Genomic DNA, 72,089 nt, shown 5'->3' with positions numbered 1-72,089 from the left:
TTTATTTTACTCTAAATTGTGAAATAAGTGAGAAACTATTTTAAGAACAGTTTTTCTCTAATTTAATAGCATGTTAATCACAGTCTATATTTATGCTTATTGAGTATGTTAATACTAAATTCTATTTTGCTAGTCTCTTAATTCAAAGAATACTTTTTTGTAAAGGTAACACTGTCTGCATAAAGAAAAACCTTTTTAAAACATAAGTTGTGTCATATCACCTGTCTTCATAACCCTTACATTTTACTTAGAATAAATCCCTACTCCTCCCCACAGTTAACTCAGCCCTGCATGGTCTGCCTGCCTCCCCAGCCACACCTGCTGCTCGACTCCTCACTAGTTTTCTTTATTCCCTCAACTGGAGTAAACTCTCCACATCTCCGCAGTCTTTGTTTATAACCACCCTCTAGCTGGAAAGCTCTTCTCAAGATCACGCTACCTCTCTTTCTGGTCTTTGTAGGCAGCCTCCTCAGAAGTCACTCTACCTATTATTGTCTGTCACTGCCCTTTGAGGAGTATGTCCTTTATTGCATTTATCACAATTTGTCAGTGTAAGTATATATAAGTATATGCATATTGTAAATATTTATGTATATTTGAAGAAAAGTATTTTTATTTTATTCAACATTGTCATATAGTCATTCAATGTTATGTAGTGAATGAATGAATTAACCCATTAACATTTATTCAAAACTTCTGCTTCTGATCATTATTTTCTTCCATCCACAAAATGGACCTAAGACCACCAAGAACAAAACTGTAATTAAATAAAGTCATATTTATTTACCCACTTCAAAAAGAAATACCATATACCAGGATTTGTGGGAAGAGTAGAGTTCAGTTGAAACTTAAATGAAGCAATATTTTAGTAAAGGTCTAAAGCACAAAGTAGATGCAGGGTTCTGTTTCCTTGAAAACTATACAGTTAGGGCAGATGTGAAATGTTTCATCCAAAATCTCTTTCCCTGAAGGTCTGTACCAAGTTAGAAATCAAGAATGCCTCTCTATATCAACATGCTTTTGATCCTCCAGGCAGGAGTAAGATCGCTCACCTTATTCATATCATTTTAAGCAGTTATCCGATAGCCTATGCTTTTAGAGAACCAAGATTTTTCTTTCAGGGAGTAAGGAAATAGCAGTCACTCAATGGAGAGAGTTGCTCTGACACATTAAAACTGTGGTTTGTCCTTGGAGAAGACATGATTCCTCTTGAGTTTGCAGCTGGATTTATGTGTCTTATGTATGACAAGAAAGATGTTGAGTATCCAAGCTATATTTTGCTCCTTCATTTCCTATTCAGGAGTCAATTATCTTAGGTGAACAGTTAACCCTAGTGTCTCACTCAGAACTTTCGTATCTTTTGTTTTGTAATAGTGCTCCATAAAGCTCCTTTCACATCCTGATTCCGTAGGCTATAGATCAAGGGATTGAGCATGGGTGTGATCACAGTGTAGAACACTGCAATGATCTTACCCCCAGCCCTGGAGGACTTCGACTGGGGTCTCATGTACATGAAGATGGCAGTTCCATAGAATAAGGCCACCACTGTCAGATGGGAGGCACAGGTGGACAGTGCCTTGTGCCTCCCAGAAGCTGACCGCATCCTGAGAACCGAAAGAAGGATTTGGGCATAGGAAACAACAATGAGGAGAAAAGGAATGAAGACAATGATGATACTGAATATGAAAACTACCATCTCAGTGAATGAGGTGTCAGTGCAAGCCAACCTCAAGACAGAGGGTTCCTCACAAAAAAAGTGATCCAAGACATTGGGCCCACAGTAGGGCAAACTGAAAGTGAGGACATTGATAATCATGGAGCTCAGAAAGCTACTGGACCAAGAAATGGCTGCCAGTTGGACACAGGTGTTTTGATCCATAATGACACTATAATGAAGAGGATGACAAATGGCTACATATCTGTCATAAGCCATGACACCCAGGAGAACACACTCAATCATTCCAAAAGACAAGGAGAAGTACATTTGAGCAGCACAGCTGGAGAATGGGATGGTCTTTTTTCCCACCATGTTGGACAGCATTTGTGGGACATTGGTGGATATGTAGCAGATATCCAGAAAGGATAAATTAGTGAGAAAAAAGTACATGGGGGTTTGGAGACGAGGTTCTATCTGGATAACAATGATAATAATAATATTCCCCACCACTGTTAATAAGTAGAAGAACAAGAACAAAATAAAAAGAATGAGCTGCACCTTTGGCTGTGATGAGAGCCCCAGGAACACAAATTCAGTCACAGTGAAGTTTGTTCTTATGGTACTCATTTTTCAGGTCACCTACTTATTATGAAAGCATCTACTCACCTGAAGACAAAATCATATACCATAATTGACAGGGTGTTGGAAACTGGAGACACAAGTAAGAGGAAGAAGACACCTTGTTTTGAGATGATATCTTGAGTGTCTGAGTTATACTACAAATGGAAAGCTTTTCTTCTGCTTTTAGGTGGAATATTCTCTTGATGAGATTAGGAATTTAAAACTGATACTGATTAGAGTTAAGCAGATATTCTTGCCTTTTCTCTATGGGAATGCTCCTTTGTCTGTTCATCATTCCAAATTCTATTCACTCTTCAAAGTCTTACTCAGGCCTTAGCTCTTTGAAAAGATCTGGTCATGTACCAAGCAATGAAACAGCATGATGCAGCACTCAAGGGCATCTTTTCAGGGGCTGCTCACTAACCTATATGTAACTGAAGGAACAGCAGCTTGTGCTTCCTCTGTATCACCTTGGTGCAACCTTCTAGTGCCCAGACACCCTGATGGCCTAAAACACAAAGACTGTGCACACCAACAGCGAAACCAGTCACGGAGCACACGCATTGCCAGTTCTCCCATCGTCACCACTCCTGTACTTCGGGTGCTTGGATAATTTCATTATGTATAAAATGAGAATAATGATAGAATAAATTTTGAGAGGCTTATATTAAATAATGTGTATAACGAATTAAGACAATGTTTACATGTAGAAAACAATCTACCAATAAAAACCATCTATTATTAAAAGCCCTGGTCACACACTGTGATGCAACATTTATCTGGAACTCATGTCACAAATAATAACCATTTCAGAGATTAATGTGTAATAATAATATGCATTAATTAAACTATATTATATAACATTAACACAGTATATATTAACAAAATTTAATTAATAATTTAAATCCAGACAAGTTAAAGTTACTAGGTCTCTTCACTGAGAGTTCCTTAGCCCCATCCTGTGCTTTTTTAACTCTTAGTTTATGTACGGAGTTAGTAGGTTTGGTTAACTGAGTTCCAGTCTGGAGCAGATTAAAATCGTGATTTAGGAAGATATGAGAGAATAAAAGAGTCCTGGAAGAAGATACATACAATAGCAAGAAGGAGCTGCCAATCATTTATCCACTCACTCATTCTTTTCCTTCTTTCTTTCTCTCTCTTTTTCTCTTTCTTTCTCTTGCTTTCTTTCTTTTTACTTTTTTCTCCCTTTATTCCTCTCAGAAATATCTTTTTGATAATCTAGTATGTAGGGGGTGCTTGGCATATACTAGTAAACACAACAGATGTTTCCAATACTCCCGTAGAGGTTATGGTCCAGTGGAAGGTTGTGATGAAGAAGAAATTGATACCTGAGAGAGTGAGGAATCTTATCAAGAATCCATTTAAGAACCAAGTAGTTGCATGTCATGAAAAAGGTTACTTTATGCAAAACGTCCTTTTTCAAATAATATTGATTCAGATGTAAAGCATTTTACAGGGCTTTCTTAAATTTTGATTTAAATCTCAGCTTTTCAAATCTAGTAATTCAGTTACCTGGAAAACTAAATTATGTAAAATATTAAGTCCAGAGATGAAGAAAAATGGGCCTGGAAAAAGAAGAGAGAAATTAAGTCACAGTCTTGCTTTCATCAGATTAGGAGGAAAAGAAGTGAACAGGAGAGGTTGCAGAGTTCCCTTCCATGTCCTTCAAGCAGTATTTAAAAAGTTCTGCGGCAAATAATAAACATTTTGGTGAATTTTTAGGAGTGATTATAATGACAAGAGACACCCACAATGAGTTTCTTAGATGATACAATCGAATGGCATGACTAGTGATGAAATGCATGAGATCTATGATTGAAGGTCACCCATTGCATGCCTGGCTCCACCACTCACCAGATGAAAGGGCTTGGACAATTCTCATCACCAGCTTGTGCCTAACTTTCCTCATCTGGAGGACGGGGAAGAGAGTAGCATCTTCACAGAGACAATGGATGAAGTAAATGAGATAATGTATGTAAACAGAGTTAGACACATATAGTAAGGGCTCAATATATGTTAACCATGAGCATTATGATCCATATGACTCTCGCAAGAGGATTTTTTTGTTAAGTGCAGAACAGGATTTATTAGCACTCCTCACCCTGTCAAATGACAAAAAGGCTAAGTCTTTAGGCAGCAAACAGCTTACCCAAAATCACTTAAGTACTGAATATATACACACACACACACACACACACACACACACACACACACATATATGCACCTACACACATGTATATATTTATACCTATACCTATAATAATAAAAACACACCAAAAATAATAATCTTGTTTCTATAGGCACGCATGGATATATAGAATTGTGTTCACATAAAGAAACATCAATATTCTGATTCAGCAAATAAACACTGTCTATGTTTTGAAGATTCATTAAAATGTGATAAGCCCTTAGTCCCTCTTAATGCACAGTTGCCTCAAAGAACATTTTTAGTCCCTTAATGGCTGTAACTGCTGAAAACCACATAAAACCCATTCATTTTCAGTTTTTCAGGATACAAAACATTCTGTTTCTGGTAGAACACACAGAGTTGAATTTCTGTCACAAGGATAAGAGGAATAACAGCACTTTTTTAAATAAATATAATACCCATAGTATAAAGTAGGCTTACCAAATTAAACATGAAGTTGCAAAAGCCCTGGATGTTTTGTAATTACCTATAGATTCTATACTGGCACTTCAATCAAGCTAGCAATCACCCGGTTAACCATATACCCTCTATTTTACCTCACAAGCAAAGGCTACTGTTAGCAAATGCCTTCTTCCAACTCGTCTGCCTGAAAACTCCTCTTCAACCTTTAAATGCTAGGCATGCATGGCATCTGCTTTGAAACTCTCCCTAATTTCATTCACTCTAACAGAGTGAGTCACAGTCTTCTCTACTGAACAATTTGCATTCTTTGAACATACTCTATTGTTTTATGTACATTAGCCTATCTCTTTGACTGACTTTGGATTTCCAGTGATCCTGCCATGTTTACGTTTCTCCTTTCTCTAGCACATAATAAACACTATTCAGTGTTGATAAAATTCAAATAAATCCTTCTTGTTTCTACATTTCTTAAGACTGGAACTTAATTAAAAATAAATTCATCCTCATGGTAGCTATGACTTTAGTGAAAGTACATAGTCAAGCAAATTCATTTACTGGATAATAGTTCCTTTTTTATGAACAACATTGCCTAATGCTCCAAAAAAATCCACCTAATTCAGTTTTTTTTTTTTTAAAGAAAAAGACAGAAAAGGAAAATAACTGCTGGTGTGACTTGATGCCAGTGATATAAAATGTATGGTAACTTACACTTTAGTCAAGGTCACGCTATTTTGGCATTATAGAGATGCAACATATTCTGCAATATATGTCTTACATGGATGAATGGCTCGTTTTTCTGTTCTGCAAATTACAAGAAAAAATCTAAAATACATTTTACACCAACTAAAAAAGGTTGATGTTCTTCATAAATTCAGAATGCTCAATAACAAACTCTTTAATATTTGTAATTTAAATCCTTTGTAAAACTGCATCATTTTTCCAAAGTATAATTAAATTATTTATTAAGCTGGTGTTGACAGATAGCAATAATATTATTGGCCTTTGGTAATACCTCATTTTCCAGGGATAATTTTGCAAAGCACAGTAGTGTAGGGGCAAAAACATGCACTCTGAACAAGGACAGACTGAATATGAATTCTGACCAACCATTTCTCTGCTGGATGACTTGGGAAAGTTTTTAAACTTTGCTAAATCTCATTTTTCTCATATATTAAGTGGTAACTTATTAGTACTTAATCCATAGGGTTGTCTTGATGATTACATTAAAAAGTACATCTCAAAGTTCTAGCACAACATCTGGTACATAGTATAGCTACCAATATTATATAAACTCCAGGTTTACTCAGTTTACTTGTGCTCTAAAAATAGAAGTGCTATTAGACATAACCATATTGGAATTACAAGACATATCATTATAAAGATGTTTACAGTCTACACAAACTCATACAATTCTTATATGTGTTTACTACTGTGAAAATTTGCTGTTTTTTAATTGATCATTACTTCATCAATTAACAAAATTTATTGTTAAAAATCACTTTATGAACTAAGAAATTCAAAGACTAAGAAAAATAAAAACAGCATTGTAATTCTGTTACCCACCTAGTTAAGGAAGAATAGTAGGAAGGTCTTCCAAGAAGTCCATAAATATTTTTCTAATGAATTCATCACTGAGTTATGGGAATTATGCAAGAAAAGGAATGATCATTTCTTTAAATAAAAACACTGCATACAGTGCTTACAAATTACACAGTAGTATGAATTAGTTTTACAAATCCTCTTGCAGAAGTAATTAGGATCTAGGTTTGAAAATCTTGGAGGATAAAGAGAAAAATCTGAGCACAGGGGCTCCTGAGAGGTCATGCTCTAAGGGAGCGCCAACCCCTTTATCAGCCAGAAAGCCATGTTGGAAAAAAAAATTTTTTAAGTTACCAAAGTTTAATCCCCCTAAAAAAAAGAAGATATTAATTCCTACCTATTATAATTCTCCATTGCATGACACACATTTTTAGGTAATTTGCTGATAGTAAATAACATCTTCACAATAACTGCAGAGTACATTTATATTCATTTAAAGATGAGAAAATTGATCATGGAGGCTATACAACTCTCTCAAAGTCAGAGTATTTAGCAGAACAATAATGTGTAGTAGAGTCTGCCTAATTCTAAAACATCCTTAAATTAAATAACACATAATTTTATTTTACTACTATTATTTATGTCTCAATAGGCAGTCACAAACATTGGCATAGCAGGAAAAAATATATACCCTAAAGCCATAAGTGATGTGTAGAAATAATCTGCTTCATAATCTGTCCTCACCACATACTTATGCAAACAATTAACTAATTAAAAAAAACAGACATTATATCCATGTGCAAAAAATACAATTCTGTGGAGATAAATAAATTTTCAGTTATGATAACTGCAAATAAAATACTACTATAGTCTGACTTTGCCCTTTTATAAGTAGGTTAGAAATAAAGATAATGAATACATGCACAGTGAAATCCCTAAATCATCTGAGTTTCCTCATTTTAGGACCTTAGGTTGAATTTTAGATTCTTGAGGGATAATGTCCCAGACCAGTAATTAAAATGTAATTACTTGTTCTGTGGGATTCTTGGTTGATACTTTTGTTGGTTGTTGCTCCTCTCATCCCTCTACCCTACATATGAGCCTTTAGTATGCTTATATGTTATAGGCCTTCCAAGCGTCCAGGGTGTCCTGGTCCTTTTATATTGCCTAATACTAGTAATCATAAAAAGAGGTGTATTCATCACAAGAACAGCAAAACCTAAAATATGAACTTCAAAGACCATACAGAGAGTCAGTTCCTAGAATCAACTGTATTTTACAGATTGTTATGATCCTCGTATACTCTCAATTCTCCACGTGGCAAATTTGAACACTAGGTTCTTTTCTCTCTGGTGATAGTGAATTCTGGAACCATGTACTTTTGCATAGCAACTAAATGCAAACTGTTTATAAGGAAACAGTAAGCCCAGAAAACTCTGAGCTCAAACATACCATTTCACTTCACTGGCTTTTGTTTATTCATCTTTAAAATGGGCATAATACCTAGATCATTACATTTATTCCATTGTTTTGAACATAAAGAGAGAGAAAAGAAGAAAGAAAAGTAGGAAGAGAGAAAGACAGCAAAAAGTTAACATTAATTTGCCTTGGCTGGGTAGCTTAGTTTCTTACAGCACTGTCCAATGTTGTGGGTTTGATCCCGGTCAGAGCACATACAAGAAGCAACCAATGAATGCATAAATAAATGGAAAAACAAATTGATGTTACTGTATCTCAAATCAGTAAAGAAAAAAAAAGTTAACATTAACTAGTCCCTTTAATGTACAAAGAGCCAGGTTAGCCTCCACATAATGATATCACTTAATCTTAAATGTACTATAGTTGGTTGTTGTAGTTTGTTTGTTTAGTTTTAATATCAATGTCCAGGCCCTTTCCTAAATGAATTAAATCAGAAATAAAATATTGTAGAATATCAAATAACCCACTATTATAAGTTTAAAATAGTTTAATCACAGCAAAGTAATATAAACAATTAAAAGTGGTTTGATCAATGTTTTATTGTTTTAAGTGTAACATATTTACTTGAAATATTGCAATATTTACCCACATGTTTGTCTGTAAGCCAATAATTTGAAAAATGCAATGAGAACATTCTTCAAAAAGATAACATTCCTCTCTGTGGCCTTATACTCTATGTGGCTTTGACATCTTTGTTTCTCAGGCTATAGATAGTAAGGTTGAGCAATGCATTGACCACAGTGTAAAACAAGGCAGCCACTTTGTCTTTCTCCAGAGAGAGGGCGGAGCTTAGCCTTATATACATGAAGAGCAAGGATCCTTAGAACATGACTGAGATGAGAAGAGAAGCACAGGTGGAGAAGGCCTTGCACCTTCCAGAGACTGAGCACTTTCTCAGGATAGCCAGAAGGATGTTGAAATCAGAACTCAGGATGGCAAGAATGCTGGAAAGAATGGTGAAGCCCATCACACCCCGGAGGGCTTTTTCATAGACCTGGATGTCTGTACAGGACATTTTCACCAGTGGTCGTACATCACAGAAGAAGTGGTCAATAATATTTTTACCACAAAAACTCAGGTGGAAAGTGCTGGAAGTGCAGGCCATGGCATTCAAGAACCCTCCTATGTAAGCAGCAGCAACAAGGCCAGTACACAGAGAGCTTGACATAGTACCTGAATAAAGTAATGGGTTACAGATGGCCTTGTGGCGGTCATATGCCATGGCTGCTAGGAGACAGCACTCAGTGCAGGCTACAGCACAGGAAAAGAACAGTTGGGCTCCACATCCAGCCAAGGAAATGTGTTTATCTCCTGAAACACAGTTGGCCAGGATCTTGGGAGTGTACCCAGAGGTATACCAAAAGTCTAAAAATGACAGATTGCCGATTAAAAAGTACACAGGTGTACTTTTTAAAATAACCAGGGCCATGTTCCCTGATGAGGTCATCAAATAAAGTGTCAGAAATATTACAAATAGAATCAGCTGCCACCAGGAGTTTGCTGAGAAGCCCACCAAACTGAAGTCAGGATGGTGTAATTTCACACTTCCAGGTGCACAGAGAAGAAATCCTGATGATAACTTTGGGGAAAAAAATAATTTAGTGACTTTTCTATTACTAAAAAAATAAACAAAGGTATCAGTTAAGTCAACAACTGCTGTGATTCTTATGGGCTTATCCGTGTCTACCTAGTATAATAGAACTTCTGCCTGTGACTTTGGAGGAACGCAGGAACTGGTGTTAGAATATGATTTTGAAATGAAAGCTTTCACTTATTAATTGTTTAATGCAGGGCAAGTCTCTCAGCCTCACCAAACAGATAAGAAAAATGAAGCTTCTGGCAGGTTGTCTGATTGGGTAAAGATGCATGAAAACACCCAGCCCAATATTAGGTACATAAAGAGCATGCAAAAAAATTTCAGTGCCTTTTATATATCATTGAGAATTTATGCGTCATGCATTGTGCTGAAGTTATACAAATACTAATACACATACCACTTCTGCTACAATACAAATAGAAATATATATGTACATATATATCACTGTATGCCAGTTAGTATTCTATTTTAATTTCAACTCACTGAATCATTTCCAGAATTTTATAAATTAAGTATTATGATGATCTTTGTGGAATTCAAGAGACAATTTTGAGGTTACAGGGCTGGTCAGCAGCAGAACTGGTATTTGATCCAGAATTGTCTTCATCAAGAGTGTATGTTTTCAACTGTTAAGCCATATATGTCTTTTACAGGTAAATTGTATCTTTCTTGTTCTCCTAGCTAAGGCAATGCCATAACCCCCTGACAACTTGAGTTTTTTTTACTTATTAAAAAGAGTTTTAAAATCTTTTTTAAAGAATTATTTTCCCTACTTTCTCTTGGTGATGTTAGATGTATATATATTGTTGAGAAATTTTTTGATAAAGTAGATGCTGATCATTAGAAAAGCCTCAATTTTTGGTGTCAGGGATTCATTGAAAAAAACAGTAAATCCTTTAATGTTCATATCTTGAAGCTCCAAAGCTCTCAGAGAGAAACTAAAAGGAGACATTAAATGAAAAATGCAGAATTAAGGCTGATGCTCCAGTAGCCAGCTGAGTTTCTTAGTTGAAAAGGCAGTGACCAAAGCTGAACCAAAAGAACATTGTGATTTAGTTCACTGTTTAAAACATTTACCTTTGAGGGGAAGAGGTGGGGGGAAAAGGAAGGGAAGGGGCAAGTCAAGGAACATACAGCAATGACTCATGGACAAAACCAAAGGGGAAGGGTTGAGCGAGGGAGAGGGTGAGGGGGCAGGGGAAAGTGGAAAACAAACAAACAAACAAACAAAAAATTTACCTTTGAGCTAAACCAGATCAGTTTGTAGCTAGAATGCAAATGCAAGTTTTCTTTTTTTAAATTGTTGTTCCTTTACAGTTGTCCCACCTTTTTTCCTGTTGTTCTCCCCTGCCCTGCCCACCCCTACTCTGACAGTCAATCCCCACCCCATTGTCCATGAGTATGAATCCTCTATTCATGTTCCTTGACCTGCCCCTTCCCCTTCTTTGCCCCATGATCCCCCTCCCCCTTCCCCTCTGGTCACTGTCAGTTTGTTCTTTTTTTCCATGTCTTTGGTTCCATTTTGCTCATTTATTTGTTTTGTTGATTAAGTTCCACTTTCAGGTGAGATCATATGGGATTTGTCTTTAATTGCCTAGCTTATTTCACTTAGCACAAGTTTTCTACCTCAAGATCTACTGTCCCTACTTGTTAGGAAACAAGGAATATTAATCTTTAAATATTAGGTATTTAAAGATTAAGAGACTAGAACTCTCTTCCAAGCCAATAGGCATAGCAGTTTTTCTAAGTGCACCACTTATTTTAAAAAACACATTCTAAAGACAAAAATACAGACTGGTGTTTCCACATTATCCAATGATTCTGTTTGTTTGCTTGTTCATTTTAATTTTGAGCATATAGCTGATAATGATAACATGGAAATAACCTGTAAAATAAAATACAGCCATTGTTTACCAAGTATTTTCATTTAGGAACACTTTGCTCTGTCTGCCATTTTTTTCAGAGCATCTTTAACATCTTTATTTCTTAAACTATAGATCAAAGGATTCAACATTTGAATCACCACAGTATAGAACACCAACACCGCTTTATCTTTTTCCAGGGCATAGCTCGTACTTGGTTGGGAGTAAATGAAGATAATTGAACCATAATACAAGGTGACAGCTGTCAGGTGAGAGGCACAAGTGGAGAAAGCCTTGAGGCAGCCCTGGATAGAGCAGATCCTCAAGATGATGGTGACGATGAAGAGGTAGGAGGCAAGAATAAGCATGATGGGAGTAATGACATTGGACATAAGTATGAAATAGAGCACAGCCTGGTAGTTCTCCTTCACATCACAGGCCAACTTTCCCAAGGGGAGGAAGATCACAGAAAAAATCATCAATGATATTATTCCCACAGAAGCTCAAGGTAAACGTCTTGCTTGTAATGATGGTTGAGTTAAGAAAGCTGCCAAGGTATGAAGCTGCAACAAGGCTGGTACATAGACTTGAGGATACTGCCTGGGAATAAAGCAGGGGGTTGGAGATGGCCACATAACGGTCATAAGCCATGGCAGCCAACAGATAACATTCAATATAGGCCAGGCCAGCTGAGAAGAAGAACTGAGCGAGGCAGCCAGCAAAGGAGATGCTTTTGTCTTCAGAGATGCAGGTCATAAGGATTTTGGGAGCATAGACAGAGGAATACCAGAGATCCAGGAATGGATCTCTGAAAGGTTTCCAATGAAGGAATCCTTGGGTGTGTGAAGCTAAGAATCAGCACAGATCAGAGAAGTCAGGGTGATGTTCCCCAAAAGACTGATGATATAAATGATGAAGAAGATGAAAAAGAGCACACTTTGTAACCATAAGTCAGCTGTAAACTCTAAAAGTATGAACTCTTTCACGTGGATGAAATTTTTCTCATCCATTGATTTTGAGTGCCTACAGTCTCTCTGCAAATAGATGAATAAATATGGCATGATTTAAGATATATATAAGCTCCCTCATCATCGAGCATTTGAGATCATCGAAAAGCCTAACTGATACACATGTTGTTCATTGTGAGACATGTTTATGCTGAACTGGGTATTATTCGTGTTGGATAACTGAAAAATTGTTCTATCCTGGCTTGAGAGATAAGTTATTATAAAAACAGCAGAGTATATGTCACCTTACCTTTTTAATCTATTTTTCCTCCTTATTAGAGAGGGTGATTTGTGTATCTTGTCTTCTGTTTGCACTTAGGGTAATTGGGGACCACGTGGAAGATATAAAAAGGGGACTTAGAAAGCATGTGCTGATTTCTCTTCTGGTCTGAATCCTTTTGTCTTTTTCCAAAGAATTACATGAAGAAGAACACTTTTATTATTCTAATGATATTTTGGAGTATCTTTAGAAGTTCTTTTTACTGTGAATTCTTTGAACATGATTGTATTTTATACAACTTTTTACCCACAATACCAAGAACAGGTTTTCAGAAGGTAGAAAATGTGTAACTTGAATAAAAGAATAGATTTCCTTAAATAATAGGAATTTAAGACCATAGTTACTTTTCTGACCCTCAAAAATACTGTAAAAGGAAGTAAAAAGATTAATCAATCAATAATGGTGTTCACAATGTGTTTGAATTTCCTATAGCAACAATTTTCAACTGACGTACCATAGAATTTTTAAAACATGCAATACCTGACTATTTAGTCAGAGTCACTGACCTTTTTTCCCTTAGATTGCCAAATTTAAAAAAAAAAAAAAACACCTAACAACAGCCAACACACTAGCCATCTGATGTGAATGAAGCAAAATTTGTGAGGTAGGCAAAAAAATATATCTTTGGTGTGCTACAGAATTTTAGTAATTAGTTCATGCGTGCCATGAAATGAAAAAGGTTGAAAAATCACTGTCCTATAGAATCAAGAGTAAAAAAGCCAAACAAATAAATAAACAACTAAGGTGGCCAAACTGAATGATTTGTGGGAACATCATAGACTGAATAATGGCCCAGAAAGATATCCAGGTTCTAATTCCTGAAATCTTGGAATATTACCTTATATGGGGAAAGAGTTATTAAGAATCTTGAGATGGGCAGATTATCAGGGTGATCCCTAAATAAAATCACAAATATCCTTATATGAGGGTGGCACAGGGACATATGACTTCAGCCACAAGAGGAAGCAGTGGGGCCAGAGAAAGCGTAGTGATACAATCACAAAAAAAAAAAAAAAAAAAAAGATGCCAATAGCCATAAGAAGCCAGAAGAGGCATGGAATGGACTCCCAACTAGAGACTCTCGATGGAGTGCAACCCTGCCAATATCTTGCTTTTGTCTCAGTTGTATTAACTTTGGACTCCTGACCTCCAGAACTCTGAGGGAATAAATTTTTGTTGTTTTAAGCCACCGAGTTTGTGGTGATCACGTAATACAGGAAGTTCTGACACTTGACCTCTACTGTCTTCCTGACTTCAGAGGTAGAAGCAGGTAGCTGAACCTTTGATGGCAGCGATGGGACAAACACCATCTTTGCTCATCTGTGTTACAACCCAGTACACATGACAATATGCCAAAATCAAAAATGGCTACATTACTATTATCAGGTTCTGAATTGTCAGGGGGTGTAATAGTTCTGCTATTCAATCCAAGGCTTTAAAAATATTTTCCGCTAGGGAGAAAAAACTTAATCTTAGTCATATATTCAAGTATGGGCTTAAAATTGAGCTAGAAAAACTGCTTTTAAACACTCTCTTGAAACTGTATCTATTTGATGGTAAGACTCTATAATTTTTAAATTTAAATAAATATGCTATAGTCATTGTCAAAGTAAAAATTCTTCATAAAAAGCAAAAGAAGGTTGGAATAAGTGACATTTTGATTCCCTTAGTATTTCACAGCTGTCAGCTTCTAAGGTCATTTTTAACAAAGCCTATATCTGGAAGCAGCTTAAGAGCAAGAATCAAGAGAACTGGGTTCTGGTCTTGGTTGGCTGCTGTCAATTTTAAATAAACATAATTTCCAAATTCTATTTTTTCATCTACCTTTCTTAGTTCAGTGGGACTTTTAAAGCTCACAGATGTGAGAAAGCACTTTGAAAAGTAAAAGTTGGAACTGTGTAGTGCCTTCTCTATGATTTCTTCACCTTTGTAATCTGTCCTTCAGATATGTTATTCGCTTTACCTCTCAAGGACTTCCAGTTATACCTAAGCTACAAGTCCCTAGAGTTGGTGTGTCTTCATGCAGAGACTTGAAAAATTGCAGGGCCTATTTGTAAAATTACAATTGGGTTTAAAAATTGAAAGACATTTCTTCCCTAATAGTTCTTGTGTCCTTCAACAGTAATTAAAATATAAAATAAGCATGTGAATATATATGAGTGTATGTGTGTATATATAATGCTTTTACAAATAAAAAAGGGTTGAAGGTGGCTTAGTATGATTCATAAGACACAGATAAGTACTGTAAATGTGAAAAAGAAAAGCAACACCTGGATATAAAGTAAGACAAGGATAAAACCTGTTGCATACTCCAACAAGTCCTATCCATGGCTCTGTGCACACCACAGATTTAACTGGAAACTTTCTATAAATGCAAATATGCAATTAGTAATATCCAAAAGACAAGCTACTGTCCAAAACAACTGAACAACACATTACCGTTCTTGATAGTAACTTTGAAATAATTTCCCACCGAGTTTCCCTGTAAAGAGAATGAGGGAAATTTAAGCCACAATATATTGAACTGTAAGATTATATACATAGACATAAAAGAGAGGGGTTTTTTAGTTACCTTTACTTGCCAGTAATTCGTAGACTTAAAGCTGGCTGCATGCCTTGTTAGAGCCAAGGGATGCTCCGACGTCATCTGCCCACCAAACCTCCTCCTCCCTGCCTTCACTCACCTCCCTTCACCAGGAGGCCGCTTGAAGAGGTGAGCGGCTCTGAGAATGATCACCCAAAAGGAGCTGATCCCTTAGTGATTTCTCAATCCTCTCCAGGCTTAATGCACCTGCCATCCCTATCACTCAGTTTGATACATTAATCAGATACTTCTTGAGTTAGATATTAATTATAAGTGTATAGTATAATCTCAAAGATATAGCCTTATCTCTGTAATACTCATAATTGCATTCCTCTTAGGGAGCTCCTACCCCATGTACTGCCTACATAGAAAAAGAAACATTTTTAAATCATGAAAATATTAGCATTTTAATTTTTTATACATGGGCTTACTATAAGGGCCAATAAATTTCTTGCGAGATAACACGAGATACAATGACGGGTCACACACAGCTACAGAGGGTTTATAAGAAGGAAAATATTCATCCAGTACACATCTAATCGCTTGTTTCACTGAAAGTGAAAATAAGGCCTAAAGAAAAGACATTTCAGCTTTCCTCATCAAATATAGAGGAAAGAAAATTTTCACAAATTGGAATTTTGATATGTTTTCATTATATTAAGAATTATTTTGTCTTTTTTTCATATTATGATTTACCACTCTTTACCCATAGTCAATCAAACATAATACTTTATGAACATAAATTGCCACTTCATTGGAATTTCAACTCAAGTCCAGAATTTCTCACATTACCTTAGAATAAAAAATACCTTCTATTCACCCAAAGAAATCCTCTTTCCAATGCTAACAATACTGGGAGAGAATATAAGCCTGAGCATTCCTTTGGGATAGGATGCAAAAAGCAAAGAATACCTTCATGGGCTATTCTGGTGCCAAGTAACAAATTATAAAGCTCAGTTATCTCTCTGGAATGAAGGATGAAGCATTGTTCCAACTAACCTGTAAAGCCTCTTTGCTTTGTGAGTTTCATTCATACACTTGAGATAAAAGAGAATTTGGCATAAAGGGATGACCAACAGAATAGTCTTCATACAGTGGGTGCTCAAGAATTATTTGCAGTCCCTAATAATAATAAAAATGAAAAGACCATAGAATTTATTTCTGAAACATCTCAACTATCGCTTAATAAAATGAACCCATTTACAAACAATGAAATTGAGAGACAGTACCAAAGTCATGTGGTTAGAGCAAACTTTTATCTCAACATCCGAACATGGTTATATTTATTCTTTCAAAATTTATTTTATTAAGCAACTTTTATGTGGCCTAAAAAGGAATCCCAGCTCTGCAACACCCTAATCAGGTGACCAACAGCACTTCCCTTAAAATCACCAAGCTTCAGTTTTTTCCATCTATAAAATTGAAATAACTTGCCTTCTTCATGAAGTTGTTATAAAAATTACATGAGATAATATATAATGACATTTTGATAAATATCAATGAAAAAGTTAAAAACTAGCAAAAACAAAAATAAAAGTAAAATGGTAAGAAATATAGATACAGTGCCTGCCTTTGTGAAATGTATGACCTCATAGGACAGGTAATCAAATAATAATATAAATTTATACTTATAAATTAGAGTCAGTATATGGAGTAGCAATAACATGGTGTCAGCGATTGTATACAACACCTGGCATAGAGTAGGATCTTCGAAAAGATTTATCTGAGGAGGTTATATTTGACCTGAAAACTGAAGGATAATAACAAACCTTCACTAATCAAAGGAGGTGATAAAGTTGGAGGTGGCAGACTGCTGGAAGGGTACAAAGGATAGTCTGGCAGGTTCTAAAAAGGGCAGAGTTCCGAGCTGAGGAAAAGCATTGTGGATTCCAGGAAGTGAAAGAAGTTCAGAGATGTCAGTGTCTTTTCAGTCTCTACCCCCAATATACCTCTTTGTTTCCAGGTCGAAGAGGGAGCTACATCCAAGCATAACCCAGCTGGGGAGTGCAGAATACTGTTCTGGGTGGAGCTGAGGGGCAGAGAGCACATGGGTACCACTGAGGAATGGGACTGTGCTAATTGTCACGAAAGAGTTTATAGAAAGTGCCAGGAAAGTGTAGTAAGGGGGTCTAAAAGAATGACTATAACAAGAAAGAACATCAACTGAGGCCTATAATCAGTGCCTCTGTGAAATATAAAACCATTGTCTATGGATTGTAAAGGAAGGAATCAAAAATTTAGAGATAGAAATGCTAGTGTAGATTAAATGTACAACCGACAGCCAAATGTGAGTTTCTTGAATCTTTTGAGCTCAGCAACCCTTTACATTCTTATAAGTTATTGGGGACCCCAAAGAGATTTTCTTTATATGGGTTATATCTATCAATATTCACCATTTCAGAAATAAAAACTGAGGAATTTTAAATGTTTTTATTGGTGCATTTAAAATTATAATAAGTTTATTACATTTAACCTAAATAATAGATTAATAAACATATGTAAATTTATTTCAAGACCAAAAAATATGTACTGAAGAGTGACAGTGTTTTATTTTGCAATTTTAAAAAATGTTTGGCTTATAGAAGACAGTTGAGTTCAATGTACCGAGATATCTTGTTTTGGTTGAAGTATATGAAAAAAAAGTCAACCTTAAATAGATATGCAGTTCGAAAAGGAAAATCTACTTATTTCCCTAATTGTCTTCAGACAATTGTGACACTCTTCTTTGATAATATAATGAAACACTAATATTTTAGGTTAATTTCAATGAGGATGTTAAAATTCTGGAGAGTTGTGGTAAAGAGAAAGCACAAATCATCACAAGTAAATTGTATACAGTTGCTATAACAAGCCACAAGAATACTTTCAGTTGAGGTAACTGAAGAATAGAAATGGTTCTTCATAAGTTGTAGTGGGTCATACAGCTAATGACACGCAGATACAGACAAATTTCCAATGCAGGTCTTCCCAGTTCCAAAACACATTAAGTACTAATCACCAGAGGTACAACCATGAACAAAGTAGAAAGAGTTCTTGTTCTTATGTGGCTTAGAGTTCAGATTGTCACAACTACAGAACAAAGCAATTGCCTAACATGATTGTGAGAGGTTACATGATTCACCCAAGACCACGAAGAGAGTTAACGACAGGGTCAACATAATCAGAACTCCTCAAAATATGCTTTGTGTGTCTCAGGTGCCGTAGTGCTTAGCTATCTGTCCCTTTTTACACCTGAATGGCTTGCTCTACCCCTACTAGAGCAAGAGTTCTAAATCAAGGCCCATTGTTCATTAAGAAGAACAGAGAAGATTTCGAGGAGTCAAAGATTCCCCCCGCGAAAATACTCACAACAAATCTTGTCTGTGATTTTTTTTTCCAAGAGAGTCTACCACTCTTGCCTAAATTCACATTTGTTTCCTTTACAACCCTCTTATTTTTATCTTAATCCTTAGCACTTTAAAATGCAACTAGTAAACTCAAGATTTCATCATTTTAAAACCTCTCCCCAAGCTGGTATTAAGTTTACTCTGTCATATATTTACTCTATTAGATGTATGCGTGTATATATATATATATATATATATATATACACATACACACACACACACACACATATAAAAGAAAATACATAAAAATATATTTGCATAGCTATATGCATTCAGAAGATTAGGTGAATCAGATATCTTTCAGAGGAAAAGTCCAATTTTCTTAACTTGTGGTAGACAATAGAACAAAGTAGAAAGGAGGAGAGCAAGTGTTCTGATTTCCCTGAGAGCTCAGAACTATTTCCTTCCCCTTATTGACTTCACCAGGAAGTCCTAGGAAGCACTGGCTTCCTTTTCAAAAAATTATCCTCACTCTATTACAAATTTCTAAAATTCTACAAGAACATAATTATCCTTGTTCTACAATAGAAGGGACTTTGGGAATAGCCATGACTTAGTCATAATATGTTTAATATTCTCTTTCAGTGCTATAGCTATTTGAGCTTTCTGTTCTTCCTTTATCTTCTTTCTTCCTTCCCTTCTTCCTTCCTTTTTCCTTCCCTTTTGTCTTATGTGCAGGTATCCCACCAAGGAATAATTGCACTAAGTTATCAGGAGGACCAGATTCTTGTCAGCGTTGTCGTGCCTCTAACTCTATGACCTTGTGTAGACCAATTCTCCACTCCACTTATTCATTCCCTCACCTGACAAAGAAAGGGTTTGGCTCAGATGATCGCTAAGGTAGTTTTCGCTTCTAACATTTCTATAATGCACAAAAATTATGTATGAGTTTGAAGTCTGAGGAAACAGCAGTCAACTCTTCAGAGAAACCATCACAGCAAAATGCTAACAAATGATGTTTGCCATGTGAGACTGAAGCTGCAGGGCCCAACACTGTGGCTGACCCCAATTCTAACAAGATGCCTTGGGTATCATTATGACTGAGTGGGTGCTCAAATCCCAGAAATTGCTAAACTTGAAAGAAATTATTTGTTATTTGCCTCATTTCTGAACGTTGCAGAGGAACTAATTGAAGCAATTTTAATAAGAAAATTCCCTGGGTTATAATTGCTGTTAATCTCTGAAAGTTAGTCCCTGGGGCCTGTCATAGGTCAGAGAGCAAAGCAGAGCTCATCCTAGGGATGGGCAATGTCTTTTTAACTGATTTAAGGCAGGAGGGCCACTTTCCAGCATATTGGGTCTTGGTGGCTATCCTGTTTTCTTGAAGTTCGATCCTTTTCCCTATGAAACAAAACAAAAATTTATTCCAATTCAGCCAAAACTGGAAAACCCAGGAGATTAAATTAATTTGTACATATTGGAACATGTAGAAAAGGATATAACCTAAGTGTCTGTTATGTTAAAGAGCATGAGTCTTGCAGAAGACCACCTCTAGTTTTGAACAAGAGGTCTTTATCTTGAGCAAATTACTTAAAATCTCTGAGTTTCAGTTCCTTAAACTATAGCAGCCCATTACATAGTAATAACTGCCATGGAGAACTAAATCAGATCATGCCCATAATGTATCTGGAACATAAGAAGAGCTCGTTCAATTTTGTCATTATTGTGTAGTCGTCACTATCATTCTCACCCAGGCTGTTACTGCACTAGTTCCTCCCAGGCCCCCTCACCTCCAGTCACTCTTCATTCCTGACCACCTACACAAAGGCACCCTTTCAGCTGGGTAGCCCTGCATGTTAATATTTACCGTTTTACCCATTTCTGAGAATACAGTTGAGTGTCATCAAATACATTAACATTATCATGCAACCGTGACCACAATCTTATTTTGTCATCGTCCCAACTGAGCCTCGGCACCCATCACACATGCGCTCTGCATTATCTCATCCCCCAGCCCCTGGCAACCATGACTCGACTTTCTGTCTCTATGAAGTTGGCTACTACTCTACATCATATAAGTAGAGTCACACAATATTTCTCCTTTTGTGTTTGGCTTACTTCACTCAATGTCTTTAAGGTTCATCTATGTTGGAGCAGGTATCAGAATTTCATTCTTTTTTATGGCTGAACAATATTCTATTGTGTGGCTGTTCCACATTTGATTATCCATTTATCTGCCAATAGACATGTAGGTTGTTTTCACCTTTTGACTTTGGTAGTAGTGTTGCTATGAATATCAGTCGGCTATTTAAAGACAAAGTAAAGATTTCCTGCTGAGATAAGAATGTAGACAGTTATGTAAATTATTTGCCAGCTTATAATCAACAAACGTTCCTTAGCATCTACTCTGTAGCAGGCGTTCTGCTGGGAGAACAGTAGTGAACAAGAAGAGATTTTTAATCAGTATGTGAAGTCTAGGTGTGCCAGGAATTATGGGGATGAAGTTGGGGCCACTGGCCACCCCAGCCCGGAGGGCTGTGACCATCGGAAGCCCCTCCACCAGTCTTCAGAACGCAGCCCACAGAGTAGGTCGGATGGCACGACCCCTGGTTCCCACAGAGACTAACCTCAACATCCACTTCCCTGCTCTCTGCTTCACTACAACACACTGGTTTGGCCTAATTCAGGCACCTGAGCTCCAACGTCAACAACCCCATTGTGGACAAGGGGTCACAGTGCTGCAGGGTACACACTTGCTCCAAGTGTCCGTGGAGGTGCAGTCAGGCAAGAGCTGGTGACCAGTGGACCTGGCAAAGTCTCCTGGCAAATGCAGCTCCACGTGGCCTCCCGAATCTGTCTTCCTATTTATCAGATATGTCCGTGCCTTTCGGTCAATTATCATTTTACCAATGGCCAGGCGGCAACATGGCTAACAAGCATCTCATGAGCTTTTAGCAAATTAGAGAGTCATCTGATTTTTGAAATACATAATATTGTAAACATTAGATGGGATCTGAACTCCATTCGCATTATAACAAGGCATCTCAATGTTATATTAGTCAGAAACAGAAAGTGAAGAATAACTTTAATATCAGTTCTTTCAATTTAATTCAGCTCTTTTCAACATACAAGTGCTATAAAAGTTAATTTTCAAAGTATTATTAAAAATTATTCATCAGGAATTGTTCATAGTAAGTTCAACTGAAAAGCTGAAGGTAATGCTTTTGTGCTTATGGAAGAAAACTCAACTTTCCCATTCAAAGATTTGGAAAGAAAATATTTATAATTTTTGTACAAGTTGAAAACACCTTCCCTATCATTTTGTATTTTATTTTTCATTATCATAATATGATATTTAAACATAATAAAATGTCTAAACAAGCCCCATTTAGATAACCCCCTTCTTTCTCAATTTCTTTGGTGTGCTGTACAATTATGATTTTTCTTTATTTTACTGACATGAAATGTTAAGTACTATGATGTTTAATCTTATGAATTAACTTGGCTTAGCCATAGTGCCCAAATACATGATCAAACATTATTCTGGATGTTTCTGTGATGGAAGAGATTAACATTTAAATCCATGAGCTTTGAGTAGATTGTCCTCCATAACATGGGTGGGCCTCGCCCAATCAGTTGAAGGTTTGCATATATAAAAGCTCATCTTCCCTGAGCAAGAGAAAATTCTGCAGCAAACTCTTTTCAGGCTTGAACTACAACATTGCCTTTCCCTCGGTCTTCAGTCTTACGGTCTTTGGGCTGGAACTGTAACATGGACTCTTCTCAGGGTCTCTAGCTGGCAAGCTCTCCCAGCAGGTTTTAGACTTCATAATCTTATAAGGCAATTCCTTATAGTAAATCTCATTTTATATGTCCACACACATTCTATTGGTTTTGTTTCTCTGAGGACCCTAACTAATAGCAAACAACTGTGTAACTGCTATTGTTATCATCCCCACTTTATCAATGTGATTACAAAAGCTCAGAGAGGTTCTGTGCGTCGTTTACTCAAGGTCACACAGCTCTTAAATAACACAGTCATAGCATGAACCCACACTTTATTTTGAGTCATGTGCTCTTACCCGGTATTCAATATGCTGCCTCTCTGGAGCTACACAGGCATGAGGTTTCTCAAATGGCAACTTGAGACTTATTAGTGGGAAATAAAAAGAATTTATTTAGCAGGTCATGACCAGCATTGTTTAAAGAAACAGCAGAATAAAGTAGAGCCATCAAACTTTTTCTATGAAGGGCCATATAGTAAATATTTCAGGGTCTGCTGGCATACTGGCTCTGTGACAACTACCCAGCTCTGCTCCTGAGCCCCCAATGCAGCCACAGACAAGTCATAAAAGTGGCTGTGATTTACATGTTTGCCCCAAGGACTGGGGTGCGGGGTGCTGTAAGCACCTAATGAGCAGAGGCTAGGATGTGATGAAACACTCGGCAACACAGAGAACACAAAGGACACAAAGGACAGTGCCCCCAACACGGTGTCATCTGTCCAAACTGCCCCCGGGGCTGCCTTTGAGGAATTCCGACATAAAGATGGCTGTCTTCCAACAGAGCTTTACTTATGGACACTGACATTTGAATTCCAAGTGATATTCCCAGATCATGCAATATTGTTCTACTTTTTTTTCAACCACTTAAAAATGTAAAAACCATTCTTAGTTTGCAAACTGCACACATGGGTGCCAAGCTGGATTTCACCCACACGCTGCCCTTTTCCAATCCCTGAAATTTAGTAAGCAACATGTATTAAAAGTTGTATGAATGATGGAATCTTTGAAGAGTGGCCACTGCTGTGAAGCAGAAGACTTGGGGCAATGGGAATAGGAACCGGTGGGTGGAGCACAGGCAGCCAGAGGCAACTAGGAAGGCGAGAGGGCAACACCATGAATTGTTTCTCTGCCCTGGGGATGCTGTGAACTACATGGGGAAGAGACACTCACAAACTCTGCATTTCTTGCCTCAGAAAGGATGGGAACTTGAGCCCGTCATAACCTGGCATTGTTCTCTATTAGCTAACGAAACCAGGGGATACTCGCGTTATGTACATGCACAATGACAAACACATCCCCGAAAACAAGGTGCCACCACCACCCAAACATCCATTTTGGATTATTTCCTTAGGACAATCCCCCAAGAGAAAGAGCCAGTAGTCATGCATCTGTCATTAAAAGATACTGACACCAGATTCCAACCCAGCCAACTGTTTTCTGCTCTCTTTCCCTCTTCTTCCTACCTAGCAGCTGTAGAGTGGGAAGGAGGGGCAGCAATAACAGAGATGCACGTCTGCCCCTGTCATCACTGCAGGCTCCAGGGGCGGAGATGGGGAGGGAGAACGTTTTAATTTGGAAAAGTGTGTGTAGTTTAACATTGCAGTAGCACTTGACTTGTTTTAATTACATGAATGTACCCCAATGTATTTAACTAATAGCATAACAGTCTCGAAATGGCTTCTTCTGTATTTCTTTAGTTACAGGACTTCCTCTCAGCAAGACTTCAGGTGGTTCTCAGCAATGGTTGCTCTGCACTTCAGTTGCATTTTTGGTGTGGCCACGGGAGGAGAAGACACACGTTCACCTCTCCGCCATCTTGGTCTAGTCTGGACAGGACTGGACTTTTTCATACTTGGAAATGGAAACCATTTGTTTCTTATTTCCAAGTGAAAGGAAAAACTGTTAGATCTCTCTGTGATGTTAGAAGTGGTCAGGTGGTTTGAGGTGACCCATCAGCATTTTTAAGGGGCAATGACAAAAAATAACAAAAGTGGTTCCTACTTACACCCTGTGAACTTCAGCTCCTTCAAGAACCTGGTTACAAGTTCTCAGTAAATTAGGCATTGCCATCACTGGTTTATAGGTGGGATTAAAAGACAGCTGTAAAGTCACTAAGTGCCAGTGATGGAACTAAGACCGATTCAGAAGGCTGTCACCTGCACCATGCCTCCCTCACTCCCCTCTCTTTATTGCAACTAAGATCCTGCAGAGGAACATATATTGGAGAATCTGGCACACGTAGGATAACACCCTTGTTCCAACGTGTTATAGTTTTCAATGAATAGTTTTTATTAGGAAGCAGCAAAATACAATTATAGTATGTAGAGTGACTCCAGCTGCCATCATTTAATTTAATCTCTGTGGTAGTCCTATGGTATGGTGGATACTATCATTATTTCCATTTATTTCATTTTTGGTTTCACTAATACACAAAATGGGTAATGAATGGAAGTATGTCTTAGATCTGCTATCCTGTCCACTCTGTGGATGCAGAATGGTGTCCATTTTTTTTTATTGCTGTTTGCAGCACCAGACTCAGCACCTGGCACACAAAAGGTGTTCGATAATTATTTGTTGAATATATGAGTATATGAGGTTTCCAACTCTAACTTTTGCTTCTTTTTATTATATCATTTCCCTTTTCTACCATTTCCAAAAAATATTCTGAGAGAAGTTTTATCCCATCTAGGAAACCCACTCTAAAATAGAGTTCCTGAATTTGAAATGAATCTCTCATAAGTACATTTGATGGCAAGTCATATTTTGGGCTTTAATATGCATGAGATAATAAAAGAATTTTTCCCCCAAGGTTCAATGACTAGCCAGTCATCTGGTTAGGATAAACTGGTTTCTAAGGCTCCTAAAGTCATAAAGCATGCTATGATTGTGTGAATACTCAGTTACCAACTGTCTATTTTCAGAGATTGTGCATTATACAAAAATCAATAGAAAATAGCTCAAAAATGCTTTGTAGAAAAGTGCTCAATAGTTTAGAAAATTTGTTTCTCTGTCTAGCCAGTAGACAGACTGTGAATTTCAGAGAAAGTTTCTTAACCAAGTTTGCTAAATTCATTCTGGGAAAACAGGTAGACAAAGAGTTCCTTAATATTCTGAGGACATTTCTGTAACAATTTAGCCATGATATTATAATGTTACCTTGGGAAGCTGATCCATCTCCTCAGTGAAACTCTCTCCTTTTCATGTCTTCATTCCAACATTAAGAGATGAGGATAGGTCAAGAAAGATAATGTGGAATTAGGTAGCATCCTGGGCCTCCAAGAGGTGCTCAGACTGAGGCTGCCCAGCGCTCACCATGCCCAGGAGTCATAACCATGAAGCTAGGTTACATGTGTGTATTCCCTTGAGATGCTGCAAATCTACTAGCCTTACTAGGAACAAGTTGACCTGGATGAAGAGCCTACATATAACCACACGTTAATCTGTACTTACTGGGTAATGAGCTTCATTATTAACAGGGTTTAAAAGACACTATCATGTATACAACCAAGAGAAATTTAGGTACTTCTCTAAGCATCTACCAAAAAAAAAAAAAATGAATCTTAAAAAAATAAAAGCTTTACCTGTTCTGCCACAAGCTCTTTCAGGTGTGAAATGCATTAAAATGAGCGCAAGTCTCTTTATCACTATAAACAGACACTGTGGACCACTCCTCTGTCAGAGTTGAACACAGATCCGTCTTCATTCCCCGAGATGTGTGTAGTTCTTTGTGTTAAGGTCACCCTAAAAATCAATGTTTACAGACAGGGATTTCTTTCCATTGATGAGCTTAAACATGAGATCCCATATCACTTTTATTTTACAGATTCCTATTGATGGGAGCTAGATTGAGTGCCAAAGATGAAGTACTGCTTTTTAAAATTCCAAAACAAAGGATCAGCAGGAAGAAAATATTAGCATATTAGCAGAATGATAGAAAATTAATAACTGAAATTAAATAAAGCTTTTTTGAAAATAATTGAACTGTAAGGAGTCCAAGAGAAACAAAACTAAGGGGACTGTGGATTTGAATGACAATACTGGTATTTTGCAGAGAAAAATCACATACAGGGCTTAATAAGTCTACACTAATTGACTAAATGAACAAACAACTAGATAGATGAATGGATAAAAGGATGTCAACAAGCCCCCAAACCCTTGCAAGTGTCCTTAGGAATCACACAATCAGTCTTTCCATTCAGATTTCTCCTCCAGTTTCTTTTCCAGATAAGAATTTAGGCCAAGAAGCCTTCCTCTTAGTGACAGTCCTGTGGATGGCGTCTTTGACCTCCTTGTTCCGCAAGCTATAGATAAGTGGGTTCAACATGGGGGTGACTGCTGTGTAAAACAGGGACACCACTTTGTTGAGATCCAGGGAGAAACTGGCACTCGGTCGTACGTAAATAAAGAACAGGGTACCATACAGGATGGAGACAGCTGTCAGGTGAGAGGAGCAGGTAGAAAAGGCTTTGCGCCTCCCACCGGCAGAGCGGACCTTCAGGATGGCAATGAGGATGTAAATGTAGGAGACCACGATGGTCAGGCCACTGAAGATGCCCACAGCTCCAGACGTAATGAAAGCCATCAACTTATTGAGCCCCGTGTCAGCACATACAAGGGAAAGAAGGGGGGACATATCACAGAAGAAATGATTGATGACATTGGGGCCACAAAAAGGGAGGCGAAATGTGCTTGTTGTATGAGTCATGGTGTTCATGATCCCGATGACATAGGGACCAGCCACCAGCTGGATACAGAGTCTCTGGGACATGGCAACTGAGTACATTAAGGGGTTGCAGATGGCTACGTAGCGGTCATAGGCCATGGACGCCAAGAGAAAACACTCTACTGTCACAAAGAACCCAAAGAACCACTGCTGCAAAGCGCAGCCCAAGAAAGAGATGGCTTTCCTCTGCACAAAGAAGTCAGTGAGCATCTTGGGGCTCACGACTGAGGAGAAGCACATGTCCACAAAGGACAAGTGGCTGAGGAAAAAGTACATAGGCGTGTGAAGGCGGGAACTGATCCGTATCAGAATAATCATCCCCAAGTTCCCTGTTAGGTTGATAATGTAAAAACTCAGAAAGAGCAGGAAGAGAAAGACCTGCAAGTGGGGGTTGTAATTCAAACCTGTGAAAATGAACTCGGTGACCCCTGTGTAGCTGCCATTGGCCATTGACTGGCTGTGGTTTCCACTAGAAGAGCAGAGTCGTCACAGCAGACTTGGTGATCATATCTTGAAAATTGGAACACAGCAAAAATATACTAGAAACTGCATTAACAAGGAATGATGTGAGTTAGTTACCAGCGGTGGCTGCAAGTACAAAGAGAAGTGCAGACCAGTGCAAAAGCTGAGACCTGCAGCTGTAATATTTAAGACTCTGTAGAATCCATCAATACATAGGTGGAAAAGTGGAAGCCTCGAAAAGAGGAGCAGCTTGCTCAGGGTCCTCCCAGTTGACTCACTGAGCACAAGTGGTTCCAGAGTAGACATCTGCTAACTCCCACGTTAGTGAACTTCACCTGAGTTCACCAGGTGGCCACGCACCTGGTGAAATGATGCAGGAGAGTAGAAGTAAGGCAAGCTGGAGAGGAAATGAGCAGTCACTCACACTCCAGACCACTTTCTTTGCACTTTGGGATTATAAGCTAAGGCTGAATGCACGTTATCCAACTGCTCTGGCAACCACCTCCTCTCACCCCAGGAATGTGACTTTTCTTCTTCTGTGAAGCAAGAATGATAAAGTAATAACAACCTTGTAAATTGTTGTGAAGATTAAATGACATAGCACATCAAAAGCATTTAACAGAGTCTTATTGAGCACCTAAATAAGTGCACAATAATTATTATTTTTGCCTTACCTACTCTTTTGAATAAGCCTGCAAGCTAAATATCATCTCATTTTATGTAAGAGAGAAACTGAAGCTCAATCCAAATTCAAAACGCTAGTGACTGCAGAGGTGGGCTTTGAAACGCATGTCAAATGGTCTGTGCTTTTTCCTTTCTTTCACTGTGAAATATTGATGTCTTCACAATTCCTTTCATTTCAAAAAGAAAATATTCATTCCAACATGAGTGAAGGATATTGTATTACTGGTTTCCTGTTTCTGGAGTGGAATTTATAGCCAGTGGCCATTATTGGAAGCCCATAAGATAACAGAAGGTACTGAGTCTAAGTACCAGTGCAGGGAAACAGTGCAGAGAAGAAAACAGTATGGGAGAGAAACTTGGAAAAGAGACTAAATTCTCCCATCTCTGTGTCTTCTGTAGATTCTTATGTCATCCACTACAAGGGACACCTTGGTTAAGTCAGCTGATCTCTCTGAGCCTTACTTAAATGCTTCATTATTTCACTGTAGCTAAAATTACTGTCTTTGATCTCTGAGAATTCTCACACAATTAGAATAAGAGGATGAATGTACAAATGCTCAGTAAGCTACTTATACATTACTTTTTTAAAAAAAACTATGAACCTAAGAATATCAGGGTCCAACATAAGACTTACATGCTAGACACTTTCCCTTATGTATTCTAATTTGAAATTTATTATTTGACTTTAGCAAAATCTCCAGTGGAGCCAAAAATACAACTTACATTATACCCTTAGCTTTGGAGGAGTAAAATGACAGATGAAGTAGGAAGTCAAACTGCCTACCCATCACACTGACCTCTTGTTTAAACTTCGTAAAAAGCCTAGTAACTCCCCACTGGATCAGTCACACACTGTATCTCAGTCCTCACCTTGACAAGTGTCTGAAACTTCTCAACTCTTTTCTACCAATCTTAGCTTCTGCACCTGCCCCAGCCTTCTACCCTTCCATACAAATTTTAGTTTCTCAGTTTCTATTTTTTTATTTGCTGCTTAGAAATTCACACAGAGTGGGGGACACAATTGGCTCCCATGGGCAGAGCACTTGGATAATACCAAGACTGTCCATGTTAGTCTTCCTTTAGAAAGGAAATCACCCAGCTTGTTTAGACAGAGATGGAGTTAAAGTCAGAGCTATTTCCCCCCTCACCCTGCTGCTGAAATATCTCTGTCCAATTTTATACTTAGTTTGATCCAGCTGCAGAATTTAAATTTATCTCTACATAAACAACCTCTTCTGAGATCTTGCTCAACAACCAACAAAGATGAGGATCATGCTGATTCTGGCTATGAACCAAATATAAAATTAATTTTAAGTTTACTTAAAATAATTTACACTCTCCTGAGATTCTTACAAATCAAGTAGAATGAAGAACAGATGATTCAGAAGATCTCACCTTATACTCTAACAGGCTCTCTCCTTCTTCTTTCAAGATAACAAGAACTAAAGTGAAAATGAGCCAGCTTTCTCAGGTTTAATCTCTTCCTTTAACATAGCTACCTTCACATGCAGAACAGGGCAGAATTTTCAATAGTCATTTAACTGTATCCTTTATCTTCTTCCAAAAAGAAAATGTGGATAACTCCACTGTCAATACATTCAGTTTTTATCAGTTAGGTAAAAGTTCTCTGAAAAGTTACATCATTTCTTTCTTTGTTGTTGTTATTGAAAATGCTCTGTCCCCAGAAGCATACCATATCTTGGGCATAAGGCCACTGAGGGAAAGTGCAATTAAAGTTTGGCTTCGTATCCTAAGCAAATTCAATGAGATCTGTTTTCTGATCATTTCAAATTTGTTTCTAACTGTATATAGACTCTCTATCATCTCTATTTTGGAGCTAAGAAAAGGAACCCTATGAATTTCTCTGTAAATTGAAGTAACACAGAGAGGGTGGTACCCCTCTCTCTTCTGCATCACTGTCTTGGGAGCAAGGGCTAAGATTGCATAAAATAGACTTTTCTAAGATATAACACTTACCACCTGTTGCCAAAGAAATAAGTTTCCCAGGACTTTGTCCAAAATGTATGAAGAGTTTAACTGCTGTAAGCTAGGATTAGAAAAGAAAAACTTTTTTTTCCTTCTTTTTTTAAAAAATTGTATTCTGATAATGTATTAACTGGTCCTTAAAATTTAGCAGATTACATCTGAATTGTTAACATGTAGCAAGAGAAAATACATTTCTTATTGCCAAGAAATAAAAACAAATAAAACAAAATGCTTTAGCATTAGGTTTTACCTCCAAGACAAAGAGCATCAGACAAAACAGAGTCAAACCTGACCCTGGAAACCTGAATTTCAGTTCTAGCTTAGGTAAGAGAAAAGCCACAAGTCCTTCAGCATATAACACAATTCCCTACTCTAGAAAGTTTTGTTTTGTTTTGTTTAATTTGGTACCACATACAATATTCTTTTTTATTAAAATAATTGGGGTAGCATTAGTTAATAAGATCAAATAGGTTTCAAGCATACAGTTCTATGGTAGGTGATCTATATATTGCATTGTGTGTCCACCACCCAAAGTCAAATCTTCACCTGTCACCCTATGTTTGATCTTGTTTACGCTTTACTACTCCCCCTCCATCTGGTAACCACAAGATTGTTGTTTGTCCATGAGTTTTTGTGTGTTTGTTTTTCTTGTTTGTCCATTTAGTGCTTTCAGTTTTATATCCCACATATGGGTGAAATCATATAGTTCTTCACTTTTTCTGTCTGACTTGTTTCACTTAGCATGATATTCTCTAGGTCCATCCATGTTGTCACAAATGGCAATATGTCACCTTTTCTTATGGCTGAGTAGTATTTCATTGTATATATGCACTATATCTTCTTTATCCAATCATCTATTAAAGGAAACATTGGTTGTTTCCATATCTTGGACACTGAGAACCCAGCAATGAACCCACATGTATGTATATGGGCAAGTGATTTTTGACAAAGGAGCCAAAAACATGCAATGGGGAAAAGAAGCCCTCTTCAATAAATGGTGCTGGGAAAATTGAAAAGCCACATGCAAAAGAATGAAGCTAGACTGCTGTTTTTCATGAATCAAAGACTTACATAGAAGATCTTAAACAATAAATTACATTAAAAAATGTAGGTACTAAATTTATGAACCTTGATCTTAGAGAGGATTTTATTAAATTTGACCCCAAAGTCAAGGGAAGTAAAGGCAAAAATAAATGAATGAATGAATGAACGAATAAATAGAACAATATCAAACTGAAAATCTTCTGCACAGCAAAAGAAACCACCAGCAATACCTAAGGCAAACAACAGAATTGAAGAAGATATTTGCAAACAAGCAGTTAATATTCAAACTATGTAAAGAACCCATACAACTCAACACAAAACAAACAAACAGTCCAATTGAAAAATTGGCCGAGGACCTGAACAGACACACAAACAGCCAACAGATATATGAAGAGATGCTCAATTTCATTAGCTATTAGGGGAATGTTCATCAAAACTGCAATGAGATACTGCTTCACACCTTTCAGAATGGCTATTGTCAACAAGGCAAGTATAAATAACCAGGAACTAGAGGTTTGGAGAAACCTCTCAGTCACTGCTGGTATGAAAGTAAATTGATACAACCACTATTAAAAAGAGTATGGAGGCTCCTTAAAAAAACGACAACAACCCTCTATTGGGTTTCTACCTGAAAAATTTGAAAACATGTATTCACAAAGATATATGCTTTATCCTTTAGAACAATTTTTTTCTTTGAGAGGTTAAGTTTTAGTAACTTTCCATTGACTCTGTATATGAAAGAACTTTCTATTAATATAGAAGGGACATATATTATAGTAGTTTCAGGTGTACAACATAACAATTTGATATTTTTATATATTGCAAAATGATCACCACAATAAGTCTAGTAAACATCCATCCTATGTATAACTACAATTTTTTTTCTTATTATGAGGACTTTTAAGATCTATTCAGCTGCCTTAAAGTATGTAATACAGTATTATTAATTATAGTCATTTATTTCTCCTCTGAAAATCCTTTGGTGTTGTCCTTTTATTTATTTATTCTTTATTATTAATTCTGTTAAAAAGACTGAGAATTGTCTGATTTTTCCCTTCTTAGGAGGTAGCAGGTTTTGATTGCCTTCATACTTAAAAAATAATTTTATTAACACTCTTCTAGGGTTTGTGAGCTTCCTTTCACCTTTTTTTGTCTAAAACATAGTGAATGTTTTAAACCTAAATATTTGACTCTTTGTTACTCAGAAAAAAATTTATAGCTTTGATCGTGCCTTCCATTTTGATTGCTCTGACTCATCCCAGACATACACATAATATCTATTGTTGAATCTCTGCTTTATGTTTTTGACATCATTGTTTCTTCTCATTTTTTAATAATATTTTCTCCTGTGTTCGCATCTTGCAAGAGCTTTTCAAATTGGTACTTTCAAACATAAAATTGCTCTTTTAAGTGTCAATTCTTTATTTAAATAAACATCCCATGTGGCTTTTAATTCTGAAGTTACACCGTAGTTTCCTTGAAGTTCCTTAATACTTAAAATCCCTTTCATCTCACCCTCTTTAATATAATCTCTTCTATCACTTATTGGTTTAATTAAAAGATAGTATTTGAATTCTTATTTAGCTTAGCATACAATTATTTTTAATTTCTATATGTAAATCTGTTTTGCATTTTTCTTTAGGACATATATTTTTAAGATTTCTTTTTAAATTACTTCCTGAAATTAGTAAGAAAGAAAAAGACAAATACTGTATGATTTCACTTATATGTGGATTCTAAAAATATATATCGAAACTTAGAGATGCAGAGAACAAATTGGTGATTGACAGGAGGACTTAGATCAAATGGGTGAAAGTGGTCAAAAGGTAAAAACTTCCAGTTATAAGATAAATAACCCCTGGGAATGTTATATACAGCATGGTGGTTATAGTTAATACTGTATTGCATATTTGCAAGTTGCTAAGACGGTAGATCTTAAAAAGCCTCTTCACAAGAAAAAAATTGTAACTGTGTGGTGATGAATGCTAACCAAACTTAATGTGGTAATCATTTGCAGCTAATGTTGCAAAGCCTCTTTATTTACTATTGTTATGACAATGGAAGGAGTTTTAAGAATGCTGGATGTAGTTAAAGTCTCTGAACTCTGTGTTTCTAGAACATGTGTAATAATAATTCTGTTGCATATCATGGGAAAATCATTCCTCCCCCACAAATAGATTGGTTTTACAATATAAAAGGTAAAGATGTTAGAGTATATCAGAAACTTTATATTTTTATGTGTTGTGGACTTTATTTAATTGAATTCATTGGGGTGACAGTGGTTAACAAAATCAACTCACTAAAACATCATCTGCACACTGCACCATGCACTCATCAGCCAAAGCCAAGTCTCTTTCAATCACCATTGATCTCCCCTTTGCTCACTTCCACCTCCTCCCGACCCTCTTTCCCTCTGGCTCTCACCATACTGTTCTCTCTGTCTATGTGATATATGTATATATATTATTGAATCCCTTCACCTTTTTTCACCCAGCCCCTCCCCTCTGACTGATATCAGTCTATTTTAAGTATCTATGCTTCTGTTTCTATGTTGTTTTTTAGATTATTTTGTTCATTAGATTCCACATATAAGTGAAATCATATGGTATTTATCTTTCTCTGACTGGCTTTTACATAATATAATACTACCCAGGTCCATCCACATTGTTGCAAAGTGTAGGATTTCATTTTCTTTTTTACAGCAAAGTAGAATTCTGTAGTGCAAATGAATGTAGCACAGCTTTTTTTTTATCCGCTCATCTACTGATGGGCATTTGGAGATATATATATAAGTGCATGGTCCAAACACAAATTTGTACATGATTTCATAGCCCCCCAAAATTATAATTAGGCTTTTGAGATCATTTTGAAGCCAACTATCTTAACATTTTCAATTATAAAAGGAAATATTAGTAGACAATTTCATTGTGATTGAGAAGCTAATACTGTCATCTAGTGGCAAAGTTTAACATTTTAAAGAAAGAACAATTTCAGTGTTTTTTCACTAAGAATCCTGCCTAGCCTTCATTTCAACACATTCTAGATTTGCTGAGACCATGTTAACAGATGGTGACTAAAAACTAAAATGAGGGGAAAAATGTTTCATGAAGAATGTGAAATGTATATGTTATAGGTCATAGGTACTGGAAGCACATGCTATAAAACATTTTCTGTTCTAAAATAGTACTAAATATTTAAAACTACATTTTTAAGAATTTAAGATACAAGGTCATTTTGAAGAATCTTTATTAACACAAAGTTAGGGAAGGAACATCAGCCTTAAAATTTAATGAATAGCATCTTGATCTATCATTACCTAACACAGACGCAAAAACTGGCAGAAAGCATGGTGAAAAATAAGCAAAGCAGAACAAAAAAATTTAGAATAGAGATTATTTACATCCATCAAAGTCAGCAAACTAAAATTAAATGTCCTTGACAGAGACCTTCAAAGATAAGACAGTGTGCAGATCTCAACAAGTTTTATGATTGTACAAAAATATAGCCTATCTCCTTATTTCTCAGATGTGTTGTTATGTTTCAGGGAAAAAAGCACAGAAGTGTGGTTGAAAGAATATTGTACCTGGAGAAAATAAAACTGTGAGGCCAAATTAGGAGGCCTTGGACAACCCACTGATTCTTCCAAGGCTTATCATCTATTACAAAAAATTAACACCTTACCTATGACATAAAAATTAATAAATAATAGTAATAACTAAAACTTTATTTAAAAAACTATAATACATTCTGCACTTTACATACACAAATCATGTAAACTGAAGTGGCAAAATCCCTATGAGTTATTTCTATGAGTAGAAAGCAGAGGGGATATAAAAGGTCTATGTAAAATATCTACTCCAAACACAAGAGGTGATATTAGAGAGCACAATACAGTATTAAATATAGTCATCATGCTGTACATTACATCCCCAGAATTTATCATGTGCTTGGAAGTTTTTGCCTTTTGACTATAACACACTTTTTTAAGTTTATAAGTCAAGATCAAGTTTAGAAAATTGATGGAACTCAACACCCGGTAAAACAAAACTGAAGTAATGTTAAATCACTGGTTATGATTATAGCATGTAGGGTTTAACAAAGAATCTCCTTTCCCAGTCACAAGCTTGAGAATATTTTTAAAGTTTTGGAGTTCAATAATCTACCCATCTCAGTTTAAAACTCTCCAACTCATTCTTGCTGGATAAGAAATGAAAACATCAAAATGAAAACTAAAGACATTGTGTGACTTGTCAATGACACAGAGTGATTCTCAACACAAAAGGACTCCCCACAACCCAGTCCATGTTCTTGCATCTTGCACATAGATTAACTGTCGATCTATAGTACAACTCTAGTTCACCTGCTCATCAGGAACTTCTTCCTTTCAAACATCCTTCTGAATGAATCCTTGACATCCTTGTTTCTCAGGCTGTAGATAAGTGGGTTTAACATGGGAATCACAGCTGTATAAAACACAGACACCACTTTATTGATGTCCAGGGAGGAAGTAGAATTTGGACGTATGTAGGTAAAGAAGAGTGTCCCATAAAAGATGGAGACAACTGTCAGGTGAGAAGAGCAGGTAGAGAAAGCTCTGCGCCTCCCATCAGCAGAGCGGATCTTCAGGACAGCGATGAGGACATACATGTAGGAGACCACAATGATCACACCACTGAGTACTCCTGTAAATCCACCAATAATGAAAAGCAAAAGCTTATTGACCTGGGTGTCTGCACATGCCAGAGAGAGAAGCGGAATAAGGTCACAGAAGAAGTGATTGATGATTTTTGGACCACAGTAAGGGAGTCTAAAAGTGAACACCGTATGGGTCACAGCGGCTATAAGACCCATCATATATGGGCCTACCACCAGCTGCACACAGACCCGCTGGGACATAATGAGTATATAAAATAAGGGCTTACAAATAGCCACATACCGGTCATATGCCATGGAAGCCAGGAGGAAAGATCCAGTCACTAAAAATAGACAAATAGTCCATAACTGGGCAGCACAGCCAAAGAAAGAGATGACTTTTTTCTCCATGAAGATGTCAGTCAGCATCTTGGGACCAGCGACAGAAGAGGAGCACACGTCCACAAAGGACAAGTGACTGAGAAAAAAATACATGGGGGTGTGGAGTCGGGAATCTATCCAAATTAGGGTGATCAACCCCAAGTTTTCCAGAAAAGTGACAAGATAAACCAAGAGAAATATCACAAAGAGAATAACCTGGTACTGGAAGCAATTTGTTAAGCCCATGAATAAAAACTCATTCATAAGGGTTTGATTTGCATAATCCATTTCTGTTTTAATCTGTAATGAGAAAGAGAAAGATTTTTCTTTGCAATAAATTTGTAACTGAGGGTTTATCAGTTTTAAAGCTAACGTTAACTTCTATTGTTCTACATTTTATAGGATAGACTGATAGACAACACTCAAGTTCTACCCTAATGATTGTCCTATGTCCTATCTGTGTGACACTAAGTCATTGTCTCGCTGAGCTCTTCAGTTTCCTCCTTGATCAGACAGGATTTTGGAGGAGAATTATAAAATTTAGACCTAGAAGTAATCTTTGGAAATTATCTAAGGTAAATACTCTAAGTATATGAGGTTACATTTCTAAAAATCTCTGCCTTTGAACCAAGAATATCTTAAAAACATTTCATAGAAAAAGTCATTATGTGAAGTTGATTAATTCAGGCTAATACTTATTCTCACTCTAGGTAAAGGGTATTAGGAACATAATTTCCTCATCAATTCCTTTAGATTCCAAAAAAAAAAAATCATCAGTTTTGTTGTGGAAAAGATAATTCTTGAAGTCTAAAAATGGAACACAAGAGAAGTTGGTTTTGAAAAAGAATAAAAGTTCTCAACAGTATCTCCCTTGTGATGCCATCTCCAAGATGCCTATGTTCCTCACATCCCTTGTGCACATTATACCCATTAATCTCATCAGACTACATCAAATTATTTAGTCCATCAAGGAAGAGACCTGTTCTTCAATACTGAGTGAGAATTGTAACTAATTGTTATCAGGGGCTGGGAAAGAAAAACAATATTTTAAGGAGGAAAAGGACATACCTGGGCATTTATCTCAAAGAAATGAAAATTTACACCCACATAATAACTTGTACAATTTAGTTTATACAAGCTTTATTTATAATGGCTTCTCAGAACAACCAAAATGTCCTACAATTTGAATGGTTAAACAAACAGTGTTATATTTATATCACAAAATATTACTCAGTAACAAAGAGGAAGAAATACAATATACACAAAAACCTGAATGGGTCTCAGTGACATTAGACTGAGTTAAAGAAGTCTAGTCTCAAAAGTTTATATTGTGAATGATTCCATTTATACATAATGTACTCAAAATGGCAAAATTACAAAGATGGAAACAGGTTAGTTTTTGCTTGGGATTAGGAATGATGGGAAAGAAGGTAGTGGTATGACTATAAGGGATAGCACAAGGAAGATCTTTATGGAGATGGACTAATTTTGTATCCTGGATGTGGTAGTGATTATACAAATCTACACACATAATAAAATGATACATAGATATGCACACATCATACTGATGTCAATTTTTGATTTTTCACAGTGTACGCTTGTTGAGAAGATGTAACCATTGGGGAAAACTGGGTGAAGAAGACAAGGAACCCCTCTGTACTTTTTTTTTAAGTTTCCCGGGAATCTGTATGTAGTCAAAATAAAAATTTTTCTTCTGAAAAATAAGTGAGAAGTGAGAAAAGAGGAAATGATAATAGTACAAAAAAAAAGAAAATTAAGGAAGGGATGTGTACATTTTGGACCTTGAAATAATGGTAACATTTCTAACAGCATAATCACACAAAAATATTAGCAGGGTGTGCAGTGGCAGAAGTATTGATACAAGTCTAACAACATTCTGTTCTGTTAGAAAAGATTGAAAGGATTTTGGTGAAGAAAAAACTAATGAAATAAAAATTTGCTGACCTCCTGTGGTCTCAGAGGCAATGGAGCTTAGAAAGAAACAGCCTCAATGGGGTAAAATTCCAGATTAGTCAGAAAAACTGTACCTTAATAGTGAAATGTTCCAAGAATTTAATATTTTTTAACATAGAGACTCATTTAAGGTCTTTTATATTTGTATTCACAATGACTCAAGGAAGAAGAAAATAAAGCACTTTGAGTGTCACAATAAATTTAGGTTGTAAAAAAAATTATAAGGATAAAACTAGAGCATACCCATCTATGATCTGAACCAACTCAAAACTATTGTGTAAAAACAATAGTTTATGAATCAAAGTGCATATAACCTTAGTTTTCCCAGCCTTACTCAATATAGAGTCTAATATAGAAAAATCGTGATTCTAGGTATGCATGTGACTATGGGCATGAGCAACAGAGAATTCAAATCAGTTGATTGAAAGGTTTGTTTTCTACATATAATACCCAATCTAAGCAAAGAAATTAAGACCCAGAAAAGTCAATGCCTCTCAATTCTAACATTCAATGATCCCATAAATCTTGCAACACCTTTTAGTATCTCTACTAAAGGCAAAATTCATCCAAAACGTACATTCAAGTCAAGTCATTTAAATCAAATGAAACAGACTAAATATTCTATTTATACTAACTTTTCCTTCGTGGTAGGCTTAGAGATGTTTTCTTGGGCTTCTAAACTTATTTTTTATATCTACCCTTCTGAAGACAATTTAGGAAATTACTTAACTCACTTGTCTAAAGAATCATGTTCTAGACTTTGCCTGCATAGGTCAAAGTGAATGACAAAATTAACCTTTTCTGATATGAAAATGAATTACCCTACTAATGTAGACTTGTTATCCTTCTCAGCTTCTTCAGGTGCCTAGGAAGATAAACAATATAATGATACAATGTTGAAACCTGGGCCTTCCAACAGCACTTTTAGAAAGGGTTCATTGACTCAATTGTGCACAACACTCAACAGGGTTTTTTTAAAGGGCTATATGGGAATTGGGGCTAAGTCCCTCAAGGAACCAGAAGCTCGGGAGATTAGTCCTAAGGAGAAGATATTAAAGTATTTGATGAGAAAATAATTTGGAGACTCTGAGTAAAGGGTAATTGCACAAAACAAAATTATATCTTCCTTTGGGACCACCTCTCCCCACACTTCGAAATTCCAAGGTTGAGCCTTCAGCTGCTGCATAATAAGCACTGTGTAGATTTGAGAATCTGAGAGACTACAACCCAAAGGTGAGTCTGGGTACACAGCAGCACTGAAGACCCTCTGATTGGCCCACTAGTTACTAGGCAGGTGGGATCATTATAACAAGAAGGTTTGGTTATTCTGGAACATTACAAACCTCAAAAGGAAGCTAATATAGAGATAAATAAAAATAAGGTGGACCAGGATGTCTGCACAGTGATGGAGAGCTCTAAATTTAGACAACAACTTTGAGAGACAAAAATAGTCCATGTTGGCTATATGAAATTTTCAAATATAAAAGTGAAAAAAATAGGTTTGGGCTTAAATTTCGTAAGTATTTTAACATTAGACAAAGGAGTTTGAATTTCTTTCTGTAAGCAAAAATGACTCTTTAAAGGTATTTTAGAAAACAGATGACATCTATGCCCATAAATCTCGCCACAGGAAATTAATCTTGCCATTGGAAATGTTTATTTTTCAAGGTTCTTTGAGGTTCTCCAACCTCTTGAGACCTCACACAGTTTACTTTCTAACAATTGGGATGGAGACATCTGGGTGAATGCCTCTGAAGATATTGACTGCTCAGAATCATCTGTGTTTGCAGACATGGCCTGCCTTTCCCCATTAAGAACTAATATTCTTCCAAGTTATAAGAAAATGTAGAGGTCTCTCTAACTTGAGAGCTGACCCACCTTCCCTGGCTTCTAGACCTGTAACGGGCTAAGTCATAACAAACCCAAATAAGGAGCACTATCAGAGTTGCTTACATCTCTCTGCTTTTGAACCTTCCAGTGAATCACCTGTGTAAACAATGATAATATTTGCCTTATGATATATAATTATATTAAATATGAAACTGATTTGCCATTATGGCACAACTGTAGTTGTCAAAATGGTCACATCATTTATCTTTCTAATAAATTCTTTATGGAAGATTCCTGTGGATTGTATTTGCTTTAGTCAACTGGGTGAATATTACTAAATGATGTTTCTTATACAAATCTAAGTTTTCAGAAGCATGACCCATTGAAGATATTTTTATTTGTTTATGAATGGGCTCATATAATTATAGGGAAAATAATGAAACAGAATTCACAAATAATTAGTTTAGAAAAAGTATATGTCAAAAAACCACCAGCAGTGGCATACTGGTCACACTGCATCACCAGATTCTGATTAAAATGGAAAGATTGAATGAACATTTTGTTAACTCAAAAAGACCTAAAGTCCTGTTACTTAGGTTTAAGAATCATGCAAACTTTCTCTTTAGTCTGAAGCATGCACAAGAACATTTGATCTAAGATATTTTATTTGGAGAGTTTAAAACACTAATTTTGGCCATGTAATAATAACTATATAATTTTATGAATTTGGCTTATCCAAAATTTAGCAGACTTACCTCTTTGACAAAATCTCTTATTTACCTCTTTTAATTAGTTAGAAATTATACTAAAATTTATGGATTTCTGGCCTCAGACAAGAAAAATTAAATATCTAGAACATGGTATTCTTGAAGCATTATGAATCCTTATTTTATTCTGATGAAGATGGATGACCTATGTCTTGATTAACCTGGAGTCTGCTAAAACATATTAAATAATTCCTTGCCTTTTTCTGACTTTCATATGGTGCACTATGAGGTGCATATTTTTCTTGAAAGTTTGAGTCAATTGGCATCTGACCCCTGAAGAACCCTGAACCTCAAGAGTCTACATCCATAGAGAAGAAATTAAAGTAAAATAAACATTTTGGAGTTTGAGTCAATATTACTTCATAATGAAATTTTTTCTCAAAGGAAGGCTTCTGACCAAAAAAATGTTCACATCTTGGGGCTATCTTTGAAAAATGGGGCAAAGTTCCTTTGAACAAGAAGCACTTGATGATAAGAGACAGAAACTCACAATTTAAATACCTTACCTAAAAGTTGTTACAGTTTATTTTGGGAGACTGAACATAAGCATGAAAAAATTTATCACCTTCTAAAATTTTAAAGAACTACACATATACTTCAGAATACCTTGCTTTAGATTTATTTAAAATGACTAGGGAAAGTCCTCAATTGGGTTAAGGACTCCCAAAGTCCACTTGCAGGTTCACTTCCATAAAATAATATGCGCTTAGTGGTCAGAGTCCCATAAAAACACTTCTGGTTATCAGTAAAATATACTGTATTCTTAACTTTTAAATCACTCATGTTAAGTTTTGCCCCAGAACAAGGCATTATGAACTAAATTCTATATAAGTTTTAATCTATACACAATTAGAAATCAAAACACCTGGAAAATTTTTCAACACCCAAATTCCAAGTTTTATAGCACAGATCTTATGAGATCTTAAGCAGAGCTTATTTTGGTCTGGAACAAGTGGTTTAAAGTCATAGATTGTTCAATAAAGGGGAAAGGCACAATTTGTGTTACTTGTTTGAAGTTTCAAACATCCTCTGTCATTGGTGTTGTGAACTAAACCATGTTTCCCCAGAATTCATATGTGGAAGCCCTAGTCCCCAATTTGGCTGTATTTGGAGATAGAGTTTTTCATGAGGTAATTAAGATTGAACGAGGTCATAAGAATGGGACTCCAGAACTGTAAAAGAATCCATTATTGTTGTTTGTGCCTCTCAGTATTTTTTTTTTATGGCAGCACTAGCAGAATAATGCAATTGGGTTAACACTTTCCCAAAGAATAGGGAATTAAAAGAAGAATGGCACTAATGTTATCAAAGAGAAAATAAATGAGCATTATAGACAGGGCCAACAAGATTATAAAAGGCAGCACAAGAAAATGTAATCCTTATTTATGTGAAAGGGAGATTTTTATACATTTCCCTGACCGTGTTATCTTCACGTGCATACACACATGCTTCCTTATCTTTGGTCACACGCAAGTCATTCTACGCAATTCTATTTAAAGCCAGCCTATCCAATTCTGCATCTGATACCCTGACCTCATGCTCACTTAAGAACTTCTGTCTTTCATTTTTCCACACTCTTGAGATGTTATCAGTTTAATGAAAAAAAAAATACTCCATGGTGCTTACATTTTAGGGAGGAACGATAAAAAACAATACATTTTAAAATCATTTTAAGGACAGTTAAAGGTGATAAATGTTATGGATAACAGAAAAGGTAGGCCCAAGTAAAGGAAAGATGAATTTCTTGGTGAGATAGTGATAGCAAAAATATCTAAGGAAAATCCTCGTATGCTTCCAGCAGGAGGAGGAAAAAGGAATATTTTTAAATACACCACAGCACCTTATACTTAACTATGCTCACCCCCAGGAGAAACTAGTTAACCAGAGCCTAACCTTGAGGGTATTATCAGAGCCTAATTGACCTTAGAGAGGGGAAATGGCCAACATCAGTCCCCTCTAGCTTTCCACATAGGAGAAGAGAAATACCTAATTTCAGCCCACTCTAGCCATCCTGTCCCAACTTACAGAGGAGAAAAAAATTGAGAAACACTTGTGAAGTTCCCAGTGTAGAGGCAGAGCTTCACTAAATGAGTGAGACCCAATCAAGGGTCTGTAGTATACCTCCCCCGACCCTTGCCACCACATCACTAAAAGCTGATTTACAGCAGTTCCATTTACCCAGTACCTCGTGTCTATCTACCAAGAAAAAAAAAATACAAAGCATACAGAAAAGCAAAAATGCAATTTGAAGAGACAGAGCAAGTGTCAGAACCAGATGTGATAGGGATGTAGGACTTAACAGGCCAGGAATTTTAATAAACTATAATGAAAATGCTAGAGATCAAAAACACTAACAAAAATGGAAAATGCTTTTGATGGGCTTATTAGCAGACTAGACACGGCTAAGAAAAAAAAATCATTATGCTTGAGGATATATGAATAGAAACTTCAAAAACTGAGAAGCAAAGAGAACAAAGAGTAGGAAAAAAACAGCATATCTGAATATCTAAGTGTAAATGGCAAAAGCAGACCTTGGTACTTGAGTTCTGGCTAAGAAAGAATTCAGAGCCAAGACTCAAACACTCAAGAGAAAGTTTATTCAGCAAGCAAAGCAAAAGTACACTTGAAAGAAAGTTACAAGTGGGTGAATTAACCAGCTGTCCCAGGGTGTGGGTGACGGCTTCTTTAAACCCCTTGGAGGATGTTAAAGGCTTTCTTCATCCAGCTGAACTATTGGAGTCTGTCCTATTGCCTCCTGTCCTTATATGGAAGACAGATGGGGCTTTTCTCCAGTCCCCTTGTGCTTCTCTAAGAGTGGGGAAGTCTGCTGCCTGACTAGGTACATGCCAGGTGAGAAAAGTTCAGGGGTAGGATCTGATCCTCATGATCAAAGACAATCTAGGGTCGGAAAGGGTGCCCTAGGGGCGAGGTCTATATTAACAATATTTATTTCCAATACTTGTTCTCCCAGTTGTGTTTGTTGCTAGGCATCTGTTGCTAGGTGTCTAGGACTTTCTGCCATAGCAACATTCAGTACCTGGCCTATTGCCCTGCTCTGATCATGCCTCTCTGACTGCCTACCACATAGGACTGTGGGACAGCTATAAATGGTATTAACATGTGCACAATGGACATATAAGAAGGAAGGGGAAAGAAAGGAAAAAAAGAAATATTTGAAACAATAATTACTGAGAATGCCCCAAATTAATCTTAGATACGAAACCACAGATCTGGAAATGTCAGAGAATACAAGCACAACACATGCCAACAAAAACTATACCTAGGTATAATTTTTTCAAACTATAGAAAAATCAAAGGTAAAGAAAAAAATTCTAAAAGAAGCCAGAGACCAAAACAACACTCCCAAAAAGATAAGAATTACATATGAGTTCTCCTGAGAAACCCTGTCTCATGAAAATTGATGACCTTCTCCCAGGAACTAAAGTTACCAATCAGATCTCAGTGTGTGGAAGGCTTAACTGACAGAGAATGTCTCTACTGGTATTGGAACTTACTCTTTCTTTATAAAATCAGAAGAGCCACTTAAAGACTTAAAAGATAAACAAAAAAAATGTACTTCCCATTGAATTTCTGTCACTGCCTAACACAAAGAATCCTCTGAGAACATTTCTCACTATTAAAAACAAAACAAAAAATCTATCTTAATGCACATTGCATTACACCTACAAAGTCTGAAGGAAAAAAAGGAACATATATAAAGGAGACAGGGACAAAGCCAAAAGGGGGTAGGATCAAGTGTGGCAGAGAAGATTGGGCAGGGAGGGGGGAAGTGGTGGGGAGAAAATGGAGACAACTGTACTTGAACAACAATAAAAAAATAAAAATAAAAAAGAAAGTAGCCAGAAATTCACAGAAAAATTAATGTTTAAAGATGTTCAATGTTACTTTTAATTGCAAAAATAATGGGATCCAACTAATACATTCCATTGCAGAATAGTTAATAAATTATGGAGCATTTGAGCATTATAAACGCTTTATAAGGTAATTAATGTTCTTAGGAATTACAGTATAATTCCGATGGACAAAAAGAAACTAAAATTAATTGGACAAAAGAGAAAAATAACTAGACAGGCTCTAACTTAGATTGAAAAATTAGTGTGATTCTCTGAGTAGAAACACTTAAGCAGTATATAAAAAACAAGTAGAGTTATCCAAGTAAATATGATAGGAAGAGAATTCTCCTAAACAAAAGTGTGTTAGGTTATCAGAACTGCAATAACTAAAGCTAGAGGAAGACAGTTGGCTTGAATATATTTGCATATATTGGAGGAGAGCAATTAAGGAAATTTATAATTATCACTTGCTTCCTCTTGTTCTCTCCCTAACCCCCTTCCAATAGATTTTGCATCATAAATGTTCAAGAAATAATTTAAAAGACAGAAAATACTTCAGGTCTTGTACTAGGAAATGATGATCTTCATCGGTGACTTGTGATCTGAGACATGCTATGTAATGGAGATACAGAACAAAGTTATTTTTAAGGCAAAATCTGACTGGGAAGAAAGCTTGATCTTTCTACATAAAAGTAGAAAAAACTTCATTTTTCCTTGTCACACCTAAGCCAAAATTTTAACAATTCTTAGTAAAATGATGCTGTAAAATTTTACAAGACTGATAATTAACACTGTTAATTGCATATAATCTTTGACCTACCTATCTTACGTTTAGAAATTTATACTCTGGAAATGTTGCAACATCATTTGTATTAGGAATAAAAAGAAACAAACTAAATTTGTAACATTAGGAGAAACAGACATTTCTTTCTATGAAATGTGCTACAAAAACTGTAAAATTTAGTTTCATATGAATTATTTCAGAGAATATTTAGTATACTTTTCAAATTTCATCTCATTCGTATTGTGTCATTTTTAAGAGCATTTTGTTATCATTTCCAGTCTTTTAATAAGGATAAAACTTACAACTATGCATAAAAATTATAGACTCTGGGAAGTTGGGGGCAGGGAATGCAGAACCTTAGAAGAAAAAAGTGAGAAACTGAAGCATAGAGTTGCTGCAATATCTTCATTTTCCTTAATTCTTGACAAAGATATTATTCACCAATGTTAAGAAGTATTTCATGAAATCAGAGAATGTTGGAATGTAGAGTAGCCTTAAGAGAAGACATTGAGTCCAGCTCCTCAATTTATTTATTTATTGATATATTCATTCATTCATTCATTCATTTGTTCACTTTTGGCACAGATTGTAGCCTTTCAAAAATAAATTTTCATGATCAAATTGAACATTTTGGTTGTAAAACAAGTCCAACAACTTAGATGAGCATGACCCTCTTTGCTGCTTCCAGTATTACACTACTGAACTAACAATGCTAACAGTTCGGCCTGTAGCCTTCCGCACTTCTCTCTGGGATCATGTACATATTCACATACCAATATACTTTACACGTTAGATAGGTTTTACCCCACCTTTTTTTTTTATTTTTTTTTACAAATTATGATCAGTTGTACAGATTAAACTTTGACTTAATTATTTTCCATCTATCAATGATTATATCAGAAAACTTTCCCCAAACCAAAGCATGTACATCTTACTCTTTTTATAATTAGCTGCACCACATTTCAAAGAAAATATGTGTGTTTCTCTTAATAGTGCAGATTCAGGTTGTTTCCTTTTATTTCCTCTACAAAAGATGTTGTAAACATTTGTTTCTGGTATTCAGATTTTTATAGCATTGATTTCCAAATGTAATATAGCTGCTAGGTCAAAGCTTATGTGCATTTTAATAGAAATCACCAAATTACAAGTTATTTTCTTGAAGTGTAGCTATTCACACCTAGCTACATTAGTTATGTAAAAACTCTTATTCATATCCAAATAGTAACCTTACTAGCCTTGCACATAATCATTTTTGCCAATCTAATAGATAAAAAAACAAGCATTACTTTGTCATGTGATTTCATTTACTTGATCAATTGGAAAGTTGAGCAATTAATATATGACATATTTAATATAGAGTTATATATATTTAATTTAGGTCATTTGTATTTCCAATTGCATCAGTTAGCCATTCATCTCTTGCTTTATTTCTCTGCTGTGTTTCATTTTTCTACTGTGCTTCCAACACTTTTCTATTGGGATATTAACTCATTGTGAGTCACTTGCTTTGCAGTTGTTCTTTCACGTTCCACTGTTCAACTTTTAACAAGGTCTATGAAACCTTTATCAATGAATTCTGTTGATCTTTCCTATATAACATCTGCGTTCCTGTTCTGGAATAAAATATGTTCCCAAATATAAGAATATATAAAACTTCTCCTGGGGTTTTTTTTGGCATAAATTACTTCTTCTGTTGTATTTTCCATCATTTCACAGAGGAGAAGACTGATGTAAAAGCAATACAAGCAGTACTTTCAGTGCACAAGTGACTCGGTAACAGGCAGACAGGAATTTTCTGTTCTCTAATTTATCACACAATAAAGAATTGCACCATTACATTTTTCTTTCAAGCTTGCTCCTGAATGCATTTTTCACTTCCTTGTTCCTCACACTGTAAATGAGAGGGTTCAGCATGGGGATGACCACTGAATAAAAGAGAGAAATCACTTTATTGATATCTAGGGAGGAACCTGAGTCAGGCAGGACATAGCTGAAGAAAAGAGTCCCATATAGAAGGCAGATGGCGGCCAGGTGAGAAGAACAAGTAGAGAAAGCTTTCTGCCTCCCATCCGCAGTCTTGATCTTCAGGATGGCCAGCAGGATGAAAACATAGGAGACAGTGATGATCAGGCCACTGAACACCACAATAGCCCCAGCCATGATGAAAAGAACCAACCTATTGCTCCAGGTGTCAGCACATGCCAAGGACAGAACAGGCAGAATGTCACAAAAAAAGTGGTTGACTACATTTGGGCCACAGAAGGGTAAGCAAAAAGTGAAGGTCTCTTGAGTAATGGCATTTAGAATGCCTATGGCATAAGGTCCCACCACCAGCTGCACACAGACCCGCTGGGACATGATGACCGTGTATAACAAAGGGTTGCAGATGGCTACGTACCGATCGTAGGCCATGGCCGCCAGGAGGAAACACCCAGTCACCACAAACTGACCAAAAAACCACATCTGTACAGCACAGCCCATGAAGGAGATGACTTTCCTCTCCAGAAAGGTATCACACAACATCTTTGGAGCCACAGAAGAAGAGGAGCAGACATCCACAAGGGACAATTGGCTGAGAAAAAAGTACATGGGGGTGTGGAGTCGGGAATCTGTCCAGATAAGGGCCACCATCCCCAAGTTCATCCCCAATGTGACGAGATACACGAAGAGAAATAACAGGAAGAGAATTACCTTCTGTGAAAAACTTCCTGTTAAACCCACAAAAAGAAATTCAGTCACTATTGTTTGATTATTATTATTATTATTATTATTATCCATTTTGGAGTTGCAATCTGTAATAAGAGCAAAACAAATATTTTTTTATAGATCAGTAGCTAACAAAACCACATAGCCTTGGAGTCTATTAGCTATCATTAATATCTTTGTTCTTCAGATACTGTAAATACTTACTTTTACAGCACAATTTTACTTGTGTTCTTAGACCGAACAGCTCAAACATGTAAAAAGTTATGGAGATGTATATGTAACACCCTTGCATTTGCTGCTCATCTTAATCAAATCACAGTATGCTATAAATAACTTTTTTAAAAATCATGACATGTACAACAAGCATTCATGGAATTGGTCAAACTCTTGGATTCTAGGTATGGCAATTTTGCTAGTTATCTGCGTGACCTGGGCAATTTATACTTAATGTCTATGGATTTTAGTTTACTAAGGAAAACTTTACTATACTTTACTTTACTTTACTATGGAGTGATCACTTTACTAAGTGATTATCTCTGAATCCACATCTCAAGAAAACTGTAAAAATAAATAAAATGCACAAATCCTTCATGCATTCAGCTTAATGTGGGAACTCGCATCACTGAAATGGAAGGTCCTTCTGCTTCACCCTTTGGCAGTTACTTCGTCATCCTAACAACATGCTAATAAAAACTCTTGATCTGCTATTTGTCATTGTATGCAACATACATAGAGGGAAAAAGACTTTAATAGAGAAGGAACGAAAGTATTAAAAATCTGAATTCATGTATTTGTTCGCTCATTTCCTTCTTTTTATTTTATTTATTTTATAATTAAATTTATTGGGGTGGCATTATTTCATAAGATTACATAAGTTTCAAACGTACATTTCCATGATACTCAACAAACACTTTTGACTACCCATGGGACCCCTGGCAAAGCCCTAGGCACTGCAGCTATATCTGTGCAAAAGGCAAAGTATTTGGAAAATAACTGGACCTTGCTCTGCAGTCAGATACAAGACTATAAACAAATGAATAAATGCATAATGAATACATGTGTCTCTTAGTTCTCTAAGGTTGCCACACTAATTAACCACAAACTTGGTAGCTTAAAATAACAGAAATGTATTCTCTAACAGTTCGGGACCCACAAGTATGAAATCAAGGTGTCAGCACATTTTCTGAAGGCTGTAGGGGGAGAATCCTTTCTTGTCTTCTCCAGGTTTTTGTGCCTTGTGGTGATCCTTGGCTGGTGATAAATTAAACCATTTTCTGATGCTGTCTTCCCATGGTCTTCCTCTCTGTGTGTCTCTACATCCTCTCCTCTTTTTAAAAGGTCACCAGTCATTGGATTTAGGGCTCACCCTGATACAATATGACCCCAACTCAACTTAATTACAACTGCAAAAAGGCTATTTCCAAATAAGATCATATTCTGCAGATCCAGTGGACATGAATATTTGGAAGACACTATTCAACCCACTATAATGTGTAAACATATATCACAGACAATAGGAAGGACTATGAAGAAAAGAAGGAATCTCAGCTCAGATGCCACTGTATGTGAGAGCACAGTAGAGAAGAATCAGCACAAGCTGGAACCAAGCAAACCTAAAATTAAACAGTGGCTCTGCATCTTTCTACACGTGCCCATTTGCATTATTAGTGTATGCTTAAAAGGAATGAAGAACACTTAGCTCACAGAGCTTTTGAAAGAGTGGACTAAATAAAATATACCAAATACCTGATACATAGTAAGTGCTCAAAAAAATTAATTCCCTGCCCCTCTTCTCTCTTTTACTAAGTTTTCCTTGAACCTCAGGGCACTATTAGTTTCTCTCTCATCATGATTCCATAACATTATAACATGCCTTTAAAATAGCATTTACCAAACATATTACATGATTTCCCAATATAGAATGACTTGAGCAAAGCAAATCTGCTTCACTAATATTAGTATCCCCTGTGTTTATTAGAGTGCATGGATATACTAATTGAATAAACAAATAGATAGATAACTGAATAAACAAATGTCAGAGAAAGAAAACTATCACTATAATTTCAACCATACTTTCCTTCAACTGCATGTAGTCTCAGGACAGTATCTTTTACAATCATGGAGACAACATATATGCCAGTCTGATTCTCAGCACAGAAACAGGGAGAGAGCAAGTATGCCAACAAACACAAACAAAATTAGTGACAATCTCAAGTGATGCTGTCCTCTTAGTTGGAAACAAGAGCTTTAGGCTGGAGATAAAATAAGGGAACACGACTTCTCATCTTCAAATACTGAAAGAGTTATTCTGACAAAGTGTTGTTATGAACAATAGCCGTTTTATTTTTCCTCTGAGTATCTCCAGAAGAAAAATGGTGTCCTTTCAGTTGTAGGATCACAAATTTAAGCCCAAAAGGGTAAGAAAATTTTTAAAATTTAGAAAATTCCAAGACTGAATAGTTGTTTTTTGAGGTATAACCATCAATTTAGGGGACACACTCAGACAGTAATGAGACAGCAACTTGTCAAGAATAGTGTAGATGAAATGAAAGAGTTGAGTAATTCTTCTGTAAAACATTTATACATCTGAGTTCTATTATCTTGTTAACCACATTGTCCTGATTCAGAGTAATGGAATTTTTTATTTATTTATTTTTTGAAATACATTTGTCTCTGCCTACCCCCCACCACCTTCCATTTTCTTCACATTCCATATGAACACAATTCAAGATACCATAATGAATAAATAGACTTAATATTGAGAAGTTCTTGATCAATATCGCTGATAAAATTAATATTACTGATAAAATAGGAACAGGAAGGAGGAACAGACCATCAATTGACCCACAGAAAGTCAAGGTGCAGGACATTGTGGACCAGTCCTCTGAACGCTTTAGTCAACATGTGGTCCATGAATCGACAGCACCAGCATCAGCCAGGAGCTGGCCCAAGATGTAGACTTTGAGTCCGCACTGCAGTTCAACTCAATCAAAATTTGCATTTTCTCAAAATCCCCACATGATACACTCACATTAAGTCTTCTGAGCACTATCAGATTTGCTTACGTTTCTCTATATGAACCTTCCAGTGAATCACCTGTGTAAACAATGATAATTCTTGCCGTATGGTAGAATATTAAATATAAAATTGATTTGCCATTATGGCACAACTGTAGTTGTCAAAGTGTGACATAGTTTATCTCTCCAATAAATTTTTTATGGAAGATCCCTGTGGATTGTGTTTGTGACATTGGTTAATAAGTGTATATAGGTCCCAAGAGCATATTTCTATAAACCCTACACATTGCATTGTGTAACCACCACCCAGAGTCAAATCTTCTGTCACCATATATTTGACCCCCTTTACCTTTTCTTCTCCTGCTCCCCTTTCCTTCTCTGTGTCTATGAGTTTCAGTTTTATATCCCACATATGTACTCACTTACTTAAGGGTATTCTTTATGAACCTCCGTTAACTGTTTCAGAAGAAAGGATCATTTTCTAGAAGGAAGTTTGAAATTTTCAACTCCCCTTATGGTGGGAGCCTTTCCAAAGGGCATGACTTTCTAGGTACTTGGTAAAGGAAACAAATTTCCAATTTTGAAGAGGCTGGGAGTTAAGAGATATTTCTTGACCTGCACATTGATTCACATACTGCACAGAATAAAGGACATTTTCTTGGGAGTTTTAAATAATTTAGAGCCAAGTCCCCAAAGAACTAAAACCCCAAGAGTTTACCACCTGAAGGAACAAAATTGAAGTGATCTCAGTGGCATTTGAACCAAGCATTATTTCTGAATTGTGTCTTTTTCTTAAAGAGAGGATTCTTAAGAAAACAACGCAGGGTTTCTTTTCTCCTTTGGGATCCTTCTTTACCAAAAGAGAGGCCTCTTTTCTACCAGGGGGAATGACTCATTGAGCAACCAGAACCAGCTGGGTTGAAGTAATTTGCTGCCTGGAGTCTGCAGTCACATTGCCAGAGTGTAAAAATCTCAATTCCATAGTTTGAGCAAGTTTTAAATCTTTCTGTGCTTCATTCTCTTCATCTGTAAAATATACAATGGTTTATAGCTCACAGAGATGTTAGGAGAGTTTAATGAAGTAATACATTTAAAGCACTTATAAGAGTGTCTAGCACAGAGCCGGTGCTCATTGATGTAACTGATTCTTATTAAAAATCTAGAACACAGCTGGGGAGCTAATATCTAAGCATAAAAATAAAACAGTCATACAAAGTAACACTTGCTTATTTCTATGCAAAAATAATAAACAGTCACTGGACTCCAAAGCTGGAGTAGATGAGAAAATTTTCAAAAGAGGAATTGGCCAGGAAAGACAAAAATTTAGATAATTAAAGGTAAGAGGAAAGGTAATGAGATGAACAGAAGCAGGGGACCAGGAAGAGAAGCAAGGAAGTTGTTTGGGATGGAAGGGTCACACGAGAGAAAAGAAACTGGAGAGTCTAATGGAGTAGGTTGAAGTATCTCAAGGGCCACCTTCTCAGAGAACCTGATGGTTTATTCATCAAGAAGGGCTCCTCTCTCATCTGTCAACCTCCATAACATTTCATGGTAGCTCATTTTTAACTCCCATTGAGTATCTATCTTAGAAAATTGTCAATAACTGGTGTTGTGTAAGTGTTTGTTGAATTAGAGTGAGGTGTCCTCAAGCCAACAAATTCTGAAGAAGCTGTGAAGAGGCAAGGAATGAATTCTCCCCTTAAAGCCTCTAGAGGGAGCATGGCCTGGCCACCATCTTGCTCTGGGCCCAGTTTGCGGGGACGTGTTACAACCATAGTAAACTAATACACAGAAGAAAAGATATAATAAAAATCAGAGTGGAAATGAATGAAATAGAACACAGAAAAATAATAGAAAAGGCAATGGAATCAGAAGCGGTTTCTTTGAGAGGTCAATATAACCAAAAAATTTCTTGCCAGATTGATCAGAAAGAAATCACCAATATCAACCATTAGAGAGGTGACAATAGTATAGTTTTTACTATAAGTGAAAGTGGCCTGTGGACTATACCCTAAGAATCCCAAAACGCCAATTCAAAAGAACCTATGCACCCTAATGTTCATAGCACAATTTACAATAGCCAAGTGTTGGAAGCAACATAAATGCCCATCAGTAGATGATTGGATCAAAAAATTATGGTACATTTACACAATGGAATCCTACGCAGCAGAAAGAGAAAACGAACTACTACCCTTCGCAACAGTATGGATGGAACTAGAGAGCATTATGCTAAGCAAAATAAGCCAAGGGGCAAAAGACAAATACCATATGATCTCACCTCTAAGTGGAACCTAACCAACAAAACAAATATGCAAGGAAAATAAGACCAGCAACACTGAAAGAAAAAGAAACCAACAGAGACAAGAGGGAAGGAGGGAGAGCTGGTTGGGGGAAAAGGAAGGGAAGGGGAAAGTCAAGGACATATAGCAAGGACTCATGGACAAAGCCAAAGTAGGGAAGGATTGAGGGAGGGAGAGGGGGGAGGGGGGCAGGGGAAAGAGGTGGGAGGAAGGTGGAGACAAATGTATTAGGAAAATTAAATTAATTTTTAAAAAATTAGAAAAAAGAAAAACAAAAGTGGCCTGAGCTAAAATATAAACTCGGATTTCTGAGATGCTACAAATGGTCTGGCTGGTTGTTAGTTGCCTAGAAGAAGTAAGTTTGGAAAATCAGAGACAAAGAGATCTGGGAGAGAAGCATATGGCTGGAACTATGGGTACATTCACAATGTGCGCTGATCTTTGTGCCTCATATCAATGCCAACCAATATTACCTGATGTATAAGTCACTGACTGGGGAGACGGATGACTTCACCAGTTGATGTCAGCCAGACTTTGTGGTCATTCACCTCAGTGCTGGCACCATGGACCCATGAACAAGAGTAGCCATGGCGACAAGGGTGAAGGCCACACAAAAACTGAAAAGCAAAACTGCCCTCTTGCTAAGGCTGATGCAACAGCCTTGTTGCTACTGCTGATGCTGATACTATTACTGATGAATGTCCATCTCGTCAGTAAAAGAGGACTGATTCTGGGCCATCAGTATGGTCCCATACCCTGGGGAAACTAGCCAGCCACATAGAGTTAAGTTGATCATATCAGACCTCTCCCACATGGGAAGAAGGAATGTTTCCTGGGATTAACACAAATTTCTGATACAGATTTGCTCCTCCAGGCTACCGTGCTTTGCCTATCGTTATCTCAGAGCTCACAGAACAGCTAACTTATTATCACCATGGGATTCGGCCTAACACCATCTCAGTCTAAGGGGCACAGTTCACGGTGAGAGGGCAGAATAAGCCCATGACCTTGAAGCCCACATGTCCTCCAGACGCTACGGGCTGACCAAATGTTGGAATGGCCTCCTGAGCAGTGCTGGCGTGACAGTTCAGGAACGTTACCTAGCATGGCCGGGACGCTCTTTTTTAAGAGGCTGTCTGCACAAGGTACTTTGAATCAATGGGCTTGATATGATGTGCACGGTCCCTGGCAGCTGGAATATAAGACTCTGGTATCCAAGAGATACAAGTGAAAAGTAGCTCCTATCATGATTACTCACAAAGACCCACATGGGGATTTTGTGTTTCCTGTTACATCAAACTGAAAGCCAACGGTCCCTACATTCCTTTGCCTGAGAGCAAACACTGCTGCTGACCTGCCTGGCAGCCCGGAGCACTAGGGAATTAACAACCCCAAGGGCAGCCTTCGACTTGTAGCTGATGAGAACTGGTTAGTAAGCACCTCAGCCCGCTGGTCCCGCAGGGGTTAATTCTAAGATTTGTGCTTTTTTATCAACTTCCAGAGGCTCCTCAACTATTTAAGCTCCAAAGCTCCCTGTGGCAGCTGCCTTTTATTGACCCCCTTCCTTGTTCTGTCTCCTTTTCTCACCCCATCCTGGTGCTTCCTTCACCTCCCCCACAGTTGCCTCAAAATCAAATCCTTGTTCCAGGTCCGAGGAAACACACACTGGGAAATTCACCTGGCCTAAACAGCAAGAAGATAAAAATATTAAAGCTTAGATGGCTATAAAGAAATAAAATACCTCTGTTCTTTTTCTATTGCTGGGATATTTCCTAAAGCTCTTTTCACTTCCTTTCCTTGACCTTTAGAGTGGAACTAAGCTTCGGTCTGTGTATGTGTCTGTGTGTCAATGTGTGCATGTGCATGTGTGGTACTTAAACTTTTAAAATCTGTTTTTTAAGTTGAGCTTATACTTGAGGGAAAAAATGAGATAAACTCTAAAATAGCAACAGCAGTTACCTGTTCAGCTGAATCACAGATGATTTCTTACTGTCTTTTTTTTCTACTTAAGTGTACTTTACAAAGATTTATAATAAGAATGATTAGTTTTGTCACTTAAAACCCAGAGTGAAAAGTTCTGAAGATGAACTTTTGTCTGCCCCTTCATGACGGCTTAATGATTGCTAGAGGAGGTGCTATATCTCTAAACACAGACGTCCAGACCTGATCTGCTAAATCATTCTTACATAAGGCACAGCATTTTCCAAAGAAATAGGCAGGGCTCCTCTAGTGTTTTAAGAAAGAAAGAATGGCCCTGCTTTTTGCTAAAGAGAAAAACAAAGGTGTTATAGTGGAGGGAGCCCAGACTTTGGCACGGTTGGTAGTGGACCACAGTGTAGACAAAAAGGGGAGGGGCAGAATAAACCTTTTTTCAAGCCAAAAGTGCCATTCAGCATCATGCTGCAGTGCAAAAGGACAGCAGGAAGGATCATCCACCTCCTGGACCCTGAGGACACATTAGTAGCATCCACTGTACTGGCGTATAGGACAGAAACTGCATATGCAATTAGCAATGGAGAAAAGACACAGGGCACAACAGGTGAGCCTCAGGTGGCTTACAGGAGGCTCGATGGAGTTTGCGTCCTAAGCGCACAAATCTGGGCTCTGTACTCAGAGTATCTGTCCTTTGAGGTTCATTTCCTGTCACCTCTGGCATGAAGATTCCTCCACACCCAGGTTGGAACCCTCTTCCCAGGCACAGGACTCCTTGATATTTTAACTTGATCTCTCTCTGTCTCTGTCTCTGTCTCTGTCTCTCTGTCTGTCTGGCTGGCTGGCTGGCTGGCTGGCTCGCTCTCTCTCTCTCTCTCTCTGTCTCTCTCTCTCTCTCTCTCTCTCTCTCTCTCTCTCTCTCTCTCTCTCTCTCTCTCTGTCACTAAATAAATTTTAAGACAGAAATCGTGACTCAAGTAAGTCTAGATCTGGCCATGTTAAAAATCCACTGAAGCAACCTTCAAAACGTGGACAATGACAAGACAAGACCACCAGGTGGCAGTAAATCCACATACAAAGAGGTCTCCGCATTGCTATCCAGTCTCCTGACTCCAGATCACAACAGAACATCTCAGTTCAGCCATCAATATCCTGACCACACCACAATATCTTCTTTGCCTGTTCAGCTTGAAATATCCCTAATTACATATTCTGCTACCAAACCAGAACAGAAATTCTCACAACAGTTTGCTCCAGAAATCTTTATTATTAGTTATTTAATTTGCTGGAGCAAAAGCAACTTTTAAAGAACTCAAGGAGCACCATTGCATCTAAGATTTACCCATTAAACCACTCCGTGTTATCAAGTGGAAAATATTAGCCTATGCTTCATAGGCAGGTCATGGGGGCGACATGAAGATGCATCTCTGCCGCCCCCACAGTCCCCCTCCTTCCCAAAAAAGATTGAAGTGAAAGGAAATTAGGGTTGCCCATTTTGAGAGCACCGCTGTAAGTGCATGAAAAATAATTCAGACTGAAAATATATAAAGTCACTTTTGAAAGACCTGTTCTGTTACATTGGACAGAAAAATGATTACATTATTGCCTTATTTGAAGGTAGAATATAACCATTAGAAGGGGGGTTGCCAGTGATAGAGCCACCAAAACAAACAGAAAAACTCTAAAACCAGAGGCTAAATGTGGAAGTGTCTATGCAAGGGTGTTATGTGGGGTAAGGAACTCTAGAGCACCCTTCTTATGGCCACTGAGCCAAATGCCACCAAACGTTCAAATTTTAGCCACAGCTCCCTCACCTATTTGCATGTCAAGCTTCAAATTAGCATGAGGCAGCTCTCACACAGACATCAGTACGTGTGCGCCAGGGACCCCCAATGAATGAGGCCCGTGTTAAGTTCACTGCCTGTGGAGAGGAAATACCTAATGATAAAATTGTAAACTGGTACTCTGCTTTCATGCATCAGCCTTTTGTGAAATTTGGGGGGCTTTTCAGTATCGTTCTCCTGTGATATTCCTTGGCTGAATTCAGAAGCCATCCATCCAATTACTCTTGAGACCAAGATTTTGTACTTGAAAACCAAACTAGATCCAGGACTAGAAATGTGCGAAGTATTTCTGTAAGAATTTTCGTCAGCCACTGAACTCCCTCTCTTAACATTTGAAATCCATGGACTTAACTTTGAAACATAAACATTTCTTGGATGACTATTCAACTTACTCACGCATATACTCTTTTCTTTTGTCCTCCTTAGAGATAGAAATAAATGGTCACCTGCCTACTTCGGAGACTTCATGATGGCTATTAACTGGCCACATAGTCTCTTTCTCTCTCTCTCTCCTGCCATATAATCAATTTGACAATTCACTAATATCAGAAAGAATTCTAAGGTCAATTGGTGAAGTACATTGCAAAGAGAAGCAAATTTGGTGTAATTTTTTTTTAGGCCAAATAAATTGACAAATTAAAAAACTTGTTATAATCATACATTTTTTTATTTTACAATTCAAAAGTGACCTGTTAATCCTCCATGCCCCAGCTCCTTCCATCTATTTACCAACACAGAGAGAAGTGATTATCTCCAGGATTCCACACAAAGCACTTGTTTTTTACTCAAGTTTATTTGGATGATGGATGGATATGTTCAAGTTTGCATATAAAACATTTAGCTGAAAGGTACTCCACAGATTATAGAATTCAACTTTTTATTTTACAAATAAGGAAATGACGGTTTCTTTGCAACTATTTGGGGGCAGAGATCCAGGCTGACCACAGGAGCCACTGGTGTCTTGGTGGAAGTGACTTCAATAAAAATAACATTGAGGTTTTAATGGAGAATGAAATTGACTGCAACTTAAACCAGATAAATGTTCACTGACCTTTTCAGGTTCCAAAGTGGATTTCATAGTCACATTAACTTACATATTCATCACTAGACATTTCTGAAAACTCCCTAGTGCCTTCATTTAAGAATCCATGTAAACACCTGATCACTTGACCCATCTACAATCTGGCAATGCCTGACGTGATGTGATTAAAACAGCATTACTTTAGCTTAAGGTTTTATCCACCTGTTATATTTGGAATGCAAATGCAGCTGGGAGACACATTACCAGTCAGTCAACACTCTTCAAAGTGGAAGATCTCCTTTCTCTCTGAAGAGCTATTTACCCATTCATTGATTTCTTCGATCATGCGTTTTTTGTTTTTTGTTTTTTTTTATATCCTTCTTAAGTTACCTAGCATAGTTTTATCTTTCTTTTTTTTATTTTCAAAGATTTTATTATTTATTTTATTTTATTTTAATTTATTTTTTCAAATACATTTGTCTCTGCCTACCTCCCACCACTTTCCCTTGCCCCCTCCCTCCTTCCCTCCCTCAGCTCTTCCCCTTTGGTTTTGTCCATGAGTCCTTGCTATATGTTCCTTGACTTTCCACTTCCCTTCCCTTTCCCCGCCCCCCCCCTTCCCTCTTGTCTCTGTTGATTTCTTTTCCTTTCAGTGTTGCTGGTCTTATTTTCCTTGCATCTTTGTATTACTGGTTAGGTTCCACTTAGAGGTGAGATCATATGGTATTTGTCTTTTGCCCCCTGGCTTATTTCGCTTAGCATAATGCTCTCCAGTTCCATCCATGCTGTCGCAAAGTTTAGTAGTTCTTTTTTTCTTTCTGCTGCATAGTATTCCATTGTGTATATGTACCATAACTTTTTGATCCAATCATCTACTGATGGGCATTTAGGTTGCTTCCAACACTTGGCTATTGTAAATTGTGCTGCTATGAACATTGGGGTGCATAGGTATTGGCATTTTGGAATTCTTAGGGTATAGTCCCAGCAGGGGAATCACTGGATCAAAAGGCAGTTCCATTTTCAGCTTTTTGAGGAAATTCCACACTGCTTCCCACAGTGGCTGCACCAGTCTGCATTCCCACCAACAGTGGACGAGGGTTCCCTTTTCTCCACAGCCTGGCCAGCACCTGTTGTTTGTTGATCTGTTTATGATGGCCATTCTGACCAGTGTGAGGTGGTACCTCATGGTGGTTTTGATCTGCATTTCTCTGATGGCTAGTAATGCTGAGCATCCTTTCAAATGCCTCTGGGCCCTCTGTATCTCCTCCTCAGAAAAGCGTCTGCCCAGGTCCATTCTTCGATCATGCATTTAATGAATACCTACTCTTATAAGCAACTGTGCTAAGAACTGGTAGAATTCATGGAGATGAATAAGATTGCCATCTTCACAGATTTTATAATCTATCGGGAGAAAGGGATTTAATATGGTAAATGTGTCATAGCAGTTTTTTGAAAATATGCTCTTGCTGCCACAGAGGACTGGGAACTAACTTTAGTTAATGGCAGTGGGTCAGAGAATTAGCAAGATGGAGCTGTCCACAGAGATTTTGACGGGAGAATGTTAGAAGAAAATAGAAGGAACTTCTATGTTTAAGAGGGTTGAGGAGAAAGGAGTGTGTAGGAAGAGAAGAGTAGAGAATCAGGTATTGGAGGTACTCAAAGATTGACTTTATCAACTGCCCATCTGATCTTGACTACATAGACCTAAGATTTGCTTGAGACATAAACTAAAAAATATGTGTAGACTTTTTATTGCATCATATTCCAGAGTCAAAACAAAACTAGTATGAAGTCACAATGGAATACTATGCAGCAAAAAGAAAGAGCTACTACCCTTTGCAACAGCATGAGTGGAACTAGAGAGCATTATGCTAAGTAAAATAAGCCAAGGGGTGATAGACAAATATCATATGATCTCACCTGTAAGTGGAACCTAATCAACAAAATGGACAAGCAAGGAAAATATAACCAGCAACACTGAAAGAAAAAAGAAACCAAGAGGGAAGGAGGGAGGGGGTAACAAGGAAAAGAAGGGGAAGGGTCAAATCAAGAAACATGTATAAAGGACCCATGGACAAAGCCAAAGTGGGGAAGGATGGGGGGGAGGGGAAAGTGGTGGTGAGAAAATAGAGACAAATATATCTGAACAATAAAAAGAAAAAGAAAACTAGTGTAAACCACCTTACACAGGCTGGATGATTGAAATGACCCATAAGACCTCAATTTAGCAAGACAAAGAAAGCACAGACAAACACCAGAGAGGCCCAGAATTTCAGACACAGCTTTAAGAGTCTGTCCTCGATCACCTAGAATGCACTTTGCCTTTGAATCACAAATTACTAATGTAACATGAGAAATCACTTGGACTGAGGAAAATCGATCTTGCCCAGGGAGTGGTACTTACACCACTTTAGTCATGTACCCAAAATTCAGCTGCATGACCAAGAAAAACAGAAGAAATCAAGAGAATATAACAGAAACAAGGAGCACACCATCCATCTCTGTTTGTATGAACAAGGCTAATAAACTGGAACAAATTACCCACCTGGTCTCAGACCCTAGCCCAGGAATCTCTGTCACTCATTGGTTGACTTCATTTTGGTTTGGCCAAAGTTCAGTGCCTTGGCTCCAGAAATCCCTGGAAATAACCACAGGACAGCAGGCAGTCGGTTGAGATTAATGCTGCATTCACAAAAGCTGTACTTCCTCAAACAAGAAGAGGACAATTAAAAGCCAAGCAGTTAAAACAATGATGAGAAAACATCTTTTGGCTTCATTCCTATCCCTAATCTTTACCTTCTCCCATTTCAAACATTTCTTCTCAGCCCTTATCAAGGCCCAGCAGACACCTGAGGTGTTCTTGGCCACTGGCTACCACTGAGGCGGACACCCGCGTTGGCTCCTGGGGGCAGACTTGGTTGCCAACTCCTGGCTTACCACGCTCAGCGCTGCGGCTGGAGGTGGCAAGTCCTCTCTCCAGTCTCAGTAATCACACTGTTCTCAGGCAGAAGAGAGGGAATCACTGCTTTCACCCCCCCGAAATGAAACTTTTTTATCTTCTGCCGTAGAAGTTAATCAAGATAAGGCTGGATACCCTGGGCCTTGGTGCCAATGTGGGTGCAGCCATATATACATATATTCAATAGTATGTCAGCTGGTAACAAACATTGCAGAAAAATAAAGCAGTAAAGGAGGATAGAGGGAGCATGGTAGGAGTGCACTTTAAGTTGGCTGGATCAGGAAATGTCTCCCTAAGATGGCATTTGAGCAAAACTTGAAGGAGGTGGAGAAGGGAGCTGCAAGGAATCGAGAAGAAAATGCCAGGTAGAGAAGGTCGGGCTGTTTCTGCATATGTTGGAGGGACAGGAAGGAGGTCATTGGGGCTGGAAAGCAATGAGTCAAGAGAAGAAAAATTGCAAATGAGATGAGGGAAATAAAGGGGGAGGGCCATGATGGTGAAGCGGGCTTTTGGTTGAATGCCTGCGAGCTGGCAGCCGTTGAGGTCTTAAGCCGAGGAGAGCTGATCTCATTTCTTCTCGAAGGGCTCCCTGGTTGCTGTGCTGAGATTCTGCTCTGCTACCTTAGGGGGAAAGGTGGAAGCAGGAAACCCAGTCAGGAGATTGTCACATAATTATGGTGAGAGGGGTAAGAGTTGCTTGGATCAAAGTGGCAACAAGAAATGAAGTACGAAATAACTGGATATGGAGCTATTTTGTAGTACAGCCAATAACATTGATGAATGGATCAGATGTTGGGTGGTAGAGGAAGGGGGAGCTTAGAATAACTTCAAAATGTTGGGTTTGAATAACTAGAAAAATGGAAATATTATTAATTAAAAGGCAGAAGGCTGTGTAGTTAGAACAGTTAGGAGGGGGTTCATTTTTTAACATGTTAATTCTGAAATGTCTATAAAACACCCAAGAATATTTGTTGAGTAGCTCTTTGGAATCTGAGCTTGAGGGCAATGTCTCAGCTGGACATAGAAATTTGGGAGTCATTAGCATATGATCATGAAACTAGATGAGATCACCGTGGGAGAGAGTGTAGCCAGAAACAAAAACTGAACATGAAAACATTATAACATAGCGTAACTTTTCCAGCATTTAAGACCTTTAAATTTCATTTTCTGCCAGATATATTCACTTACCATATTTTGCCATCTATAAGGCACACTTTTTTGCCCAAATTTTTGAGGAAAAAATAAGGATGTGCATTATACATGAGTATACTAATTCCTTATCTATATAAATGTTTTTAATTATTTTATTTATGTGTATGCATTAAAAGTATAACTCTATCTCTGGCTGGTGTAGCCCAGTGGATTGAATGCAGGTCTGTGAACCAAAGGGTCACCGGTTCGATTCCCAGGCAGGGCACATGCCTGGGTTGTGGGCCAGGTCCCCAGTAGGGGCACACAAGAGGCAACCACATACTGATGTTTCTCTCCCTCTCTTTCTCCCTCCCTTCTCCTCTCTCTAATAAATAAATAAATAAAAATAAAAGTGTAACTCTAGAAAACAATAACAATATCCATATGCAAATTACAATAATAAGTGTTGTTTCTAATTTTAATTAATTAATTAAACAATTAAAACAAAAGACTTTTTTCCTGAAAGTTCATGCCAGAATGTGAGTGCCCATTACACACAGCAATGCACAGTAGATATCCCACAGGCATCTGAAATTGAAGATGGCCAAAACTCAATGCATATTCTGATGCCTTCCAAAACTTGCTGTGCAATCACAGCACTAATACTTGGTTCAGTGATTATACTAGGCAATATTTTTGAGCTCTTATTATGCGTTTGACATTTTGCTAAACACTTTACATGCATTATTTAATTTCATCTTCATGATACCATCTGAAGTAGATATCACTATTTTCTTTCCATTGCAGATAAGAGAAGTGAGATTAGAAAGCTTGAATAAACTACCCAGGGATATACAACTCATACGTGATGAAGTTTGATCTCAGGTCTCTGGAATCCAGTACTCGTATTTGTAACCACCAAGTTATACAGTACCTTAATATTCAGGAAGAATAGGTCTAGAGACTTGTATAAATCCTCACATTTGTGACTTCTCAAGTTGTTTTGGATCATGGTGTTCTTTCAACCATGCAGTGCAAGCTATGGACAGTTCCCCTAGAAATACGTACATATGTAAGAGATCTAACATTTTCTTTCCAGTTCCATGGTGTTACAAGCACCTTTAGAATCTATCCCCAGACCATGACCACTTGAAGATCTGAGACCTCCACAGAGGAGTTTCTGCATTTAATCCCTAACAATTTTCCACACAAACTACAAAAAAGACTTACTAAAATAATTTAAGTGGTTCTTTTGTTTTGTTTTGTTTTGTTTATTTCATAAGGTATATCTTCATAAAGATCATAAATTAATACCATACATCTTGAGAAACTTCCTACCTCTGGTTCTATCTAGTCCTCCTCACCTACCAATGTGTTGTATTAGTAACAACTTCTACCACTTTCTGGGTCTCTATCCAGAGTCTCTTTAATGTAAATATACACACAAATGTATCTGTTAGTCCTACACCCACCTCTTTCTTATATCAAGGTAACATAGTATGTTCATAGTTCTTCACTTTTATTAATACATACTGGGCGTCTTTACAGATCAACACATAGAGAGCTTTTTCAGTCTTTTTCATTGCAATATATTCCATCAGTCCCATACTGATGGACATTTTGGGTAGTTTCTAATATTTTCTGTTACAAACAATACTTCTGTGAATATCTGACAAAAATCATTCTGTACACATGCAGGAATCTCTATCAGATAAGTTTCCTGAAGCAGAATGCCAGAGTCAAAGAGTAAATGTGTTTATAATTTTGGTAGTTATTACAAAGTAACTCCCTTAGAGACTGAAAGATTCTCATACCTGCCAGTGATGTAAGCAACTTCCTGTTTCTCTTCAGCTTCCTCATAGCTGGCATAGTGTCAGACTTGTGAATCTTTGCCAATGGAATCGGTGAGAAATGTTTCAGTACAGTCTTAATTTGCATTTTTCATTTTATGAGAGGGTGAATGCCTTTTTATATGTTTAGGGTTGCATTTATATTTCACCTTCTGAGAACTTCCTGGTCTCCATTTTTCAACTGGGATTTGATTCCTCTGGATGTTAGTAATTCTCTAAATATATAACTAAAGTGAACTATAAAGTCACTGAAATAAATAATATTACTAAATTGTATTCTACATGGCACTATCCAAGCTCTTTTTATTATCTTTCTCTCTATATATACAGCAAATATGTCTACGGTAAGTTCTCATTGTTATTTTTCAATGCCATGAGGCTTTCTTAATGGTAGAACAAATTCAGCTTAATAATGAAGCTGCAGCATTACTCCAAAAAAGACGAGCTAGTCAGCCTGTATTTGCTTGACACTCAGAAGCCCATTTTTCCTTAGGTATCTCTGTGTACCAAAGAATGTTCATGTAATATATTTTATCTGTGTTGATAGTTTTTCCGGGTGCATAATCTTCTCACCTTCTCCACAGTGAACCTCTTTAGCTTTTCAATTTAGAAAAAAATAAACACATACACAAAAGGCAAAGACGTCAATAATGTTCCTTCTTTGATTAAATTTACATTAAGCAAGGAAAAAGTTCTTAAGATTCTCTCACCAGCTTTTATTCAGTGGTAAAGTTTGAGCAGTTTCACTAGTACCTTTACCTTATAATTTAAGGATATGTATTTGCCAGTTCCTGACTTTGCCCTGAAATATACTTCTACCAAGAGATACTTATTTCCTGTGTTTATAATTCACATGACAAATAAATCACCTTTTCAGCTTTCACAACTGTTGACTCTCATTTGATGAGTAATTTTTCACTGTTCAGAAAACTTACTGAAATAGTTTTGTTAAATTCTTGCCCTGTTTCTGTGTAGAGATCGCTTGGATTCATTCACCTAGGAAATGGATGTTATTACTGAATGTAATAGTACACTTCTACAGTCAAGAAAACCTTTTATTTTTAGTCTGAGAACCATTACTTTCTCTCAGGTCTTCATTTTCTATCTCCAATTCTAGAAGATGGCTTTCTTTATTGAGCCATTTCTGTTAAATCACCCCCACCTCCTCCCATTCCCCCATAAAAGGATTCATCACTTTGTGTGAGTTACAATAGTCACAATGAGTATAAAACAATAGACTTCATGAATTATGGGCAGATGGCCAGGTTAAGTCACTAGCTAAATGATTCCCCTTATACAGCCAGAGCGTATAATTAAAAAAAAAAAAAATGTGTACAGCAAAAGGTGTATATTAAGGCTGGTGAGATTGCCTGAGGACTTCGACCTCCATTTTGTGATATGTATCCAAAGGCTATAAGCCTTAAGATATGATGTGCTCATCTTCACAAATCCCCATGACAATGGGTCTTTTATTTCTATACACTTCCATTATTCCCCTACTGACTAAGGAGGGGTCTCACAGTAATCTTGTTCCAGGAGCCTCCCCGCCAGGACTGTCCTGGCGGGAGGGTAGAAGCTTCAAGATAATCGCAAATTGACACAGCCGAAGACACAGCCGAAGACATGGGGGAAGACACAGGGGAAGACACAGGGGAAGAGTTCAGGCGGAGGAACGAGCCTCTTCGGGCTGGAGGGGGAGCCCCAGGGGCTGTAGCTCCTCCCTGAGGCCCTGAGGCCCTTTGCTATTTTGGCAGGTCAAACCTGATGCCTTTTTGTTTTAACACAATTTGGTTTTAACACATTTTTCAGAGGTTCACAGGCATTCACACATCTCTTGTTAACATCTTCCTTTTTTCTTTTAAAAAAATTTTAGCTCTTCAAAGGAAGAAACCGTGTTTTACATTTGCCGAAAACCTACCAAATCCAAACTCGAAGTGAATATTCTTCACCGGCTCTCTCATTTTCTAGCATTTATAACTCTCAGACACCACTCAGTGTTCTACTTCAGAAGATTTTATTTTTTTAATTTTTAATCAGTTTAGGAGAGATGGTTGTAAACCCAGAAACGATGCCTGTTTTTGCCTCTCCCACGCGCTCTCACCGTGATCAGTGTGTGTGTGTTCCTGTGTGTTCTGTCCAATGCCCAGCTTGCCCCTCTAACCTTCCATTGATGTGTAAGTTCCTTCTTCCTGGGTGAAACTGCGTTTGGTTGGATCTTGGCCACAGACATCACAGTCCTTTTGGAGAAAACCTCAAGTCCAGAGCAAATTCGTTAGAATCAGAATACAGGGTCCCTCATCAAGAGCAGCCTCTTCGCTATGGAGACAAATGGGGAAAGGAGGAAAAGCAGATGCTAGCTGTCCACCTCTAAGCCTACACTGTTGGGATAGAGTCCATGCCCTCTGGGGTTCCCCATTCGCCGCAGGGTGAGGATAAATTGCAGCGTGACTCTGACCATCCTCCTTATGGCCTCCTGTGCTCTGCACAGGAGAGAAACAGGGATATACAATCTCTAACCTGTGCCCAGGCTGCCTGTGGGGTGCAGGTGACATTATGTATCTCCACTTTCTGGGTCCCTCCTTGAGCTTTAGTCTTCAGTTCTGCATCTTATTGGACATGCGATTTGCTTCTTGTGTTGCCGAGTCATGCTTAGATTTAATTAGCAGTTGGCTCTTGGCACAAGGTTCATTTCCAACATCATTTGGTAAGTTCTAACTATGTGTTGCTCAATCAAAAACTTAGCTTGTTACTTATGAGCTTTCAAGCATTATTCCACCTGTGGTTGGAGAACAGCATGCTATAGTGGTTTTTCAAGTTAGGACTTGCTCACTTGTCATCTAAATCCTAGTTTCAGTCCATCCTGATAACACTGTTTCTATGACAGTGAGTCAATCAGAGAAGCAATAATTTTAATGGGTTTCAGTCCAGCAAGAGTCCTACAGAGAGAACTTTGCCAATATTCACAGACAGGACATTTCTGGACCTGTGCATGTTTATACTGCCTGCTTTACATGCTACCTTTGACCCAAAGTCCTTTCCATTTCAACCACTGGCAAGTTCACCAGGCAAATTCCTGCAATCTGAGTGGAAGGCAATAGATATCAAGGGCTCCAAAACTTCCATGCATATTTCACTTAATTAATATATTCATATAACCAAGTTGAATATATAACAAGACCTGGATGAGGCCATGAGAGAACAAAGACCACAGTGCCCTTCCTATGCTGAGAGAAAAGGGACCAGACCAGGTGATCACCAGCTGAGGAAGACAGAAGGGTCAGAAACAATGAAATGGGCAGGAGAGTTCTGTGGAGAAGAAGGAAGCCAGGAGACAACACGAGTTCCCACATAAAAATCCAAGAGGCTCAGTCCTCCCATTGCATTCACTGTAACATCTCCAAAAGCCACTCCCCAATACCTCCAGGGGCCAACCTGAAGATGAGCAGGGAAAAGAGGCATCTCAAATACAGGACTTTTAAGGTTATTATTTCACCTGTGTTTAGCAGATTGAACTCCATTCAGTGACCCCTGCTACTCAGCCGTGAGGAGCCATGAAATTCCTGGAGCCATGAAAGCACTCGCTGCACAAAACGCTATCCCCTTGCACACCAGATAGACCAGAAATATAACACACACACAAATTTGCACGCACGGGGACTGAAATAAACCTTGTAGAGAGCCTGTGTCTTCCAAACTCACACCTTGCACATTTCTGTTGTGCTTTTAAGAGCAGTGTCAAATCTTTAAAGATTCCCCTGTGCAACATTTGTGATAATGCTTATCAATCGCGCAGCTTTACCTCATTAATTCAGTCTGTACCCATGTAGAAGGAAATCAAAGTAATCAACCAAATAATGAGCACCTTCAAATTTGCTATTAAAGAGCCTGGAATTAGCCTGATAAGCTGGTGATATTAAGCAGAGTGGTTAGAAAGTAAATCTTCTCCACACCTCATTTTGCTAAAACTATACACATACACAGTATATATGTAATGTTATGTTTTTGTTGAATATTAGCGTTGTATATACATTTAAAATTGAGCATGGGAAGAAGCCCCCCATAAGGCCCACTATGCTTGGATGTGGCGAAGGAGAGTCCAAAGGAAGCAATGTATGTGTCAGAGAAAACTTAACTTGCACCACTGCATACACACTGGGTTTAAGCGCAAACTCCCTTTTGGCATCCTGAATAAAATTTCTCTATGAAGCCAGAAAACTGGAATTATACAAACATATATATTTGCACAAAGAATTGAAATAATATATTTTTTTCTCTGCTGCTTTCATCCTCAAGGTGAAATCAAGTTCAAAGATATCACTTTTCTTAAGGAGAAAAAGAAAACACACACTAAGCTTTCTCTCCAGAGACTTTGCAGAGGGAGGGGATAATCAGGCTCCTTCTCTCTGATGAGATATGCAAATTACACCAGCAATTACCTGGCACCAAGGTACAAGCAGCTGCAGAACTGCTTTCACTCTGAGCCTGCATCTTGGAAAGGGCATGGTCCTTGGTTTCTGTCTGTTTGGGAACAAAATCAGAATGAGATTGTATTGAGCCTGTGAGAACAACCCAACCCTAATTAAATATGAAAGGTGGATCCAGGGAGCAGGACAGTGGGCTTCCTTTTAGGAATCTTTTAATTTTCTTTAATTCCTCTTCCAAGTGCTGGCTGTCCATCTAACTTAAGTCTTACTGTTAGGGTTCAACAGGCTAATATGTTCTTACAAACACCTATTTGGGTAACTGAAGTGGTGGGGGCTTGGAATGCCCACTGAGCCTGATCCCTGATGTGTAACCCATGATAGAAAGAGCTGAACTCCACGCAGCCCCTTCTATGCATCTCACAATGAGTACAAACTCTCATTTATTCATTCATTCCTTCAGAAAATACACCTTAAGCCTGAGGCATGGTTCTGGATTTCTGGGACTCATCTGTGATGAAAGCAGACAGTGCTCTCTTCTCATGGCATTTACAGTAAAAGAGACACAAAATATCAAATAAACATGTAAAAAAGGGAGGAGAGAGAGAGAGAATTTTGGCTAGCTATAAAGCAGTTTTGAGAAAATCGAAAGGGAAACAGGCCAGAAGCTAGTGAGCAGAGCGGGGAACATAGGACATAGCGTGGCCACAGAAGGCTTTCCTGAGGAGGAAATTGATGTTGTAGCTGGCGTTCTGCACAGCCCCCACGGCAGCACTCTCTATACAGAAGGTGCAGAGTATAAATGACCTGAGTCAAGAATGAGCTTGATTTATGCAAACAACTGAAGGAAAGCTTCGAGTAGATGCTACTTGCCCCCATTTTCTACTTGAGACGGTAGAGACACATGAAGTTTAAACAACCTGTCCGAAGGCACTTTACACATATTTGCTACTGCTGGGAATTATTTAGTTTTCCTTCTTGGATAGGCAAATTATTTATAGTTCATCAAAGCACATGATGATTTAGATCTCATCGTTTGGTACCAAAAAAAAAAAAAAATAGGCAGAGGACCTGAACAGACATTTCTCCCAAGAAGTCCCAATGTCCAATAGATGTATGAAAAGACACTCCACCTAACTAGCTATTAAGGACCGCTTATTAAACTACAATGAAATACCACCTCACACTTATCAGAATGGCTATTATCAGTAAGACAAGTATGTAATAGCAAATGTCAGAGAGGTTGTGGAGAAGAAAGAACCCTCGTTTTCTGCAGGTGGGAATGTAAACTGCTACAGCCACTATGGAAAACAGTTTGGAGGTCCTTCAAGAAATTAAATAATACAGTTACCATATAACCCAGGAGCCCCTTTTCTGAGTATCTCCCCAAATATTTTTAAAACACTTATTTGCAAAAACATATACACCTCTGTGTTCATTGCAGCATTCATCTCAGTGGCCAAAACCTGGATATAACTGAAGTGTCCTTCAATAGATGACTGGATACAGAAGATGTGGTACACATATACCATGGGATACTAGCCAGGCATTAAAAAAAAAAAAAAATGGTGAAATCCTGCCATTTGTGAAACATACAAGGACCTTGAGAATGTCAAGTTATGTAAAATATCAGGAAAAGTCAAGAACCATATGATTTCAGTCATATGTAGACTGTAAAACTGAAAGCAACAAATGAACAAACAAGACAGACAAACAAAAACTCAGAGGCACAGACCACAGTTTGGTGGTTACCAGAGGGAGGAGGAGGAGGTAGTAAAAAGCAAAGGGGCCAAATATAGGGACAGAAGATTTGACTTTGGGCGGTGAGCATACAATACAACATACAGGTGATGTGTCATAGAAGTGTGCACTTGAAACCTATTTAATTTCTTTATCAATGTCACCTCAGTAAAGTTAATTTAAAGAGGCATTCATTGGATGTCCTCTTACCTCCCCTTTGTTCCTGTGCACACTATTCCACCCACCATCCCCACTCACTAGCACTCACGAAAAGTGATTTAGGTTTGCTTTCTTGGATATCATTGACTATTTATGCAAATGAAAGCAAAAACAATTTCAAGTGCTTATCCTTCTTGTTCAAATACAATATATGATGTAAACGATTGCGTGCTTTCTTGTTTCCCTTAAAAATATATCCTGGAGACCCTGCCATGACAGTAGTACCTAGAAATCTTTTCATTTTTTCCATGTACTCCTCCCCCATAGAAGTGAAAGTAGATTCTGTGATCATTCTTCCTTTGATGATAACTTAGGTTACTTGTAGGTCTTTGCTAGTAAAAACAGTTAATAACCTATGCATATTGCACTGTGTGTAGAGGAAATCATTGGGACAAAGTAATCGATAAAAGTTGCCATGGTGCTTCCCACTAGAGGAATAGATTTCTACTCCCACCAGTACTTCACTAGATGCTCTCCTGAAAGCTCACCAGAGGAGTGTTTTGTAAACTCTTGGACGTTGGCCCATCTGATAGATGAGAAATGTGATCTCTCTGCTGTCCATGTCTATCAGTTCTCTTAATTTAAATCAATCTTAATAATTGGGACATGAGTTGCAATTCCTTCTCGATCTACAATTTGTTTTTTAATTTTACTGATGGTTTTTTGTGTTGCTTATTTGGGGGGTTGCTATGCAGAACACTTACTTTGTATTTTATCATGTTTTTGTTCTTGAGGATGGTCAAATTTATCAATGCTTGTGTTATGGTATAGAAATATTCATGTCATAGTTACAAAGACTCTTTCCACTTCAAGAATATTAAAATTCACTCATGCATTCTTCAAGCAATATTTTGGTTTTGCCTTACATTTGTATCATCCAGTATATCCAGAGTTTATCCTTGCATATGGCAGCAAGGTATGGCTCTAACTTCTAAGAACTGGGACATGAATTCAGATCAGCCTTTGCTCTCTGGCCATACGTTAAAGTCAGGCAGCAGCCTCAAAAACAAATCTACCCAGACTAAAAAATATGTGTACAACCCATTCAAAATTAGTTTGCTGGCCCTAAGTCACAGGTTTCTGCAGGGTGGTTGGCACGCTGTTTGGGGAATCCTGTTCTCCTGCAGCCTGTTCTCAGGTTTCAGTCCAAATGACTAGGGTGTGTAAAAGTCACAAATCAAGGGACTACCTACTCTAGACAGTCTAGTCATGTCACGTGCCTGAGAGTCACTTGACTTTCTATCGGAAAATCTGGGTCTTAGTCCTACTTTGGACCCCTCCAAGCTATAAGATTTGGAGAAGCCACTTCATTTCCCTTGGCCGCACTTACATCTCCCTCAGGAGGAATTTGAGCCCATCCTGCTTGATGTCCTTGGCATTACTAAATTACTTATGGTCTACAATGGTCGGGCCACAACTTGAATCCAGCGATATGTCTACTGTGTTGTCAATATCCAGA

General features: G+C 37.6%; 6 protein-coding genes across 6 annotated transcripts; all 6 read right to left on the bottom strand.

Moving 5' to 3' along the window:
• Positions 1-1,342: 1,342 nt before the first annotated feature.
• On the bottom strand, positions 1,343-2,284 carry LOC129062700 (olfactory receptor 2G3-like). The gene has a single exon (XM_054563719.1). The coding sequence runs from the start codon at positions 2,282-2,284 to the stop codon at positions 1,343-1,345; it is 942 nt and encodes a 313-aa protein (XP_054419694.1).
• Positions 2,285-8,594: 6,310 nt separating this feature from the next.
• On the bottom strand, positions 8,595-10,132 carry LOC129062699 (olfactory receptor 9G4-like). The gene is given in 2 exon segments (XM_054563718.1): positions 8,595-9,507; positions 10,085-10,132. Coding segments are annotated over 2 exon segments (954 nt in total). The 3' UTR covers positions 8,595-8,601.
• Positions 10,133-11,452: 1,320 nt separating this feature from the next.
• LOC129062639 (olfactory receptor 1013) lies at positions 11,453-12,397 on the bottom strand. Its single transcript, XM_054563650.1, is given in 3 exon segments — positions 11,453-11,842; positions 11,844-12,194; positions 12,197-12,397. Coding segments are annotated over 3 exon segments (942 nt in total).
• Positions 12,398-26,564: 14,167 nt separating this feature from the next.
• Positions 26,565-27,542, bottom strand: LOC129062698 (olfactory receptor 1009-like). The gene has a single exon (XM_054563717.1). The coding sequence runs from the start codon at positions 27,540-27,542 to the stop codon at positions 26,565-26,567; it is 978 nt and encodes a 325-aa protein (XP_054419692.1).
• Positions 27,543-35,624: 8,082 nt separating this feature from the next.
• Positions 35,625-36,569, bottom strand: LOC129062597 (olfactory receptor 1002-like). The gene has a single exon (XM_054563599.1). It carries the CDS (start codon positions 36,567-36,569, stop codon positions 35,625-35,627), a length of 945 nt encoding a protein of 314 aa, XP_054419574.1.
• A 10,754-nt stretch (positions 36,570-47,323) lies between these two features.
• LOC129062696 (olfactory receptor 5G3-like) lies at positions 47,324-48,268 on the bottom strand. Its single transcript, XM_054563716.1, has one exon. The coding sequence runs from the start codon at positions 48,266-48,268 to the stop codon at positions 47,324-47,326; it is 945 nt and encodes a 314-aa protein (XP_054419691.1).
• Between the last annotated feature and the right edge of the window lie 23,821 nt (positions 48,269-72,089).

Source organism: Pteronotus mesoamericanus, unplaced genomic scaffold (assembly GCF_021234165.1).
Source record: "Pteronotus mesoamericanus isolate MK-2021 breed Mesoamerican mustached bat unplaced genomic scaffold, CSHL_Meso_final scaffold_83, whole genome shotgun sequence".
NCBI lineage: Eukaryota > Metazoa > Chordata > Mammalia > Chiroptera > Mormoopidae > Pteronotus > Pteronotus mesoamericanus.
The sequence above is the reverse complement of the archived record's forward strand: the minus strand, read 5'-3'. Positions and strand labels throughout refer to the sequence as shown.

Coding starts and splice junctions, on each gene's coding strand:
- LOC129062700 (XM_054563719.1), bottom strand. CDS start 2,284: ATGAGTACCATAAGAACAAACTTCACTGTGACTGAATTTGTGTTCCTG.
- LOC129062698 (XM_054563717.1), bottom strand. CDS start 27,542: ATGGCCAATGGCAGCTACACAGGGGTCACCGAGTTCATTTTCACAGGT.
- LOC129062597 (XM_054563599.1), bottom strand. CDS start 36,569: ATGGATTATGCAAATCAAACCCTTATGAATGAGTTTTTATTCATGGGC.
- LOC129062696 (XM_054563716.1), bottom strand. CDS start 48,268: ATGGATAATAATAATAATAATAATAATAATCAAACAATAGTGACTGAA.